Consider the following 72,089-nt stretch of genomic DNA (forward strand, 5'->3'; position numbering starts at 1 on the left):
TTTACTTACATTTTGAGTTCATCGTTCATTTCGTAGGTAAACTATTCATTTTATGTTTTATCAGAAACCCATCTTCTCTGGTACTGAGTGCCTCAATCAGCTCAAACTGATCATTAACGTTCTTGGGAGCCAAAGCGAGTCTGATCTTGAGTTCATTGACAATCCGAAAGCCAGGAAGTACATTAAATCACTTCCATATTCCCCTAGGGCCCCACTTTCCCGTCTATATCCGAGTGCCAGTCCATTAGCAATTTACTTGTTTGCAGAGAATGCTCATCTTTGATCCTTCAAAGCGAATTAGTGTCACTTTGCAAAGACTCCAACACCCTTTCATGCCCTCTTTATTTAACCCAAACTCCGATCCACCTGCACAAGTTCCAATTGATCTTGACATAGATGAGGACTTGGGAGAGGATACGATCGTGGATGTTATATATCCATTAGTCACATGTCCCGATGTCCACACACTTGAATAGTACTTTTATCTCTTTCACAATGTCACCAAAGTTAACACTTCGCTTTCATTCTTGTGTAAATCTTTGACATGCCGGTGGGATTGATTCTTGCCATTGTTGTGTAGGAAGTGTTTTCTTTGTACTTCCGATAAATTCATGTGGATTATTTATGTAATAAGTGATATATTCTTTCTTCTTTTCCTTTTTATTTCATCAAGGTTCAGTCTTCAACTATATATACGCCTTTATTTTCTTGTAGGTATGGGACCTAAGTCTTTGACATGGAGAAGCCTGTTGTGTTCACCTATGACGAAATTATTTTTTCGACCGATAGTTTATTTGATTCAAATCTTCTTGGACATGAGACATATGGTTCTCAGATATTATGCACTTCTTCGGTACTGTGTCCAGAAACTTTTAAAATCTGAATGTTTTAAAATATAACCGGGTTTATCGGTTTGGGGAAAGTCGGAACATATGTCCGATTCATGTATGTTAGCCGCCACGCATACATTACTTGATTTTGTGGACTGTTGGATGTTTAGGCAATACATCCCTTTCGTGGATTGTGAGGGTTCAAATTGCACTTGACACCGCATGTGGTCCGAATGCATTCATGAGCACACCAAAATTCATTATGTCCATCGAGACATCAAAACAAGCAATATCTTAATTGATAAATACTTCCGGGGGAAAGGTTTGACACAACAATAACAGTTTCTTGTTTAACTTTAATGATTATTTCATTAAGTTTTATTGACCCTTCTATTTGTATGTAGGTCACTGATTTTGGGCTTGCGAAATTTGTTGGAAAAACCAGTGAAGGAGAAGCTTCTGCAACAAGAGTTGTAGGAACTTTTGGTTATTTGGCTCTAGGGTAATCTATTCTACACTAATATAGGCAGAGTTGGTTTGAGCTTATTAAAGTTGTATTCACTAATTACTAACTTTCTTCAATCTTCCAGAGACTCAGATCAATTAACCTTGGTCCTGCTTTTTTCATTTAGCTCATCGGTAAAGCCTCTTTTTTTTTTTTTTTTTCCTGCTTCTTTACGTGAAGTTTGAGTTGGTGGTTTGATTGGAAAATTTGAACTTTGATTTAAGAATCAGGTGGTACGATGTAGGAAAACAAAGTTTAGAACTAGAAAGGTCTTTTTGTTTTGTTCTTGTTTGATCAGACAAATTTATTGAACATGAGGTGGTATCTAAAAAAGTGTGTATCTGTTTTTGACTTTCTGTGTATATATCTTTCTTCTAATACATTTCACTAAGGTCATGGGTAACATCCTTTGCTAACGTGATAAGATATGATAGAACCAGACTTACTTACTACTGGACTCTCTTGTTAATGTATACTGTTCTTATAGATTTTTTTTTTTACTTGTGCAATATACCATACTTTTCTTGATTCACTTGCTCTTTAATTTTGTATAGTCATAGTGGAATGAGGAATTCGTGATGCAGATGCATGGTTCGATTAACAGATGAATAGATGGCAACTAGGTTTTTTGGTGTTGGAAGTGCGCACAACAAGTTAAGATATAGCTAGGATAGCGTTCGCGCCATGTAATTTTCTTTTGTTTGTTTTATTGTGATTTTTTGTATTGGAATGACTTATTTTGTTGGGAGTCAAACTAGATGATAAATACTTGGTTTGATCGATGAAATCAATAAAAGTTAATTACTTTGAATGTTGTCTTTTTTTTCCCGAGTGGATGTTTCCATCATAAAGCAGGTTAATGTGATTTTGGTTGTGATGTTTTGATAATGTGGATGTTGTTTATGTCATAAAACAGGTTAATGAGATTTTGGTTATGACGTACAGGATGCAGGTTGATAAATGAATGTATATGATCGAATAAAAAATGAGAATTTTTTTTAAAAAAAAAAAAACAAATGTACATTAGTGTCGCTTTTGGGAAAAGCGACATAATATCTGTTAAAAAGTGACTCAACCCACCACTCTTATGTGTCACTTTCTTTTTCATACGAGTTACATGGAGTTGATTCCCAAAAGTAACACAAAAAGTAAAGGACTTTTGTGTTGCTTTTGACTTACTTGTGTCTCACTCTGGTCCACAAGTGACACAACTAGTACACTTAATGTGTCACTTTTGACGTACTTATGTCTCATCTGGGTCCAAAAGTGACACAACTAGTATACTTAATGTGTCACTTTTGACGTAGTTATGTCTCACTTTGGTCTAAAAGTGACACAACTAGTATACTTAATGTGTCACTTTTGACGTACTTATGTCTCACTCTGGTCCAAAACTGACATAACTAGTATACTTAATGTGTCACTTTTGACAAGCACTGTGACACTCTTTCTTAAAAGTGACACAAGAGGCTATTCTTAAGTGTCACTTTTATTAACAAAAAGTGACACATTTAATAAGGCTTTTGTGTCACTTTTGGTAGAACTATATGTGTCGGGGGCTTATAGGTCACTTTAGAATTAGTTTCAAAAGTGACACAAGTGACTTCTTGTGTCACTTAAAAAGTAAAAAGCCCTTCTTTTAGTAGTGAATGTATAAAGAAGTCAATGAAATGGATGAGAAAAATGTAGGATATTACCATTGATGCCGAATATCAGAATTAGTTCAAGAAACAAATTTTTAGGTCTTTTTATGTCAGATCCCCAAGACGTAATGTGAGTCTTTTAAAGTCAGATTCTCAAGACTTTTGAGTCCTTTATAGTCAGATCCTCAAGACTAGTATTCCCACCCACTAGGTTCCACTTTGTAGGAATTCTTCCCTCGATCTTTCTCAAAGATGTGATTGACAAAAGTATACCTTGTACCAACAATTTTCTCTTAATGGTCAGTAACCCGGGACAAGTTTCAAAATGACAATTCTTACAAAGAACTTAGCTTTACGCTCTCCTCTTATGTGCAAATGGACTTTTACCGAACCCTACACGAGCCATAGAAATAATCTTCCTTTGAAGGTCAACAGGAGTAAATCCCATAAACTAACAGTGGGGAATACTTAGGTTTCCATCTCAAAAACTAATCTTTCGACAACATGCTTACTTCCTATAGACATTTTCGCCGATCTACTAGAATTCCTTCCTTTGAAACTTGGTGACCCAAAGACTATCCCTTCCTTTGCCATGAAGTGACACTTTTCTCGCCTTCGAACTAAGTTGGTATTGCAAACGGCGTTTAAGGACTAAGGAGAGATGGTGCGCACAATCCTCAAAAGGACATGTGAATGTGGTCTTCTCTTGGTCCTCGGGTGAATTTGGATCTGAAAATATCCCGAGTAACCATCAAGAAAGCAGAGTAAGCTTGTCCAAAGAAATCTTTCTAACATCCGATCGATGAAAGGCAATGGAAAATGATCTTTCCTCGATGCGCTATTCAACTTCCTCATGTCGATGCAAACTCTCCATCCAAATTAATCCACGGTTGGAATCAACTCATTGTTCTCATTCTCGACATTTGTGGTTCCAAACTTCTTTGGCACAACTTGAACTGGACTAACCCATTGACTATTAGAAATAGGGTAGATAATGCCGGCGTCAAAGAGTTTGACGCCCTCTTGCTTAGAAGTCTTGGAATCCTCTTCCAAATGAATCCTATGTTGAACTATCATAGGGTTGATCCCCTTGATATCATCAATTGTCCAACTTATAGATGACTTTTGTTCCTTTAAAAGTGCTACTAACCTGGATTCCTGCTCCTCAGTCAAATCTGATGCAATGACTACTGGGTAGGTTCCCAAATCTCCCAAGAAAACATACTTGAGTGTAGATGGCAAAGGTTTCAATTCTAGATTAGGCGGCTCCTTCTTAAGCTCGTTAGATGGTCCATCAGACATAGGTGATTCAAACTTTTCTTTGAACTTGCTGTCATCTGTGATAGGTGATGAATCCAAAATTGCATTGATTTCCTCGACACTAAGTTCCTCATAGTCTAAGTCTGTCTGAGCTTTCAACAACTCGTCAGCAGGATATGAATGAGTCAGATAATCTTGTGCTAACGCTTCAATCATGCATACCTCGTTCAAAACACACACCTCCTGTGGTTGCTGTAACGTATGGAAAATATTGGTTTCGACTCTCATATTACCAAAGGATAACGTCATATTACCATTTTGACAGTTGATGAGTGCATTTGCAGTGGCCAAGAATGGTCTACCTAGAATGATTGGTATCTGCCTACCAGATGTAGGTGTTGTGTCGAGTACTATGAAATCAACCGGATAATAGAGATCTTCGATCTTGACTATAACGTCTTCAATGATTCCTTTAGGTATCTTTACTGATCTATCTGCAAACTGTAAAGTAACATTAGTCGGTTTTAGATCCTTCAAGCCCAACTTCTCGTAGATGAAATATGGTAGAATATTCACACTGGCACCCAAATTTTGAAATACATCACAAATCTCCTTATACTGGTCATCATTCTTGGTATTCACTAGTTTCGAAGGAAATGGTGTTGGCGGATTCTTCAATATCGGTTATCTTCTTTCGGCTTCGATTGGCTTGGTAACAGATAGTGGAGTGACAGGTGGAGTTACTCGTGATGGCTTCTTCTTACTTACTTCCACAATAGTTCCTTCAGCTTCTCTCTCAACAGTTACTTCAGTGGGTGGTACAACACTAGATATATCTAGAATGTTAGAACTGGGTGGGATGATGGGAACATAAGTTACCTCAGGCTCCGCAGAATCTTTTCCTGGTTCATAGACAATCTTGTTATCAACTTTCTTGCCTGACCTCAGAGTGGTGACAACATTAACTTGGGCATGAGTAATCTCCGTGTTATCCACCGCGGGACACCTCTTCCTTTCGGATTTGGCTCCGGCTGGCTTGGTAATGCTCCTTTCGATCTTTCCGTCAAGGTGGCAGCGATTTGCCCTATCTGGCCTTGAATGACACTAAAGTTACTCTCCAACTTTTGGGTTCTTTGATTTGTATGTTTCAGCTCATTGACAATGGTGGTGATAGCTTCTTCCAGATGTGGATAACTGCTTTGCTCGACTGAGGTATAGGGGCAATATATCCACTCATAAGATCTGGTACTAACTCTCTGTTTGTGTTGGCTTGGTATTGCTGGTTATGGTATGACTGTTAATTTCTGTATGGTTGTTGGCGGTTTTGGAATTGATACTGGTTATTCTAGTACTGATTTGACTGATTTTGGAATCTTGGAGGGAAATTCCTCTGATTTGTATTTTGTGGCTTCCAATAATTTTGTCGCTGATTGAATTGGTTATTTCTTCCTAAAGAGTTGATACTACATGCCTCTGCATTAGTATCCAGATAGTACAAACACTCTTCAGTGGTGTGGCCTTCATCAGAACATAGCTCACAAATGGCATAACAAGGCTTGGTTGGCTAAGGTTTAGCTTGAAAATTGTTTGCTTTTGGAGGATTCATAGAGAACTCCATCAAACTTCTTGTTCGAGTTTCAAGTCCCGGCTGATAGGCTTGCCATAATTGATATCATCGCTTGATTTGGATCTTTTGAATTTGGTTGCCAAATTGCTTCGCACCCTCCACTCTAGCTACGCCCCTCGTTACTAGTACTCCATTGTTGAGTGTCTTCACTAAATTCTCGAGAAAGTTGTAGGCTTCCTCTCTATCCAATGATATAAACTTACCTTGATGCATTGACTGTATCATCTGCTTGTTCATAGTAGAAAGTCCTTGAAAGAAAAAATGAGCAGTGTGCTCTTATCATAACCATGATATGGACATGAGACTAGCAGATTATTGAATTTCTCCCAGCTTTGATGATATTCTTCAGTCACCTTCCCTTTGAAATTGTTGATGGCTTGCTGCATGGCATCTGTCTTTTGGGGTGGGTAGAACTTGTTCATAAACTTTGTTCTCAACTTCTCCCAGTTGTTGATTGAATTGATCGGTTGTGCAGTTAACCATTCGGATGCTTTTCATTCGAGTGAGAGTGGAAAAAGAATTAACTTGATACTCTCATCGCTGATATTTTGTTTCTTGAAAGTTCTGAGGACTGATAGAAATTTGTTCATGTGAACATAAAGTTGGACATTGTCTGAACCATTGAACTTTGGAAGCATAGAGATTATTGATGCTATAAGTTCAAACTGGTTAGCTTTTGTCTTTGGAAAAATAATACTGCTTGGTGGGTCTCCAATGATTAGTGAATAGATATCACTCAGCTTCTTCCTCTGTTGTGCTTGCATGGGTAGGATAGCTTCAGGATTATTGGTGTCCAAAACACCTCCATCATTGCGTGCGGCCATTGTATCAATCTCGTTTAATATTCTTGTGAGTCAGTTGTTAAACCTTGTCCACTGTTGTGTTCTTACTGGACGATGATATGGACGACGGGGCATACACCAGAAAATGCTATGAAAATGACGAAAAACTATCCTACAATGCTTGAATAGTATGCAATTATTCTAAGTTATACTAAAATGTAAAACTACTTTCCTTCAACTGGGTTGGGCTTTGCAGCTAGTATCTCGCCCGTTGTCTAAAGCTATCTCTTCTAGGGTTATGGTGAATCACTTGGATTGCTTAAGTACCACTGCCCACAGATGATAGTCCGTTTGTCAAGATTCAGACAAGAAACACTAGAGTTTGATGTTTCGCCGTGTTGGCTTACAACTTCAATTGTTGAAAAGGTCCTAAATGCAATTATACTAGAAACCAATAAAACTAAACTATGATGCAACTATACTAAGAAAGCAATAAAACTAAACTACGATGCAACTATACTAAGAAAAATAAAAAAAATGATGATTCGACTAACCTGGATGGTAGATCTTGTCTTCGAGATGTCCTTCAAGCTTCTTTCTTTCTTAAAAGGATGGATGATGCAGCTAAAATTACCTCAAGATCCAAGATTCTAATATTGAAAGAAAATGTTAAACATAAACAACTTAAAATGGCAGCGGCGCCATTTGACCTTGCCTCTTTTTGTGTATGTAGATGGTGTATGGTTGTTGAACAAAACAGAAGCGTATCAAAACCTAATTATCCCTCAATAAGTAAAGGATGAGTAGGATATCGTTCCACTTTTAAGTGTATGTTATGTAAAGGACAGGACTGGAAAGGGGGTTTAAGGGATTAAAAACTATGACTGTAGAGATTTTAGATTCTAATGCTAAACTAAACTAAATTAACTAAACTATTGAGAATTTATAAGAGAGGAAATTCAAGATATTAGAATCCACCAATACTTTTAATCTATGACCTTCTGCTTCATGGTTGTTCTTACAAGCAGACTACAATTAGGTAATCGAAATGAGTCGCCGATGCCCTTTTGATCTAAAACATCGTTAACAATTAACTCTACTTAAGGTTGTTCCTATGTTTATACAATTAATATCATCTTTCCTTTTATGTTAGCTCAGGTAGCCATTCAATGTATTACCGAGAGCAACATCAAGGAGTACTTCCTAACAAGCAGACTACAATTAGGTAATCGAGCGAGTGCCGATGCCCTCTTGGACGAAACATCGTTAACAATTAACTCTACTTAAGGTTGTTCCTATGTTTATGCTATTAATATCATCTTTCCTTTTATGTAAGCTCGGGCAGCCATTCAATGTATTACTGAGAGCAACATCAAGGAGTACTTCCTAATAGGGCGGCCATTCAATGAATCACCACTTAAGGCAAACACAAAGAATACTTCCCCTAGGCAGCCACTCCCTGAGCTACCCCTTCTAAGGCAACACAAAGAATACTTCCCTAACTCTAAAGAACTATATTACTAGAAGAAAAGTAAAGAACACTAGCATAATATTAATATTGCAAAACATAAACCCTATTCTATACTTCCATCCCCTGGTGTGGGCAATGGAACTAATAACTAAAAACATAAAGAACTAACCTGATTGAAGAGCACCATAAACCAGAAGAATCATTAAACCTTAAGCACTGGCTTCATTTCCTCTCTTGAAGGAGAAGATTAGCCTTCCATAAAGAAAGAAGAACACGAAGAACGAGAAAAAGAAGAGTCGAAGAACATAAGACTAGAAGGACTAATTTATTAAGACTCAACTAGTTAAAACCGATCTTTTATTATTAATCTCTCTCTACCTCAAGTTCTGGAGACAAGAATATAAGTGAATTGGCAAATTACATGAGGCACTTAGGTCCTCTATTTATAGAGGTTACAATGAGCTCTAGAAGCATTCCAAACCGTCATTTGTTTCCTAATACAAATATACTTCTTTCATAGTCCAACTTCGTCTCCAAAACTGAAAAGAAATTGGCTACAGTGTCGATCCATGCGTCTGGACACACTATTCATGCATCTCAGACACGATCAATGCGTCTGGACCCTCGATCCATGCGTCCCAGACGCGTAAGCCTATTTTGTCTCTTCTGCTCTATCCTTCTATCATCTTTTGCGAGTTTTGGTCCAAGCAAAGAATTTTTGGCCTTGGGCTTCCAAATAGGCTTTAAAATAGGTCCAAGTCGCATCTTTAATAGCTCCAATTCCTTGGCCTTATTCATGATTGTCCACGGGCTTCCCATGTGATCCTTAATGCTCCGAATTGCTCCGTTTTACCCCTTTTTTTCTAATATTCCACAAAACTCTCTCTTTCACCTGTAGAATCATAAAACATAACTTACAAACACTTTTAGTCCACTAAGATGGCTAAACAAGAGGTATAATCGAGGGTTAAATAGCACTTTTTGAGCACTTATCAACTACTGTGTTAGAAATCCATAAAGTTTACATATGTGCTATTGTCTCATATATTTGGACTGAGAGGAATTTTCGACGATTTATAAACATCTCAAAGCCTTGGGGAGTTGTTAGAGATAAACTGCAAGAGGACATGAAACTTTACTTACAAGGCCAGATCAAGGAAATACAAGATTATGTAGAAGCCCGAAGCATTATGAACCCAGTAGGTGTGCTAGTCAACTTCAAAACTAAGCATCCAATCTAATGCATATGGACAAAACTGGATAATGATATAGTAAAGTTGAACAATGATGGTTTTGTATCTGTTGATGGTTGAAGAATAGGTGGTCTTTAAAAAAACCCACGACGAGAGGTTCTACTTGCCTATACTGGTGCTAGTGGGACTAAATCAGTCATATTTTAAGAGCTCAAGGCTATTTTGATTGGACTTGAAGGTTGTTACTTGTTACAGCAAAAGAAAGTGCATGTTTCGTCTGATTCCCTGGGAGCTATCCAGATTCTAATGGATAAAGAGAGAGCGCTATAGTACTGCCTTAACATCAAGGCAACAATTGATCAGGACATAGCTAAAAGATTTTTCTTAGTATCTTATTCTCATGCTTAATTTATAGAGAAACGAATAGAGGGGCAGACTACTTGGCTAGTCTTCCAACTAGTCATGAATGTAAATGTTTTGTACCACCTCTATGTTCTACTCTTCAATCAATTGTTAAGGAGGACATGAGTGAAATGATATATTTAAGAACTTAATGCAGGTTAGGGTGAGCCATAACAGAGATTTTTTTTTAAAAAAAAACATATTATATGATCGTATTGAATATAGTGATAGTTGTACCAATACTGATAGGAAATATCATGATAATTCTAAATTTATTGTTTCTAGTGAATTCAAAATATCTAGTGAAGATATATCGAGTCTAATGTAAGAGCCCATACCTCCTCTTCAGCATTGACATCAGAAAGGTGCGTTTAAAATGAACAAACCTGGGAACTTAACCATATTGTGGAGGGCTTGCCTTGCCATCCTTTCGACATCCTGAGCTCTGAGTCTAAGCGTGACATTATTGAAGATACTAGCTAGTGGCATGGTGGTCTTAATCCCTACTTCCCCAAGAGACCAAACCTAGCCTTGGTACGCGCTGCTTATCAGATACCGAACAACGTTGAACTTCGACATTATGCTGGGTGTAGGAGGGGCACAAGATGTCAAAGTGGTGTTGTTGGACCAATCATTATCACTGTTGGCCAACTTGTAGTAGGTTTAAGATTTCCCTTGACGGATCTCAACCGCAAACTTTTGAACCATCTAGACATGGGCAACTTTTGGAGGTTAATGTATATATGCAATTATTATAATGCTCATCTTTCCCCCGATATGCATAGAACCCAAAGGATTAGGATGTTCGATATCCTTAACCACTATACTTTTGTTGAGGGTACCATGAAAAAAGTGAAGGGTCCCAAAAAACAAAACACGGAAGGAATAGTAGGCATTATAAGAGAAAATCAAGATAGTGATAGGCAATGGCCTCTGTATCCCATCATCGATTCTGGCCAATGGGAGTCTGCCGATACCGAAGCAACGCCACCACTGACACACAGAGTCTTCAACCTTCCAAGTATGTTAACTTATCAAATCCTTATTTTTGATATGTCATATCGGGTTCTTCACCTGATTACAATTTTCTGTTGTTTTGTGGTTAGTTCGTAGATCGACCTGCTGTGGCGAAGATTCGTGGGAATTCAGCTAGAGTTCTTGAGCTTCTGAATGGTACTGCAATAGCCGTAACTGAAAGAACTGGAGTTGATGTCTATGGAAATCCAACTCCTGTTGTATTGGAAGATATTAAGAATTATCTTCCACCTTTATATGTTCTTAAAAGTAGTGTTCTTAATATGGTTCAACCCCAAGGTCGAGACCATAGACCACCAACCATTGCCCAAGGTTCCCTACAACCTTGTTCTTCCCGTGCATTTCAAAATTCTTTTTCTTTGGAACTACCTCGTTATGTTCCACAATGTTATTTTGATTATGTAAATAATGATTTAGTAATGACGGAAGACCTTTTCCCTAATATTAAACAATAGGTTTCTGATTTCTATAACTATGCCCTTTTGCAAGATGTATTTGATCACCACTCCTTATTATATACATATATATGTTTTCTAGATTTGGGAAAAACTCTAGTTTACAAGGTTTCTTGGCTACCAAAGGGCCAACTGGAGGTGAATCTTCAAAAGCTCCAGCCCAGGACAAAGAAACTCATGTCGAGGCCGAGTTGGTCCGAAGAAAAAGAAAGATGCCATCTGAAACCGAGGGTGAGACCACTGCCCCAGCTCCACATAACTCAATAATGACAACATCGAAAACTATGGCAGCCTCCTCTTCTCACCCACAAACTGCATCGGAGGAATTATTTGAGCCGAAATTTTTCTTTGACAAAACCCACAGACTCCCCATATCTGCCTCTTTCTTTGCTGAAAAGCCAATACCTTGTCTCGGTTCCACCATTGTTACCAATACCATTCTCCCTAAGGATAGATCTGCCATTAGCAAACTTTCTGCTCATGATCGCTTTAATATTATGTGCGACTATTTTGAAAAGGTGTGTTGTCGTATCTTTTTTCTTTGGTATTAGTCATCATTCCTTGTGAAATTTGTCTACTCATATAATTGGTTTATTGGTGTCAGATGAAAGTTGCTGCGGTTACCCAGTTTGAGACCGATATGGCTCTATCTGGTCACTTCCGCCGGGAGAATGAGGATTTGAAGAAAGAGCTTATTAAATAGAGAAAAATTGCAGCTCTCCTAAACAGCTTTGACTGAAGAATTGGCACACAAGAAAAAAGAGAGAGAAGAGAGAATTAAAGAAAAAGAAACAGCTTTGAGGAACATGGAGGATGATTATGAAATGGAGAAAGCGAAGATGAAAGCCGATGCCGATACGGATCAGGCCCAAGCAAATGCCGACATGGAGTATTGCCTGTCAGTAATGAAAAGCTTTAAACCATATCTTCCTCAAGAGCTTATCGACAAGTATAACCTTAATGATGGTGGTGACGCTGCTGGTTCTTAAGCCAGGGATGACGACAATGATGATGAGGTTACTGAAGTCGCACCTCCTACCAATACCGTTATCCCTTAATCGGCTGCTCCTTCGACCATGGTAGTGGATCAAGATGTAATCCAAGCTGAATTTGATCTTCAAAATGTCGATGAAGTACTTGAACACCAATCTAAAGATTAAGTTTTTGTTGAAAAGATGTAATATTGGTACAGTTGTCATGTTATTCTTAAACAATTTGTTATTCACTTCTGAAGTATGAATTTATGCCGACATCCTTTTGCTGTTTAGCTTTTAGAACTTATTTTGCCGAGTTCGATACTACTCTACTAGACAAATATTCTCAATTAGTACTTAGAATATGTTGGCTTATTGAAGAGAAAGTTTTGATTCTGATACTATCCCAATAGAAAAAAGTAACAATTGGTACTTAGAATATTTGAATCTATGGAAAAAAATAAATTTTAATTTCAATACTACCAACAAATAGTATCAATTGGTACTTAGCATATTGTATCTTATTGAAAAACAATTTTTGATTTCGATACTACCATAACATACAAATAGTATCAATTGGTACTTAGCATATTTTATCTTATTGAAGAGAAATTTTTTATTTTGATACTACCCCGACAGAAAAATAATATAAATTGGTACTTTAAATATTTTATCTTATTGAAGAGAAATTTTTTATTTCGATACTACCATAACAAACAAATAGTATCAATTGGTACTTAAAATATTTTATCTTATTGAAGAGATTTTTTTTTATTTCGATACTACCCCAACAAAAAAAATAGTATCAATTGGTACTTTAAATAATTTATCTTATTGAAGAGAAATTTTTTATTTTGATACTACGCCAACAAAAAATAGTGTCAATTGGTACTTAAAATATTTTATCTTATTGAAGAGAAATTTTTGATTTTATACTACCATAACAAACAAATAGTATCAATTGGTACTTAAAATATTTTATTTTATTGAAGAGAAATTTTTTATTTCGATGCTACCCCAACAAAAAAAAAAAAAAAAAAAAAAATAGTATCAAGTGGTGCTTAATTACACTATGAATCATACCTTAACATTCATACCTTTGATATTTCTTCGTAATGGATGTGGATATGGACCTGGTATCGAGCCTCGACACTTCAGATACCAGGATTTTATCTTTTACCTAGTATGGAGCCTCGTCGCTACATATACCAGGATTTTTGCCTTGTAACTGGTATCGAGCCTCGGTGCTATAGATACTAGGTTTATTTATTTATTTTACCTGGTATCAATCCTCGGCTTTCTGAAATACCAAGACTTTTTCCTTGTACCTGCTATTGAGCCTCGGCGCTACAAATACCAGGATTTGTTTTTACATGGTATCGAGTCTCGATGCTACAGATACCAGGATTTGTGTCTTTGACCTGGCATCGAGCCTCGGCGCTACAGATACCAAGAGTTTTTTGTCTTTGACTTGGTATCGAGTCTCAGTCCTACATATACCAAGATTTTTTGCCTTTGACCTAGTATCGAGCCTCGGCGCTACAGATACCTGGAGTTTTTTTGCCTTTGACCTGGTATCAAGTCTCGATGCTACATATACCAGGATTTTTTGCCTTTGACATGGTATCGAGTCTCAATGTTACAAATACCAGGATTTTTTGTCTTTTATCTGTATCGAGAAAATTCTAAAGATACCGGGATATTTCGATATTGGCACGAATATTGTAATTGGACACTGAAATCTTTTTTTATTGAATGAAGAAATCTGAAAGTACATTATGATATTCAATATATTCTTTATTGATAAAATAATTTCAAATTACTTACAGGCTTTGGTAAAATTTCTCCTTCAGCAGTTTTCAAGTAGTAAGCTCCATTTATTCCTACTTAATGAATGATATAATGACCTTCCCAACTTATTGCTAGCTTTTCTTCCCCCTTTTCTTTTGTTGCTTGAGTTACCATCTTCAAGACCAAATCACCTTCATGAAATCGTATTTCGTGTACTATCCTGTTGAAAGCTTTTCTGAGTTGCTAATGATATGTGTCAAGCTTCAGTCTTGCTTGAGTATTTCAGCTACCATGACTTCCTCATTTTGGCCCCTCACCATGAGAGTAGTTCTGGAGGTAGCTACAACCATTTCTGCTGGTGTCACTGCTTCCATACCATATGCTAAAGTGAAAGGAGATTCTCCAGTAGCAGTTCGTGGCGTCGTTCTATAAGCATATAGAACACTATTCAGCTCATCGACCCATAGACTTATCTTCCATCTTCTTTTTAATATTATCCATGATTGTTTTGTTTGTTGCTTCTACCTGCCCATTTTCTTGAGCATAATATGGTGCAGATGTAAAATGCTTTATTATGTATGATTATTCCAGGAAAGCTTTCACTTTCCCTCCTTCAAATTATGGGCCATTATATGATATTATTGCATGTGGTAAACCATATCGGCAGATAACTCTCTCGAAAAGAAAATTTATCACATCTTGCTCTTTAACATGCTGTAGTGTTATAGCTTCCACCTATTTGGTGAAGTAATCTGTTACTACTAGCATAAACCTTCTTTTGCCTCTTCCAGGGACTAGAGAACTAACAATAATATCCATTCCCCATAGTGCGAATGGCCACGGATTCGATACGCAATACAATTCTTTTGCTGGAACATATATAACTTTCCCATGTATTTGACATTGAACGCATCTTTTAGCATATCGAAGACAATCTCTTCGCATTTGAGGCCAAAAATATCCTTGCCTTGCTATTTAGTTTGCCAATGACCTTCCAACTAAATGATTTCCATATTCTCCTTCATGGAGTGTTCTGCAATGATTAGTTGTGCGTCTTGGGAAGACACACACTTCAGATGTAGACCTCCTAGATTTTTTTGATAGAGGTCATTATCGAGTAGGACATATCTTTGTGCTCCCGACTTAACTCTTATTGCTTCATTTTTATCCTTAGGTAATTGTGTGCTGGATAGAAACGATATGAATGCTTCCATCCATATGACGCCCCCAACGTATCAATCTTCATAACTTCTGCTTCCTCGATTTTGATGTTTGGCTTTTGCTGAACCCTGGTGTGCAATAATCGCCCTTCGATATTTTCTAACATTGCTGCCACATATGCCAGAGCATCAACATATCAGTTTTGTCCTATGTTGAGATGCTGAAGCTTTATCTTATTAAAGTCTTTGAGCTTTAACCTTATGAAACTTAAATAATCCATCATGTTGTCATATTTTGCAGCATACCCTTCATTGATTTGACTGACCACAAGCTTGGAATCACTAAAAACGAATAACTCTTTCACCTTGAGAGATTTAGCTATTTCCAGCCTTGCTATGAGTGCCTCATATTCTGTTTCATTGTTCGAAGCATGGAAAACCAAAGTGAATGTTGTTTAGAGTCTTTGATTATCTGGAGTTACCAATACTACTCCGATACCGCAACCCTTATTTCCTGGTGATCCATCGACAAAAAGTTGTCACCTACTTGGTCCATCCCATAGATCATCTTCATCAATGATATCGTCAGGCTCTTGTAATTTTGAAAATTCTTCTTCTTCCATTGCCCAATTTGCCTCCTCACATGGAAAATCTTCCATAAAATCTGCTAGCACTTGACTTTTCTCCGAGACTCGGTTTTGATATGTGATACCGAATTCATTAATTAACACAGACCATTTCACCATCCTTCGTGACCCCGTAGTTTTTGCTAGTGTCTACTTTAATGGGAGATTTGTCATAACGGCCACTGAATGGGACTGAAAATATGGTTTCAACCTTTAAGTTTAGAATAGAGAAGCTAAAACATATTTTTCAAGTGTCGAATATCGCGTTTCAACATCAAGCATCGTTTTGCTTTGAAAATATACTGGTATTTCAACTCCATTTTCCACCTTTACCAACACCGAGCTTATAGCAAAATCCAATACTGCCACATATAGGAGTAAACTCTCACCTTAATCTAGTTTAGTTAATGTCAGCATCTCTTGTAAATATTTTTTCAGCTCAACAAATGCTTCCTCACATGTTTCAGTCTAACATAATTTGATATTCTTTTTAAGCAACTTAAAAAGTGGCTTACATCAATCTGATGTTCTTGAGATGAACCTGTTGCTGTGATTCATCTAGTTAACCATTGTATCTGCTTCCTTGTTGTTGGTGATAGCATTTGCTGAAGTGTCCATATCTGATTTGGATTAGCATCGATACGACTTTTGGTAACTATATACCACAAGAATTTTCTAGAACTTACTCCAAATGTACGTACATTTCTCTGGATTTAGTTTCATTTTAAACTCTTTCAATATTCTAAAAATGGTATCGAGATCCTTTATATGGTTATATGTTTTTTGGACTTTACAACCATATCATCGATGTAAAATTCGACGATCCTTTTTATCAGCTTTTTAAACATCTTTTCGACCAACATTTGATAAGTTGCTCCCACATTTTTCAACCCAAAAGGCATCCAAAGAAAACAGTATATACCTCCATTCATTACGAACACTATTTTTAGTTGATTTATGATGGCCATTAGGATTTGGAAATACCCCGAATATCCATCACAAAAGCTTAGCAAATCGAAACCAGCTGTTTGATCCACCAACTCATCAGTCCTTGCCATTGGATAATGGTCCTTGGGGCATTTTTTATTGACATCGGTAAAATCCACATAGACTCGTACTTTCTCATTCTTTTTTGGTACCACCACAATGTTAGCAACCCATTCTGAATGCTCCACTTCCTTGATAATCCCATTATCTTGCATCTTCTTAATTTCATCTTGAACTGCTTCCTCATACATCGGTCTTATCCTTCGATGTTTTTGATGAATATGATTCACATTTTCTTCCATATTTAACTTGCGTGAACATATGTCAGAATCAATACCTATGAGATCCGACATCGACCAAGCAAACACATATTTATTCTCTTGTAGGAAAACAATCAGCTCTTCTCTTATGTGCACATCCATCTCGATACCAATGAATGTGTGATATACTTCCTCCCCTTTGTCGATGTTAATTTTTTCCACTTCTTCTATTGTCTAGCTCACAAACATTTCTTCATCTTTCTTTAACTCTTGCGTGAACTTTAACTGCTCTTACATATTCTTCATATCGGTATCAGCAGCTAAAGTTTCTCTTAATTGCTATTTGGAGCTTTCACCGACGCCCCCAGTATCTTGCATTTTTTTTCTTTCATCATCCCCTTCAAGGTGACAAAATTACACTCCTATGCTTTAGATTGATCAAAGTACTTGGAACTGCACGCATATCGTGAATCCACTTTCTGCCTAGTATTACATTATAATTAGAATGATGTTTAATGACCATGAACTTGGTCATCACCATTTGTGGTCCAGCTCTCACTTGTAAGTTTAATTTCTCCCGCTGGTTTTGTGGAGCTTCCATTAAAACCATACAAGTTGAACTAGAGTGCTTTTAGATGAGTTTCATCTAGACCGATACCGGTAAAAGCTTTCCAAAACAAAATGTTTACTGAGCTTCCACAATCCACTAAAATTTTCTGCACATCGTACCCTGATATTCTCAAGATGATCAATAAAGCATTTTCATGGGGTAACATTAACTTGGATAGATTGTCAGGCACGAACATGATTGCCCCAGGTATGCTTGCCAATACCAGCATAGGGTTTAATGGTATTAGTTCAACATCGACCTCGAGGACTTCTTTGATGCTCGATATTCTCCTTATTTTATCCCTTACAATCTTCTTATGAGGTATTATACCTTCGTAAATCATATTTATAACCCCTAGTGGCCTTTCCTTTATTGTTGCAGTGACTTCAGGCTTAGCATCGGCTCTGAATTCTCTAAGCTTTCCTTCTTTCATCAACCTATCAATCTCCCTCAGCAACTGCAAACATTTGTTCGTTTCATGGTTTTTATCTTATGGTACTGGCAGTATGACTTGTCTTCCAACTTTTTTGGAGTGTATATTGGGTATCGGAAGTAAGGCTCCTTCCTCACTATTCTCAGTATGTCTTATGCCATTGTATTGATGGTGACATAGTTCTCGGGATCTAATTCTTCTTTTAATGATATCTCATATCTTCCTTTTTGCTTGAGGTTGGACCTTTGTTCTTGCATATGCCTCACTGGCCTTTTCTTGTCTTATTTTGCATATTCTCGACTATCACCTCGGTCTCGAATCTCTGTGTCTTTTTGAGTCGATTATGATACTTGCAGTACAGTTTGTACTATTGCAACCAAAATTCCTTCCTCCACATGGATGTCTTTTTCTGCCTTATCATATAACTCTTGCAGAGTTTTTACCTCTTTTTGCAACAAGTATTTATGCATATCTGATGTTGGTATTAGACCCCTTTGAAACACCATCATTGCCATCATCTCGGACTCGTCCATATTTTCTACCGATTGTGTTTCAGCTTTAAAACGGGCCAATAAATCCTTTAGTGATTCCTTCCTCCCTTGCCTTAATTGAAACAAGATCGATTCCTGCTTTGGCTTTATCCTTTGATGCCCATAGTTTGTCAGCAATCTTTTCTCTATTTCTCTGAAACATGAAATTGTGCCCACTTGCAAAGAACAAAACCACTTCAAAGCTTTCCCCTTTAGACTAGAAGAGAAAGACTTACACAACAAAGAATCAAGATACTTAGTGCCTTGATAAACTGAATATTGATGTCGATATCCGAACAAGTGATCCATTGGATCCGATGTACCATCATATTGATTGCATTTTAGATTCTTAATATAAACTTTGGAGGAAGAGGCATCCTCTCTATCTTTTTACTTAGAGGATTCCTACCGACATCATCAGCCAGCTTTCTTAACGATGCCAAGGCTTTCTCATGTAGTTGTTCACCAAACTGCTTTAGCATGCATCATCTCTTCGATCATTACCTTTGTTATTTGTTGCGGTATTGCCACTCCCTGTGTTTCCTTTATAGACGTAGCTTTTTGTACACTCTTCTGTACATTTGGAGACATGGAGCTAGATTCTTCCTATATTTTGTTGTTTCTTTCTTGCAGCATCTTTCTCATCTCTTCATTTTCTCTTGCGAGTAGTTTGTTTTGTTTCTCTACTTCTTGTAATCATCTTATCAATCCTTGCAAAGAAATCTCTTATTCTTCTTGAATATCTTCTACTCGTTCGTCATGTTCTTCCTCTTTTCTGCTTCCAGATCGCCTTGTTACTCTTGTTTGTGAGTTGTGCTCTTCATTTACCACATTCTTATTACTTGTAATCTTCTTTGGAGGCATGTTGACGCTTTGAACTATATGCAAATCCTCAAAATGAATCACTCAAACCTGATTGGTAAGTCGTACAACAAAAGGAGAAAGATCGCACTCTTGAACTCTCAAGCTTCTGAAGCATAGAGGGCGCCAATATAGTGATCAAGGAGATCTGTTATAGATTTGCAATGGATTGAAGTTTGAGATGAAAGCTTAAAGGAAATAGTTTTATTTCATTAATGGTGGCTACAACTCTCTCTCTCTCATTTACAAGTTTTTGATGGGAAGAAGATAATGATGTTCTCTCTCCTGTTCTGGTCTTTATATAGTCCTTCAATTTAGCTATCCTCCAATCAGGTGCTGACATGTGTCCATCCTCTTATTCTCCACTTTCTTCCCGCTCATACTTGCAACATTCAACTTAATTATAGAGAGATATCGACCCTTATGTCGATCCCTCAATATTAATCAAAACATATGGGTTGAAATATCATCTAACGATTTTTGCCCACGCACGACAATTATCATGTACACATTTATTAGTTAATACTAGCCTTTTGGGCACGCTCGTTGAGCGTGAACTGGTAAGGTGGTTTTGAGTTATTGCTTCTATTTGAGTATTTGACGGAGGACGTTTGCTCTAGTATTTTGCAATATCGATATGTTGACATGATGACATGTGTTGGAGAACATAGAGATAACCAAAAATTTGAATATTTAAACAAAATCTTCCTTGTGTATCTCAAATACATGGCAGCAAATTAAAGAAAATAGCGATATACATGGTAAGAGAAAAAATGACAAAGATATGTTGGTCAGAAGAGAAGGGAAGAAGCCTAAAGAACTGCATACCACTTCAAGATGGCAAATGCTCCCACCAAGTAATATGGCACATGGAGTAGCGTTCTACAGTAGAAGCACAAATTTGTATATCTTATCACCACGATCCATTATGTTAACTATTTTACTTGCCAAAGCAATGGCACCAATCCCAAATATAAGAAGCACTAAAAGCCTTGTAACTGATATACGGATTGTTGTTTTTATTCCAAGTTTACAATCATTTGGCCATTAAGCAAGCATGCTTGCAAGAATTAGGATCACTGAAGGTACGATGCACCACTCAAAATTTCTAGACTACATGTGAAGAAGGATAGAGGAGCATCATATCCCAAAAATAGATCATTTAGTGGTAACAGAGATGTTGTATAGTCCAAACACGTTTTACGCTTTATTCAAACCTTCTGAAAGAGCCCACCAATGTTTAACACTATATCTTCTGTACATGTAAAAAGATAGAGAGTGTCTATTGGTGTACAGACCACAACTTAATGTTACTGAGGCAGGAGGGATTCCAGTAATAGACCTATCACCACTGAATAGCTCAAAGTTGTCCAATGATCAACAACTCATCGGCTCATTGGTTAGTGAGATAGGGAATGCATGCAAGGACTGGGGATTTTTTCAAGTGATCAACCACGGTGTACATTCTGATTTACAGAAACGCATTGAATTAGTAGCAAGGAAGTTTTTTGGTTTGTCAACAGAGGAGAAAAGGAAGGTGGCTCTAACGGCTCATTTTAAGGTGTACCAATGCGTGTGTGGTATCCATGTTTTGTGGAATAAGGGCTTTTTAAGGACCCTATTCTTCTCTATTTCTTTCATTTTGTTATTTCACACCAATAGGCACTCACCGTCTTTTTAACATGTACAAAAGGTATAGTGTAAAACATTGGTGGGCTCTTCCAGAAGGTTTGAATCAAGCATAAAATGTGTTTGGACTATAAAACATATCCTTCAACCCCCAACTATAGCATCTCTGTTACCACTAAAGGATCTATTTTTCAGATATGATGCTCCTCTATCCTTCTTCACATGTAGTCTAGAAATTTTGAGTGGTGCATCATACCTTCAATGATCCTAATTCTTACAGGCATGCTTGCTGAATGGCTAAATGATTGTAAACTTAGAATAAAAACTACAATTTGTATATCAGTTGCAAGGCTCTTAGTGCTTTTTCTATTTGGGATTGGTGCCATTGCTTTGACAGTAAAATAGTTAACATATTGGATCGTGGTGATCAAATATATAAATTTGTGCTTCTACTGCAGAACACAACTCCAAGTGCCATATTACTTCATGGGAGCATTTGCCAGCTTGAAGCGGTATAGTTCATGCGGCTTCTTCCCTTCTCTTCTGGCCAGCATATCTTTGTCATTTTTTCTCTTACCATGTATATCGCCATTTTCTTTAATTTGTTGCCATGTATTTGAGATACACAAGGAAGATTTTTTTTAAATATTCAAATTTTTGGTTATGTCTACGTTCTCCAGCACATGTCATCATGTCAACAAATGTTGCGAAATACCAGAGACAATGTCCTCAGTCAAATAGAAGCAATTACTCAAAACCACCTCACCAGTTCACGCTCAACGAGCGTGCGTGCTCAAAAGGCTTTCAATTTATTGTCGAGTATGCAGTCGAGCAAAAAAGAGACTGTGAGTAACTCCATATTAAATATTATGCCATTGTAACTCCATTTTGGATGATTGATTAACAAACCAAATGACTCAACTTTTGGAGGGTATGTCCCATTCTTCCAATTCAATACCTACGGTTGCATATTACCTATTTACCTAAGGTTTAGATATTGGTTTCAATGCATAACGTTACATAGATGCTTTTGATGCACTAACCTTTTATCTTTGTCGTTTGCAACGTGCCCTTGCTAGGATGAGAGGCTCAAAGTACATGTGATTTGGAGCTATACTTAGAAGTTTATTGCTTACGTATGTCTGGAAATCAAATAGGCATGGAGTTCCATTCAATTCAAATTTTAAACGACTGCCAGTTTAAATGGCTGCCAATGTGTCTGCTCAGGCATAATGTCAATTGTAAGTGTGCTTACGCAAATTATGTTTACACTCTTTCTTAAGTTTTGTTTGACATCGCGTGCATAGCACGTGCATCTTGCTAGTATTATTTAATAGTGGGAGGGCAGATTGGTGGTGGGGTGGTGGAGGGGCTTGATTAGGAAGAAGAGGGAGCTATAATTAAAGTATGGCCATTAGATCATAATATGATTTTTCGTTCTACGGTTCAGATTATATCTTAAGTTTGTTCTGAGATAAGATCAAAATTGACACGTGTAGGCCACCTTAGCTTTTGTTAAACGGAATTTGAGTCATGGGTCGTCAGCTGAAACAAAACTGATAGTACATTTTAGGAAACTGGCATAGAAAATAGTATAGTACCTAAAGTGCAAAAATAGACATAGTACATTGTATACCATGCCTATTAAGTGTTAAGCCAACTTACCCCAATCTGCATAAGCGGGAAGCCACATGAATTCTCGGTTTCCACTTTTTCTTTTACACGCTGAAGTGAAACCCTCCGATTTGGTTTTGAATTTTATGAGCCGAACTGAAAGGATTAATTGTAGTCTAAAGTTGAACTTCTCTAAAGAATGCACTTGCCAACTCAATAAAAACACAATGTATTATTTGTAATGTTTAAACGCCTCAATATTTGAGGGTTTCCATAGGTAGGAATGATAAGTGAGGACTGATGATGGTGAACTACAAAAAAATAATTGACGGAAAGAGAGAAAAAAGTTCATATTGGTGTTCAATTACAAAGCCGCCCACTTCATTATAAGAATTATAGCCCTAATGCAGTTCAACTATCTAAAAGCCATCAAAAGAAAAAAGAAGAGGTGAATGTAATATCTCCTCACGTCGGTTGATATAAAACCCTCCGACTCTCTCTCCAAGCGTTTGAAGTTAAAGAGCACAATGGTCACTCCCGGAACTTTCAAATTTTCGTGGGTTCGAATTCTGTTGCACGCAGATTCAATGGTTTAATCATACATTCCATCCTCGCTTCCAAACATCCACAAGAAAATCTACCACTTCCTGCAAATAATGGAGTTTCAATCAAGAAACGGCAGGTTTGGACTTCCACTTACATTCTTGTTTTAAGGTACAATTTCAACCAGGCAACCACCACCCAAATCAGGCCATGTTAATACACATTGAACCTACTGACCATGTAGACACACTCTTCTGTAGTTTTGTTGAACCAATGTACAAAATTAGGTGTTTGACAAATCTATAACCATTAGGCCATGGGGCTGAAAACAAAGTTGCCACCTTGGAATTTGGCATTTCAGGTTCATAACCCAATTGTTACAGAACACCAAGCGTTCAATCGTGTACACGCTCAACAATTGGAAGATTGTATGTGTGGCCGATCAGTGATACCAGTATCATTTCAGGTATTATATGTCGCAGGTTGAGGGCACACTGAAACAAAAGCAAAGAATCATTTTCAGGTTACTTACTTACAATTGAAAACATCTTTTCAATTAGACTAAGCATTAGCATACCTTCTTGACAAATCTAAATCCTTGGATGCTTCACCAACTGCTCGTTCTATCTCTTTTATCCACAATCTTAACTCTTTTACTAAGTGAGAATTGCTTTGCTGAGGCGAAAATTCAAATCACGCCTTTGGCCCCTGATCACCGATCTTTCATCTCTCTTACTTTTTCATCACTTACTGTCCGGGGATGAGAGCGCCCATTACTTACTTTTCCTATTGTTTGATTATGTACCTGCATCCAAAATCAAAATAGTTGGTAAGCAGACAGCTAAACTAAACAACTCCATCTCCTCCGCTCAAAATTGTAGCAATCAAATATCAATTTAAAAAATCCCAGCACTTAATTTCTTTTCAGACTTTGTAACTTTAATTATTTAAGCCCAAGTCAAATACATTCAGGATATATGCTGGGCCACCACTTCAGTTGATGAATGTGAAACTTGAATGTAACTTCTTTTCAATTAATAGAATCCATTTGTTACATGTAAACGTGTTAGAACGTCTTACTTATCCTGTATATGCTTATTCATCGCTCTCTTGTTGTTACTTCATGCATACATTCATCATCATCATATTTAAATCTTAACGTGCTAATCGGTAATATCAGGCATTGTTGAAGTAAATTCATGTGCAACTATAATTATTTATATCAAGTACAAAATTACAAATTATGAGTTATGACTTGACTATTCAAATGTTATCTGTTAAGCCATTTTGCAAGCTATTCTTTACAAATATTAAACCAAACATCATGGTTAACAAACAAAACAAAGAGACCAACTCTCAAAGCCTCTCTTCTACAGCTAAAGGACCAAAAAATAAAAGAAAAAAAGAACAAAACATCAATTCTACGGATGCAAACAACACATATTGCATTTCAAAAGGAAATACAAAAGAACAAAGACACAACTTCTAGAAATTCCTTTTTTCCTTTATTATCTTATTTGGGGAGAGTAAGAGTGAGAGTGTTTGGTGTTCTCTGTGGGTTCTAGAAGGTGAAAAGGAAGTGAGGTGAAATAAGAGAAAGAGTCTTATATGGAAGTTCGGGGTTTTATTAATGAAATGAAATCGAAAAATTTAAAATAAGACCAGTATGTTTATATTTTTTTAGGGGATTTAATTACTGGTTTTAAAGCCCAAACGTTATTAACCCCATCGTTATTTGACTTCTCTCTCACTAATAGCCTAATAACTAACCCCCAAATGCAAGTGCATAATTTAAAGTAAACCAGCCAGAAACAATTTGGTGGAAAAATAGCTATAAAATGCTTTGAACTTTAAGTATCCAAAGCACTCTAAAATTCTTGGAAGCCACTAAAAAGATTGGAAGTTGCTGCCAATCACATACTTAAACAACTAATTAAACACCATAGCTTCCACATCCATTTAGACCGTGGGTTCATTTTTTATACGAATTTCCCAGCTAGTTGGCAAAATAATATTTTCTCCCGTCTTGGCCTAGTGCGTGATTTCACACCAAAAATATATAACTTCTTTCCAATTATGAACAACTCGACAACCCCCCGTTTCAAAACTAATATTATTAGAAGCCCTATTAAGGGATAAGCTATGGAAGAAGGTGGGAATTTTTACCTCTGAAACATGACGGCCTGACCTGATTCACAACACTTGAACTAAACTGGCTTTAAAGCTTACTTCCAGCTCAATGGAGTTATAGGCAAGGCACCAGCTCTTCTTCCATCCCTTGTACATCAGTGCTAAAAATCAAATACTTTGGATGTGTTAGTGTTCTAAAGGACATCTTCAAAAGGGATATAAGTGTTGGGACACCTCCCCCTCTCAAGCATCTCATCAACAATACCGGTTGGTCCTTCTTCAGTTAAAAGTGAAGCATCTGATTGAAACATACCCTTGTGTTGCTTCAAGTTTGAATAATAATTATTATCAAAAGACAAAGAGTCTGAGGTTCCATTGGTACTGTGGTTGTGTTGTCTGAGAGACTTCGGCATTTTGTTTTCAAGAAAGCTGCGTAAGTTGAGTTTAAGGAAGGATCTGAATCTCCTTTTCCAATGAAATTGTAGAGTCTGTGCTGAAAAATTTGCAATGCCCAACACCGATGGTATGTGAACTGTACATGCAAATGCAATTGGTGAAACCGCATTAGTGCACTGACCACCACCCTTGCCAACAGTAAAATTTGATATTGTCAGTATGAACTTCACATAATATAAAGCACATACCTGATAAAACCACAAGATCATGAACCGTAAGGCCTTTCCTGCTGTAATTTTGTTTAAGAATGCTGAAGCTCGAGAAATGTGATGGTATGTTGGCAAGGGCCTCAGATTGGTTCGAGAATTGCATTTGTTTCTGCCTATAGAGCGTGCACTATATTTCAGGTACAACTGCAAATAATTTTTCTAAATATTTCTAAAGTGCTTTGTACTCTGGTCACAGCATATATGATGTTTTTTTCCTTCAGAACAAACAAAATCTAAAAAATGTGTTCTTTAAACTAACCTTTGGGTTGGTGACCAAGAGATCATCACCCACAATCTGTACTTTTTCTCCAACCTCACTGGTCAATTTGGAATAATGTTCCCAGTCGTCTTGGTCGAATGGGTCTCCTATGGATACAATTGGGTACTCGCTGGCAAAAGATTTGTATAGATCTTTTAGGGCATCTCCTGAGATCTTTTGTGATCCATCATTGCTCTACACCAATTTAAATTATTAAACCATATGGACATAGTCATGTGCTAAAACTTGAAAGACCCAAAAACATAATAGATGAGTACCTCTTCTTTAAAGTTAAGATCATAGGTTTTATCTGTAGAGTAAAATTCAGAAGCAGCAACATCCATTCCAATAACCACCTATAGTAAAACGAATTAGATATCAGTGTCCCCTCATTCAACCTAAAGGATATTGATGGAGATCAACACGATAGAGAAGAGGAACAGAAAGACCCACCTCCTTGGTGTAGCCAGCTTTGGCAATAGCTGTTTTTAACAGCTCAAGACCTTCCTTGTTCTCCTGTGATCATGTAAAGCATGAAAGAAAGAAGAGTTAACAACACAAATAAAAGAAAAGATTGTTGCATTTCCAGAAAAATGAAGACCACAACGTCAAGTATAGCTGCATTTAACCTAGATATTGGGAGCAAATCCACCTTCATCACCAACATTGGTTGCATCCTGACCACACTTCTTTTTTATGACACTCTGTGGATAAATTGTAATATAATCATTAAAACCAAGAAAACATCTTTACATACACTTAGGCATAAATCTGAAAGAAAAAATATTATAAGACAAACTTAGGTAAAAGAAAGATAAGAGCAAAGATTCATACATTGATTATTTTTACTTTTGTGACATATTGGTCATATGGGCATTTTATGGATATCCAAAAAGTGTGATATTCATATGATACTACCCCTCATGAGTTCACTGAATTATGCGAATAATTTACTTTAGTACCAATTTTTGAGTTATGAAAAAAATGGCGACACAAAAAAGAATTAAATGTAGAATGAGTACAAAGAAATTAAATGTAGAATGAGTACCTTCAAATTGTGATATACTTCCAACCCCATCTTCATTGCCTCTTTGAAAGAGGAGGCTCCCACTGGAAGGATCATGAACTCCTGAAATTGAAGACCAAGTCAAAGTCAGAACTTAGAAACTCACAAGAATAATGAAATTTCTTCAATATGAAAAAGATTTGGATTGACAAAGTCATTACCTGCATCGCAAGCTTGTTCCCTGCATGCGATCCTCCATTAGTAACGTTAAAAGCAGAAACAGGTAGCACCAAAGTCTTGTTACCAGCAAGGTTCGTGCGCAATTTCCACATCCAGGCATCCCATTCTTACATCACATTACAGAGATACTTTGAATGAGTTCATGAAGAAAGGAGGGGAAGTTGAAATAACTCAGTTTTTTGGACTGTTTTTAAGTGGGCATTAATGGTATTTAAGTGGGTATTAATGGTAAGGCAACCCCGCGTACATTTCAATATAGGCGTGGATTTGGTTTTCGCCCTGAATTGACATAAAACTCCTTTGTTTGTGTGTTGTAATTGAAGGGTATAAATAGAAATAAAAATTTAAATGACAAAATAGTCCTTTTTGAAGACATTGAATAATTTTTTTAAATATTTAATTAGGGGTATTTGGTGGTAGAAGAAAGGCAGGTCTAATTTAAAAGGTTAGGTTAATTATGATGTATTTTACTAATATATATATATATATATATATATAGTGTATTAATTAATTCATAATATACATTCGTATAGTCATTGACATTATTATTAATATTTATAATACACATATTCGATGTACTGCATGTTACAAAACATGCATTTAATAGCATACATTCACTATTATCCTACCCCTTTATATTTAGTAACCTTTTACACCTAAAAAAAAACTATATATTATAATGTTTGGGTTTGCATTTATTTAGTGTAATATAATAATATACTTTATATATCAAAATTATAATAATCGGTTCCAGTTTTGGTTCGGGTATACCCACCAGTTTTTTACTATTTTGTTCTAATGGGTTTGGTTCTTTATCGGTTCAGTTCTTGAAGACCCGGCCACTTTTAATGGGTCTAATATTTTAGGACCTAGAACCGCTATAAACGGTTCCATTTGGTTTCGGGTAATCGAATACCCATACACACCCCTACATGCAACTTCTTATTCACCCCCAAATAAGTCTTTATTCTCTCTATATACAAAAAATGCTTGAACTTTATAAAATGTTGAAGAACAAAAAATTATAATTATTTAATCTTTTAAATTAAATTGTTTGCGGCCATCATAATATTTTGCAGGTTCTCCCCAAATGCCCGCACATACATAGAAAAGAGACAATATATACATAATAAATGTGGCCTCCGAAAATCTTATATATCATTCCTACTTTTCTTCAACTAGCCAGTTTCTCTCTTAATTAAGTGAACACCTGAGAATTATAATATATTAAAATCAGTCCCAAATATTTCAATTTAAATAAAAAAATAGTAAGACCCGGAAGAAGTGCATGTGAAATACCTATATAGTAGAATTGTTTGGGCTGCTTTCTTCTTGCTCATTGATCTAGCAATGAAGAAAGAAAGCACAATGATGAGAACTACAATGGAGGAGGCTCATGTTGCAATCCATATGTACAATTTAGTCATGCATGCTTGTTCTTTTGAGAGGAGTGACATAAATTGTATAATTATTCTCCTTGTGTGCTCTTGGGTTGTGGGGTATTAGTCCTTCATACATGAAGGTTAGCTCTCATGCAGGTGGTGTTGAGTTTGAAAACAGCGAGGACGCAGACATTGTGTGGAGTATGAGTAACAACATTAAGGTGAATAAATAAATTTAAAATCTTAAATAATTACTTAACAAAAGTAAATAAGACATTGAAAAAAAAAATGTTATTATTATTCAATCTTTATAATTAAATCGTTTGCATCATGTATGGGTAGTTAATATTTTCTCATAATATTTTGTAGGTTCTCCCCAAAGGCATATACACGAGTGTGCTCAGTAAGGGAAAAGTAAGCTGATAAAGTCTACATTACATGTGGAAAAAAAATGATCAACAAAAACATTTAAATTATGTACGTTAGTAATCGTTGGTTGCTTGCGATGGTGCAATCAAGGGGCATTGAAGGAATATTTATTGTAACATCCTGATGGATGAAGATCGGAAAGAGTTAAATTGTATTTTGAGTAGCAAGATATATATAAAGAATCAAACAATACATATTATATTTAGAATTATGTGCACTATCACCCCATTATATTAATGCATTTACCTCAAAAGGAACAACAAATAAAAACATATAAATGTTTGTACCTTAGTAGCTGGTGTAGTTTGCATGTTGCAATCAACAAACATTGGAGGAATATTTATTATTGCATCATTTATGAAGAAGAAAAATGTCATTAAATTGTAGTTTGAGTATTAAGATATAAAGAATCATGGGACACATTATAATTAGAAATTAATATGTGATCTTAACATGAAAAAAAAAACATGTATGTGTGCTTGTTAAGGTGGTGCAATGGTGGCGAAGCAGAAGCAAAGAGGTAAAGCAGGGTTAGAATATAAATCAAATGAGTAGAATTAACTCAACTAAATTAATTGGAATCTCAACGATTCATCTATGTCTCATGTTCGTCATAACTTGCACAACCTCCCCCTCTTTCGCCCCAATTCACGGTTTATACCCCATTAATAGTTAAGCAGGGTTTACCACCACAATTCCATTATGCACATTTGTACACACACACACACACACACACACACACACACACACACACACACACAAACACACACACACACACAATTTTTCATGCTTATATCTCACTTTTAAGTTTTCACTGGTATGATTTGTATCTTGACTCTTAACTAGTTTCATGTTGGAACTATGGTTTGATGAAATATCTCTTCTTCATATAGGAAGTATACATAAATCCTAGTAGAGAGAACATTAATCACAACATGCAATCACCAGTCACCGAGGTACAAAGATTGAATTTGAATCTTTGCTACTAGTAAATTGTGAAAGATCGAATATTGTGGATATAATATGATGTAAATTAATTTTTTATTATGTTGAATATGTTCATCCATCAGGATGTAGCAAAAAATATTCATCCAATGCCCGTTGATTGCAGCAGACAAGCATTGGGTACAGAGGTACATAGTTGAAATATTTTTGTTATTCAAACTATGATATAATAAAATAGAAAATATACTAGTTGAATCAGCAATTCTCCTTGCCTACTCTATAGTTCTAGTCCGCCTGGAAGAAATGAAACATCTGTCATAAATATAAACTAGTTTTGAGCACGTGGGCTACGCCACGTGTCTGTGATACAATTCGTTTGTTTTACTCATTTTTTTCCAAAAATTTTAAGACGTTTTTGCCCCTAAAATATAACAATTATTAGTTTGATATCTAAATATTTATTTTGTAATTTAAGATGGCAAATAGGGACATAATGGTCTAAAGGGATTATCTTGATTGAGACAACTCAATTAATACATTTGCCCACGCCAATCATCTCATCAGCCTTTATATTTACTTTTTAGCCATTGCAATTTATTTAATATTACAATAATATTTAACTGTCTCTATTGTAATTTTAGATGGAAACTGGAACAAAACTGTCCGAAATAATGTAAATGAAGTTGTCTTTTTGTGCGAACGGATTTGCCACAGCCCTCTAGCTCACTCACCTACGCCTCATTACAACGTAGAATAGATAATGAAATTCATATAACTTTACTCCGGGTTGTGAGAACATCGTGCGTGTTGCGATTTTACCCCCTATGAATAAATAGTATAGTGGTGTAAGAGAACCTCCACTCCCTAATGCAGGATATAACTTTTAGAGTGTGTTAATCTTTTTTATATTTTTTGCAGTTGTAATGTACGTAGGCATTTGCAGCTTAATTTTCCCTTATTATAGTAAAATTTCACTCTTACTGAGTATAAACATATAAATAAGAAAACTATCCTTGTGTATATCTGCATTAGTTGTTAATTGTTGCATTATCCATGCCATGGTGTGGTCAAAGTGAATTTACGGCCTACCTCATCACGTAGTCCTCATAGTTTCTATGTAGTCATCTTAGTCTTCAACTCTCCTTATGCATACAGGAACCAAATGTCTATTATATACTTTTATGCAATCAAAATTGTTATAAATTCGTTAAATAAACTCTGATTCATAAAGTATGTATATCAAAAGGTTTTGATAATTATATTTATCTTATACCTCATCTTTACCTTATAATAAAATTGTTTCATAATTACAATCACTAGGTAACCGTTTATATTATCTAAGAGCATTATAAAACTTTTATGCATAATGTGATTTGTTAACTACGTACTCTTACACTTATGATATGTTTGAATCCAGGAGACGAAACCTTTGGTTGTTGTTCAATATGTACTTTCAGGTACAACTTAATGTATGAATACAACCTTATGGTTCTAAGTAATGATTTTGGAGTTGGATTAAAATGATAATTATGTTTTAAATATTCAATTGAACTATCATTTACAAGTGATACTATTTCAGGTGGGGTCACATCCATCAGTAGATTTTTGCATGATTCTTTCCCCCACTTATACATAAAGAAGGTATATGCATGGTCCGATATGTATTGCGAATACATCAATTTTGGACTTTAGGTATTATCATGTCATCTTCATCATCGTATAGTGCCTTTCTCCAAATTTCTACTCAATCCAGTCTCTTCATTACTGGTTTAAAAGTTAAAACCTTGTTGGTTATTACACCACGTGTAAATGGAGCCTTCAATGCCAAGTCCTTGACTTGAATGATAAAAGTCTATAAGTAACTCAGTTATGTACCAACACTTGAGTTGCTTTCATTACATTAACAGAGATATAGTGTTAATAAAATTCACATACTTGAAATTGATTATCTCTACGACTTATAAGGGGCGTTGGCGATTGAGCCTTTTGAGCTGTAACTCGATTCTAACAAGTGTTGCTTTATTGACATGTGTCTAATGTTAGCCATCTAAGCCGAAATTTTGATTTTTTGTGGGACAAAAATTTGTTCTGTTTTGTTTTTCAGTTCTGAGTGTCTAACTTTCTAACATTTTACTTTTTGTTTGGGTCCAACCACTAAACTATCATAAAAGTAAAGCAAAATTAGACAAAGTCAAACAAATGTAAGTCACGTGCAAAACACCTGAATAATTTCTAGTTAGAGATAATAACTTAATTACAAGGTATCAATTTTAAATCTAGTTGTTGCTAATTAGGTATAACAATTAAAGTAGTGAAATTTATTCCATTATACTAATTCTTGGTGGTAGATTTTACTTTTTCCAAATCTCTCTCATCATCTACACAACTTTACTAAATTTATTTTACAAAAGATTACCTCAGCCCTTTAAAGTAGTCCATCTCAGTTCCATACCTAGCATCCAAAATTGTTTCCACTTTCATTGTCATATTAGAAAAAGATTTGAACTTTTTCTTGTAATAGGAAGTTGAAAATGAAGGAAATTCAGTATGTTTTCGAAGGAAGTTCATTTAATTCACTATTATTCAAAATATTTTATACAGGTTTGGTTGGAAAAAAAAGCGTAATGCGTTATTATTTTATTTATTTATTGTACTTTTAAAAATTCAATGTAGCCTATTTCACAATCACTTCCATGTTATGTACATGTGTTCAAAGTGAAGTATGCATGCCATATCAAATACAATATCATAAAACTATCTATATCCTGTTTGTTCAATTTCAACAATAAAAATATATATTGACATAGTCGAAGAGAAATTAAAATCGTCCAAAAGATACAATCACTTCCTCTAGATTGGTTGAGTGATGGTGGACTTACCTTGTTATTGTCTAACATGAACAAAATCCAAATTTAAGTTTCTTTGCCATTTTTCTTGATTCCTAAAGAGGTGACAAAACATATTAAGGAGATACCCATAGGATTTGTTCGGGGTGGAAAATGAACCACCTTGACTTATTGAATGAAATTGCGAGAGATTGTATCTTCCCAAAAACTCGGGTGGTTTAAGGTGTAAGTTCACTATACCATAACAACATTTTTGTGGCATGGAGTTTTTCTCATTAGTGAAGCCAAATTGGTGTCAGGAATTTTGAGATGGCACTTTGGCGTCACAAAACTGCTAAAACCGCCACTAATAATCTGATAATTATTTTAATTAAATTTTGACGAGTTTTAAGAAATAATGTGACGGCAAGAGAGCGTCAAGATGTCTAGAATACCATAAATTACAAAAAAGGGACCGGTCTGCCTGTACTAAACCAACTCTCGTATAAATTACAACTCGAACACTTTTCTTCGATCTAGTTCCCATCTCTCTCGACTTCCCACCACTAAACCAGGTCTGCCTCCAAACTTAGAATTGAAGGTTGAACCATAGTACAAAATATCTTAATATATCGCGATATTTGGGGATATCTATCCAGATTTTAGAGAAAGATATATAAATATTATGATATGTTTATAGATATATACGACTGCAAATATCGATGATATTTTGACGATATTTATAATATTTGTGATATTTGGAGATATTTAGAGATATTTAGCGATATTTTGTGTATATAATAATTTTATTTAATATTTACTATTATATTTCAAATAAATATAAATAATATATCATGATATATAAAAAAATATCCACAATATCTACGATATTTATTGATATTTTAGATATATCCACGATATTTGCATGGAAAACAATGTCAAATATCCGAATCAGAGGGATATATCCACAATACATATCCAGAAATTGAGTATGATATTTTGTACTATGGGTTGAACAAACTATATCTTTATATATATATTATAGCTCTACCCTCTTCAATTGAGGAAGTGTTTCTAGAGTGCCCACGTGTCATGACTAATTAAGAAAAAGTATGAAATAAAATAGGATTTATCTTTATATATATATTATAGCTCTATTCTCTTCAATTGAGGAAGCATTTCTAGGGTGTCCACGTGTCATGGCTAATTAAGAAAAAGTATGAGATAAAATAGGAAACAAATATTTATCTCTATCCTTAGATATATATTATAGTTATACCTTCATAGAAACTCCAGTTTTCCTAAACTCCTCGAAGTTTCATAGACTAAACTCTCCAACTTTTCCTAAACACTATAGCTAATTACTTAAAAAACAATTCCATCTAGAGTTTCACGAGAATCTTCAACTTTTCATAAACAATATAGCTAATTACTTAAAAAAAATAGGAGACAAAAAATTGAATTGCTAAAAACAATAATTTTCACCGAAAACGATTTTCCTAAAACCCTTTCGATTTGATGCGTCATCCACTGTGTGATTTAGACATTTATTCAGTTAAGAATTAAAAAAATCACAATTTACGACCACAATAATTACGGGTCTTTATATATATATATATTATAGCTCTACCCTCTTCAATTGAGGAAGCGTTTCTAGAGTGCCCACGTGTCATGACTAATTAAGAAAAAATAGGAAATAAAATAGGATTTATCTTTATATATATATATATTATAGCTCTATTCTCTTCAATTGAGGAAGCATTTCTAGGGTGTCCACGTGTCATGGCTAATTAAGAAAAAGTATGAGATAAAATAGGAAACAAATATTTATCTATATCCTTAGATATATATTATAGTTATACCTTCATAGAAACTCCAGTTTTTCCTAAACTCTGAGTTTCATAGACTCGCTCTCCAACTTTTCCTAAACACTATAGCTAATTACGAAAAAACAATTCCATCTAGAGTTTCACAGAATCTCCAACTTTTCATAAACAATATAGCTAATTACGAAAAAAAAAATAGGAGACAAAAAATTGAATTGCTAAAAACAATAATTTTCACCGAAAACGATTTTCCTAAAACCCTTTCGATTTGATGCGTCATCCACTGTGTGATTTAGACATTTATTCAGTTAAGAATTAAAAAAATCACAATTTACGACCACAATAATTACGACATATTCCAATTCCTTAGATATATATTATAGTTATACCCTCACCAATCTATTTTTTGGAACACTCGCAGGGACTTCAGTTTTTTCTAAACTCTATTACTACTTATAAAAAACAATCTCATCTAAAGTTTCAGAGAGTCTCTAATTTTTCCTAAACACTATAACTAATTACGAAAAAATAATCTCATCTAGAGTTTCACAGAGTCTCCAATTTTTCCTAAACAATATAGCTAATTACGAAAAAAAAAATATGAGACAAAAAACTAAATTGCTAAAAACAATAGTTTCCACCGAAAATGATTTTCCTAAAACCCTTTCGATTTGAAATTTAAACATTTATTCATAGTTAAGGATTCCAAAAATCACAATAATTATGACATATTCCAATTAAATTTATAAATTTATAAATTTTCAACAAAAAATTATCATGGTATCAGCCTAATTTCAATCCAAACCCTAACCCTAACCGCTCTAAGTTTCCGCTTCCTCTTAATTATCAATGGCTGACGCCTCAAACACCAATAATAACTCTCCTCCAGGTTCTGATGATCCTTTAATTTCTTTGTACACCACTCAGATAGCCCCACGACTATTCTCGTATCTCATCTATTATCCGGTGATAATTATTCGACTTGGTTACAGTCTATCTCTAGAGCCCTTCGAGCAAAGAATAAATTTGGTTTTATTAATGGCTCTGTCACACTTCCCAATACTCCCAAAGAAAAATCCAAGTGGTTGCGATGTATATATCAGTAATTCTCTAAAAAGTAACTACTTAAGTTAACTTAAAATAAGTACGTACGTAAAATTTCACCTACAAAATGAATTCAAACCTAATTTTTTGTGGTTATGAACCATTCACTATAATGATTATCTTCCCAAAATTTCAGTTCATTTGGGAAGATAATTCTGCGGAATAATGAGATTCAGTTAAAGTGAACGTTGGGCTTAAATAAATTATATACCAAACCAAAACAAATTACATGTGGAAAATTAAATTATACAAAAAATAACATCACAAAATATATAATAAAAAATAATAATAAAAAATAACGGCAAAGCAATAATGACAAATATTTTAAAACATATATAATACTAAATGAAACTAACGTCAAAGAACAATTAATGAAGAACCGAAAACTGGATGCAAATGCATCGAACTAATCTCAGATAATATTTAACGAGAAATCGGAAACTGGATGTAAATGCAAGCATTAAACTAATCTTAAAAAATAATTAATAGAAAATCGGAATATCATCCATCGAACTAACCTCAGATAATATTTAACGAGAAATTGGAAACTGGATGTAAATGCAAGCATTAAACTAATCTTAAAAAATAATTAATAGAAAATCGGAATATGGATACAACTGCATTAAACTAACCTCAAAGAATAATTAACGGAAAATCAAAACTTGGAAGCAAATACATCAAACTAATATCAAAAAATAATTGTCGGGAAATCAGAAACTGGATGCAAATGCATTGAACTAACCCTCAAAGATTAAATTAACGGAAACTCGAAAATTGGATGCAACTGCATTGAACTAACCCCAAATAAAAATTAATTATAAATTGGAAACATGATACAAATGCGTGGAACTAATCTTAAAGAATAATTAACGGGAAATCAGAAACCGGATGCAATTGCACTGAACTAATCTTAAAAAATAAACTGGATGCAAATGCATTGAACTAACCTCAAGAAATACTTAATGGGAAATTGGAAACTAGATGCAAATTCATTGAATTAACCTCAAACAATAATTAACATGAAATCGGAAGCTAGATGCAAATGCAACCTTATCAAATAATAAACGAGAAATCGAAAACTGTATGCAAATGCATTAAACTAATCTCACAGAATAATTAATCGGAAATCAGAAACTGGATGCAAATGCATTGAACTTATCTCAAAGAACAATTAACATGAAATTGAAAATTGGATGCAAATGTATTGAACTAACCACAAATAATTAACGAGAAATCTGAAATTAGATGCAACCGTATTGAACGTACTAACCTAAAAAAAATAACGGGAATCGAAAATTGGATTCAACTGCATTGAACTAACCTCAAAATTTAAATAACGGAAAATCGAAAACTGGATGCAAATGCATTGAACTAACCTCAAAACATAGTTGGATTATATGTTGTGTTTTGCATTTAAAATTGTGTTTATCTTATTTCTTTATGTATGATTAGTAAGTCTTTGCTATTCAAGTAGCTTCAATATATACGAACTTCGCCTTATTAGGCAATCTCACAAAACTCCAGTCAAACTTCTATTATTAAACAACCAAATGAAGTTGAAGGATTTTATCAAATGTGAGTTTTCCTTTAATAGAGAGTGAGATTTTCACATTATAAAAAATTTGGATGAGTAACCAATACAATATTAATATATAATAGTTATGCATATTTGCAAATATTTTTTAGAATAATTAATATAACAACACCCGTTCGTAGATAATCTTTGTAGATTTCACATAATAAGTCATGCATAATTTAAAGAATAATTAACGATAAATCGGGAACTGGATAATCTTTGATGATCTAATATAGTAAATCAAACATAATTTATTTTTTATGTCATGTTTGCAAGGACACTACAGATGGATCAATAGAAGTTTGTATTACACACCACATTGGATAATTAAAAGGAAATCGAAAACTAGATTCAAATACATAACTAAGCTAAAAAAGTAATTAACGGGAAATAGAAAATTTTATGCAAATGCAATAAACTAAACTCAAAAAGTAATTAACTAGAAATCGAAAACTGGATGCAATTGCATTAAACTAACGTCAGAGAATAACTAACGGAAAATTAGAAATTGGATGCAAATTCTTGAAAAATATTTAATGAGAAATCTTAAACGGTATGCAAATATATTAAACAAACCTCAAATAATAATTAATGGAAAACCAAAACCGGATGCAAATACATTGAATTAAACTCAAAAAATAATTAACAGAAAATCAAAAACCGAATGTAACTGCATTGAACTAACCTAATAGAATAATTGGTGGGAATCAGAAATTAAATGCAAATATGCATGAAAATAACCTCAAAGAATAGTTAACGGGAAATCAGAAACCGGATGTAATTGCATCGAACTAACCTCAAAGCATAAATAATAAATTGGATGCAAATACATTGAACTAACCTCAAGAAATAATTAACGAAAAATCAGAAACTGGATGCAAATTCATTGAACTAACATCAAATAATAATTAACTGGAAATCGGGAACTAGATACAAATGCAATCTTATCAAATAATAAACGAGAAATCGAAAACTGGACGCAAATGCATTAAACTAATCTCACAGAATAATTAATCGGAAATCAGAAACTGGATGCAAATGTATTAAACTTATCTCAAAGAACAATTAACATGGAATTGAAAATTGGATGCAAATGTATTGAACTAACCACAAATAATAATTAACGAGAAATCGGAAGCTGGATACAACTGCATTGAACTAACCTCAAAAATTAAATAACGGGAATTGGAAATTAGATACAACTGCATTCAACTAACCTCAAAATATAAATAACAGAAAATCAGAAACTGGATGCAGATGTATTGAATTAATCTCAAAGAATAATTAACGGGAGATTGAAACCTGGATGCAAATGCATTGAACTAATCTCAAAGACTAATTAACAAAACATAAAAAATTAGATGCAATTGTACTGAATTAACCTTAATGAATAACTAACGAGAAATTATAAAGTTGATGCAATTACACTGAACTAACCTCAAATAATAATTAACGGGAAATCGGAAACTTGATGCAACTGCATTGAACTAACCTCAAAGAATAATTAATGAGAAATTGGAAATTGAATCCAATGTACTACATTGAACTAACCTCAAAGGAATAATTAATGGAAAATCATAAACTTGATGCAAATGCATTGAACTAATAACCCTAAAACATGTTTGTATTATATATAGGGGGAATAAATGTCTCGACAAATATAGTTTTGCATTTTAAGTAGTGTTTATCATAATTTTGTTATTATGATTAAGAATGTCTTGCTATTCAAGTAGCTTCAATATTATCTTCGTCACATTGCAAATTCTCACAAAACTTCAATCAAACTTCTATTATTAAATCTAACAACAAAAAGAAGTCGATGAGTTTTATCAAGGTTTGATGCTTCCTTTTTATAGAGAGTGGTGCAAGAAATTTGAATGACTGATTAATATAAATTTCATATCTCATAGCTATGCATAGTTTCTAATATTTTTTATAATAATTTAATATAACGGCACCCGTTCATAGGACGGGTTCGGAAGCTAGTAAACGATTGAAGTCTCGAAGATTCTTTCTACTGGTACCGAAACCAAAGACGCTGAAGGAGATAGATCTGGAAAAACACTCATAAATGTTGTAGATTTAATGGAGTGGTACGCAAGCCATGAAATTTGTGATTCAATATGAGACTCTCGATTGTTTCGGCCATGAAATTTGAAATTTGTGATTAATCAGGTTAGGGTTTTGAAATTTCCCCCTTTTCTTAACTTGCTAGGATTTGAAGATGACTTAAACTGAAAAATCGACTCGTTTCATTCAAAATTTTATTTTTTTAGCTTTAAATTTCTTTGCTCTGAAAATTACTTCTCTACATTAATTTTTTGCCATGGCGATTGTTAAATTCTTTAGATTTCGTTCTATACTATGCTGAATATAGAGAGTGCTTCACCATCCTTGATGAACAAGTTCTTTAGGTATGGTGACTTCAAGAGGAGTTGTTTTTTAGGTAACCGTTACTGCTGCAAGGCCTAAGATTTATTTTGAAATATGTATTTTCTTCCTTATTTCAAGCACCTTAACCCGTCTTCAACCAGACAAACTCTTATTGCCTTACATGATTTGTAATGTATTGCAATTTGATAGCATGTCTAGCTTGGAAGTACCAGTGACGGGTTGAGGGTCTGTTTATGCGAGCAATTGTTTGTAAAATAATGCTTCTGTTTTGTCATGGACGTCTTCTTGTCATATTAATAACTTGTTTAAGGTTTTAGTAGGACTTGTTGTTGATATTTTGTTTTGCTATATTTCCATGTTTTGTATTTAGAATGCCATGTGTAGCTGTGTTCCTGATTTAGAAAACAAGAAATGTAGGAGTTCGACTTTAGTGTCCTGGCAATTGGATGGCAAAAGCAGGGTGATTTCTCAATAAAGATAACAAGGAAAAGTGGAACGTAGTGCACAGATAACCACCCATAGGACATTATATTCAAACTCCCCTTGATCTCTATTCTGTGTTGTTGTGAACTTGCAATTCTTAAACAGTGTTGTCCCTCGGAGATCTTCTTTTCGTGTCTGTTTTGGCACATCTTTACTCTTGCTGGTGTTAAAAAAACTCAATTAGTTGATGATCGAGTTGGTTGTATAACAAATTCTCACCCCTTGTTTATTGGCGGCAGGTACCAGAAAATTATGATGTCGTTGATTTTAAAACTCAAGCACGTACTACAACATAGCAATATACGCCTTACTTGGGATGAGGATGAGCCTAATCGAAAGTCCCTGAGGCGGAACATCACTGATAAGCATGTTGGTGAGCTAACTAGTACCTTTTGCTTGAAGGTATATCATCTACTAATTCTACAATCATAGGCTGAACTAAAATTCATCCTCTTATTAAGAGGTAAAAAAAATACTAAAGTTATTTTTTATACTAAAAGATCAGACAAAACATACTGCGTCTTTGAGAAAACGTATGAAAAAGGTAGTAGTTTATGATTTATGTATATCTAAAATACTTACCTTAGTGTGAACATTTACCGTAAGATTTTTCGCATTTTTTAAGGCGGACAGGGAATGAGGTTTTCCCTTTAGTCTCCTTGTTTCCCACCTGAATCCATTTTTAGTTCATTAAAAAAGTTGCAATGCAACCATTTTTTGTTGCATGTTCAATCACAATTATTCAGTGAAGTGTTTGGGTCCAGCTATCTTATATGTTTGTTTTGTCGTCTCAATAATAATGGCCAGTCAAGACTTACTCATATGTTAGAAAACAGAATAATTGGTTGTTCTATCAAGTTTTAAATGTCTAATACTTTGAAATTGGGGATATTCTGATTTGTCTGAGAAGGAATTAGGTGGATGTCTTGTTTCTTGTATGCAAATGCGATGTTGTTTAGTGTAAGAAGAGGGTTGAAAACTCAACATCTTTGTGAAGACCAAACACTTCCTTACACACATTTCATAGAACATTATTTTTTTAGTGATACAATAAGTCACTGATTCATATGTTGAGTGGTAATTTTTGCTATCAACCCACGTGAAACCACTGGTTTTCATATGTGAGTTTATTGTGATGTTTTAAATGCTTCACACAATAAATCCTAATATGTACTTGTCCTTTTGCTTTGGATTCTTATGAAGTTCAAGTGCAAATTCTGCTTGATGGAATGCTATTTGCTGACGAGCAAGAAGGCTTGGGATTATTTAATGTTTCTTCTGCTTATTAAGAACTATGGGACAATGGAGAATTTGGATGAGGCATTACCACTCTACATTTCTACTTCATGTTTGGATCTGATTTGTGGATTGAATCCATTTGTGTTATCAGTTTTTTTATATGCATCTATTCTACCTCAAGCAGTACCATGTCACTTCCATTCTACCTCAAACAGTTTTCATTCTTTAAAACTGATAAATTGATCTTGTACCAAATGGTTTATGAGTTATCCCCACATGAGTAAATAGGATTTATTAGGCGCTTTAATATTTTGTTAGGGTTTTTTAGCTTGAGCAATTTATCAAAGACTACATAATCAAGGCTATACAGGATGGTCAAATATACCTGGGATACTAAAGAGTAGATAAGAACTGAAGGAGTACTTGAAAATTCTTGCTTGACTCGGTAAAAATTCGTCTTGAGTTTGATAAAGGCTAGCATGATTTTGTATACAATTGACACTGTTTTACATAACAGGTTTTCTCTTTGTTATAAGTTTTCTGTTTCGCAGTTAGTTTTATCCACTATCTTTCGACCTTTTTGGCGGGATTAGTGGCTGGTTTTGTATCGGCATAGAGGTTGGAATTATTGAGTATAGCTGTGATTCCAGGAATTGCTTTTTCTGGGGGATTATATGCATATACTCTTACTGGTCTTACTTCAAAGAGCCGAGAGTCGTACGCCAATGCAGGCATAATCGCCGGGCAGGTAATAAGTTTATCCGATTTCGGTATGATGGTCCTTTTGTCTGATGAGAATGAATGGTCATTATAATGTCTATCTCGATCTGATTCCCAAATTTAATGGTTCTTATGTTGTATTATTTATGAACTCCAGAAGCTTGGATGGGACAGTTATTTTGCTATTCTTGGGGCATTTATCAAAGACAAAGCAGTAGGATTGATGGAGATTATCAAGCAGAAACCATCTAAAGTTCATGGCATTTTAATTGTAAAAAACCAATCTATTTTGGAACAATCAATGTTGAAAATGTATATTTTTTTTAAATCATCAAAGTAACGAAATTTAACTTTGAGTCATTACTGGACGTTCATGCAGATGATAATATGCTACACACAAAAGCAGCACTGGATGGTATGATTTGGAAGTCATGCGTACAGGAAGAGCTTCGATCATATGATACCTTCTTTATACTTGATATGTATCACAGGCTACCAAACATGGCTTAAGCACCCACTTTTCTTTTGAGTGGAAATGTATTTTTATCCTACTAGTTTTATTTCCTTTACATTTAAGGTAAGGGGGATGGATTCCATACTGCACTGGGTCTTACAATCATATTCTATAATTGGTCGCACTAGTGGTTATAATTTTCCTTAACATTTAACACGTCACTGTGAAAACAAAAAGTTGTCTGTACATAAATGCACATACTCATATGCAGATATATAGGTTTATATGGGTGTGTGCGTGTGTCTGTCTGTTCGGTGAGCTCTGTGGTGTGATTTTATTTGTTTGTATGTTTCAGGTTAGGATTCATAGTTTTTTGGAGAGGTCTAAAAGGTTTCGAAGTAGGAAGACGATTGAAGTTGACGAAGATGATTTTGTAAGTAAAAAAAGCAGGAGATTCTGAGGAAAAATGTAAAAAACTTGATCAAGAGGCAAAGATTAAAGGAGGTGCAAAGGTTGGTGAAAAGTGAAGATGGCACAAAGTCTTGGGGTCGTGATGCCTAAGCTAAGGTTTTTGAATTTCAAGGTTATATAGTATGTATGGGCAGTTTGATATTCCAAATTTTCCTATAACACAAGTGAATTCCTGTTTCTACATGTGTGCAGTTAGGAAGCCGTCTGATTGAGTTATTGATAGAGACGACCTTTGTGCAACCTCCAGTTAAGCAGTTGCCAGATGATCCGCCTGAAATCCGACCTGCATTTAAACACACATTTAAGACTTTGAGGAAAGAGGCAGGGTATGACTTAGTTACTCTCTGTATCCTACGTACAGTTGTGGCTTACCAACCTCATTTCAGTGCTCACTTTTCAGCTAAACTTGACCAACAAAATCAACCGACATGACACTATGCATATGGTGCATATGCACTTTTATTTCTTTTTTATCAGTATTTATGTTTTTTCCTCTATTTTATCCATTTTTCATTGCTTTTCAAAATTAAGTTTTCTTCATGTTTGGAAGGTTGAGATCTTCTCATCTTTTGCCTGTAAAGCTTATAGTGTGAATTGTAAACCAAGTTCCACAGTATGCATTTCCTACCACATCTAATCATTTGGTATTTTTTCTTTCCTCGCAGCTGGAGAGGTGGCAATAGGTATGGGGTTATAGAATGTGATTCTCTAGTACGTGAAGGGCTTGATAGAACTGTAAGTTAACAAGTTGTTGTTCAGCCCTTTTTTGGAGGCCAGTTGTGATGTTTTTTCTTTCTTTCTTTCTTTCTTTATTTTTTCTTTTTGAGCAGTAAAAGTTATATTTCATTTGATTCTACAAAGTAGTAAAAGTACATTATAGATACCTCCACATAGTAAGGCACTACAAGGACCATGACACCAATACATTACAAAACAATGGAAACCCTTTTTAACTGCAAAGTCTTGGAACCTCAATTCTTTCAAGGTTGCTGTACCCCTAGAAAAATACAAAGTTTTTTCCTTACCTTCCAACAAAACTCTGTATTTCTTTTTCGGGAGAGATGGGTTGCTCATGTTAACATGAGGAATAATGGAGGCTGGGTTGCTGTGTTATGTGTATCTGTTCTAACCATATAATTAACTTTCACAGTTCAGGCAGAAATATAGTCAGGTCAGTGGTGGGTTTTGGGCCCTATTTTAAACATATTGGGCTTAGTGGTGAACAGCAGGCCTAATCCAAGAGACCTAGTATGTCTCATGCAGCACATTAAGTAAGCCATGTGGCTTAGCTCTTATGTTGGAAATGGACTGGGATTAAGTAGATATGAGGGTGCTGGGCTTGCTAGTGAATGCAGGGGCATGTGCCAACTTAAGAAGGTCACTTGAGTCAGCAGGACTTTGTTCTCCAGTTTGTGCAGCTAGATTGTTTGTTGGGTGGTGAGGGAGGAGAGAAGGGTATGAGAAACAGGGGTGTTTAGTATGCTTGTAAATTGTAATCTAGTTTAGGTGGCATTTGGGGTGTATGGGGGGCTAAGGGGCTTAAGATTTGTCTCCTGGTAATGTCTTAGCTCTTAAGGTTGATGTAATCTACATTTTATTTACTAAAAAGAAAAGGTTACTGCTACATGTGCATTTTTTTGGGTAGATAAAACCTGTTGGCACTTCGATCTTTTCTGATACCAATACACGTATAGCTGGGTATTTGTGTATATTATTTAATGAAGTTGCTTGGATACTTGGATGTCTTAGTTTCTTGATTCCTATCTAAGCTGTTGCTGTTGCAATTTTATCCAGTCCCTATATATTTTTATAATTGTCTATTTGCAGGCTAGGAACATGGTAATTCCTTATGTTCCAATGTTGATACCACCAAGAAAGTGGAAAGGGTACGAAGAAAATGTTTCCATTCTTAAGATTATCTCTTTAAGTCAATTTTCCTTTCTTTAGTTTTTGCTTGGTTTTTTGTCCCTTCACTTGACCCCCATGCGCGCACGTCCCCTTTTATGAGTTTGAGTGTTGCCAGTAGAATACTGGCTACCCTTATTTTATTCATTGTTGGGCATAACTAAATGATTCAGAATAACAGGAAAAGACATGCATACACCTGGGCTAAGTTACATTGACACGGATAGGCGTGTCCGTATCCGTGTCGGATACGAAGTTTCTGACAACTCATGACATTAGTATGATAGAGTAGTATGTTGATTTTCTAAAAGTTGGACCTCTTGAACATCATTATATCAGCCGCAAGAAAGTGTCTATTAAGTTTTCAGCATATTTTATGTCTTATCCTTGGTTAGCAATTGTCATATTCAATATACTCAAGTGAGGTTTATATTTTCTCGTCTTTTATTAGTTGATTAATAAAGTTTTATTCTTTTTTTGTGAAGGGCAAGTTTAGAGTTGACAAGTTCTTTTCACTTGGTGGGAGCTTTAAAGATGCTTCATTTCTGCTAGAGCTTGGATACTTGCGAAGAAGATATACCTTGTAGTTATCTATTATTGCACTTTAAAATTGACAAGTGTGAAAGTTATTTGATAATAATTTTGAGAGATATAGAGTAAATCGTGAATGTTCATCCTTGTGTACTTTGTAGAGTATTTTTGAAATGTGAAATGGATTATTTGGCAATTTTGGAGTTATAGTGAAATTTTCAGTGTTGAAGGTATACTTGTGTATTTTGTGGATTAATTGTATTGTTTTTTAAATAAATTGTCTCTTGGATAATTCTGCAGGGTACAAGACTGCAAAATGATTGCTTATATAGCAAAATAATAATTATTTTTTAAATGTGTCGTCTTGGTTTGTAGATGACTGTAGATGGCCAGTCTATAGGGTGTATGTATGAGAGTAAATAATAATAATTATTATTTTTTAAATCTCAAATTAGATTAGTGACGCCAAAATGGCGTTACAAATATTTGGCCAAAACGATATCACAAATTAGTGACGCCATTTTAGTGTCACTATTTTTTGTAACGTCATTTTGGCTTTAAAATGGCGATGCAAAAAAAAAAAAAATGACGCCAAATTGTTACATTTGTGACGCCAAAATGGCTGTTATGGTGTAGTGGTTATATGTCACTTACCATTTGCAGTCGTGTAAAATTTGTGAATGACACATTTTAAGATTTGACTTTTAATTCGCAAAATTGGTTATAAACCCTCTTTACATATCACTTATACAAACAAAACATCTATTTTGACTCCCTTCATAACTCCCTGGGACTCCGTATCTTAAGTGGAATCCAAATTATATTTCTTTTTCCAAAAATAAAAAATATAAAAATAGAAACAAATAAATAACTAATAACTTACCCAATTAAATAGTTAAAACCCAATATAGTAACAAATAAATAACAAAAAAACTTACTTATATTTTCCCAAACAAAAAAAGAAAGAAAATAAAAAAAAGAAAGAAAGGAAAGACCAGTGCTTAAAAAATTCAACTTCTTCATTATCCCCTATCTCTCTTTATCCACTTTTTATCACTTTAGTTATATTAATTTTGAATAGAGAAAAAAAATATGTATGTTCTCTATCTATTGACTTGAACAAATGTTTAGAGAAAGATGAACTAGACATTGAAAATGAATGGTCTAAATATGAAAACGGTGTGACTGAAGATGAAGATGTAGTAGAAAAGAAGATTAATGAAACTTTATTCAACTTTTTTTGGCGTTAAGGATTTTTTATTTTTTATTTTTTATTTTTTGTGTGTGTGGAAATATTGGCAAGTTTGTTGATTTCCTTGTTATTATTTATGGTTTTAGTATTGGGTTGGTAATTTATTTGTTATGATTTTGTTTCTATGTTTGTTTTTGTATTTGTGGAAAAAGAAAGTGAGATTCGGATGCCACGTAGGAAATGAAGTCCCAAAAGAGTTATAGAGGGAGTCTGAGTAGAAATGCTCCTTATACAATTTTACACAAGGGAAATATTTCATAAATAATATCGATATCTATGATACATATATTTATTAAAGGTGCAGACTCTGCCCCACTTCAAACACACTCTCTTTTTTTGCTCTCTCTCTCAATCGATTCCTTCATTCATCGTTTTCATCGTATCTCTCCGTTCCTTCATTTTATAAGAGAAAAAAATTGGATTCGTTTCTTGCTTCTCTCAAGAGAGAACACAGAGACTTGCTTTTCTCCATGCATGACGACGTAAATCACATGCTCCTTATACAATTTTTTTCTTGTATTATACTATCTTTAGATTTTGTCAACGACAGTGTTCATTTTATACCATGCAGGAAATGCTAGATGATGGTTTTGAACGTCTCCAAGCACTTCAAGATAACGACAACCCAATTTTTTTGGCAAAAACTATAAACATATTCTTTACCGAAATGGACATGGTATTGCTTTAGATTGACTCACACTTGTACATTATAAATGTAAGTCACTGTACATGTATTTTTTTCATTGGTTAAATTACTTAATATTATATGCATGTCTGTTTTCTTTGTGCAGTGAAAGAGATGTGATGGATTTTTCCTATATGGAGATTGTGGTTCATAACTTAAAAGGAAGCATTTCCAGGTGACTTGATTTTCTGCAAACTTTGTATTGCGATACATAAGGTTAATTGATTGATGCTTTCATCTATAATTGTTGTTCAAAGTTCAAACCTTAATTGTAGCAATTGATGTAAGGCCATGTTGTAAAGATGGTTTATCCCGTGGCATGAGAACGGCACTGCACAAAATTGAGTCCGACATGTCCTAAAAGTCCTATTGTAATTGTTTGTATATGTGCTTTTCTATTATATTTTTTAAGTAGAACATATCCTTTCTCTATGTCATCCTTGCAAAAGTAGTATTAGAGAGCTCTCTGTACCTATCAAACTTACTAGTAAGATATTTGTGCATAATTTTTTTCTTATCTCAGTGTGGAAATCCTTTTATATTGGTAGTTAGTAAGACATAGCATATATATCTCCAGTGACACCAATGATGAATTGCTTGCATGGCTCAGCACTAGGGAAGTTTGAGGGGGCGAGAGTATATGAGGGGGCAGTAGTGCATCTTTTCTAAAACTTTTCGAGGGGCTAAGCCTAGTAGTTTCACAGAAGTTTACATAAGAGGCTTTGCAAATCATAAGGATAGAGTTGACGCCCATCCCCTCCCTGTCTCCATCCTTGCACACTGTTAACTTGTTTGTTGCTTCTTTCTTTCCTCTTACGATAGAATTGATTTTGCACGTAAGTTCACTTAGCTGTGGTTGGTGTTGCAGTGTTGGCACCTGCAAGGTGCTAAATAAATTCATGTGTCTATCTCCGTGACGCTATCCAAAATAACAACCAAGATAGGTGAGAATGCAGATATGCTACCTTATTCAGTTTCATCTCTGTAACACTAAGTCAATTATTTTTATTATTTTGTTAATGCAAATATTTATAGAGGCACATAAGACAAATACTTTTGTTATTTTGTTAATTTTGTCTTTAAATAGGCACATCTGTGTTTAATCTCTATCTGGATTATTTTGAAATATGCTTTTGGGGAGATCATAGTTATCATCTTCCTCTCACCACCATCATTAAAACTATTTTCCAAAACTATGAAATCTAAACGACAGTTTCCATTTATGTCTTCCTAGGAGCATGAAATCATTTAATCGGATGAAGATTGAATACTACACTATAAGAAGCAAGTTTCAGACCCTTCTTGAGGTAATATCTGATCATAGGCTTAATTTTTCTATATTCTTTGAAAACAAGGTCTGTAAAGATGAAATGCCAAGTTTCCCATATAAATTCCTATATTCATTACCACATTTGCAAAGTAATATCACAGTAGTCTCACTAAGCCTATAGCTGGCCAAATCAGATACCTAATTAATTGTCTGTTGAGTTCTCTAGCTGTTTTTAACAACACATCTGGTCACTTTATAATTTGCAATGGTGGATTTTTTAGTAGACAGGTGAGTTCTTTTGTTAACTTGAGTGATAAACTGCTGATGCATCAATAAGGATATTCCAGTACGTTCATAGAAGCTAATTTTGTGTTGGTTGGTTAGAGAAGCATGAAAAGATAGAAGCATGCATGTGTGCAATAAAGTCTCTTGTCATGATGGTCATATGCATATGCTTCCCTGGAATAAATAAGACCATTTTGCTTTTGAAGAAGAACAAAGCATAAAACAGAATTACGAACTAAAATGTTCAAGAATACTCTTTTCTTTTGGCCTACATTGTACTAGTCATTGTCCATGCCAAAGATAGCAGTTGATCTCTCACTCATTTGCAAAGTTTGTGCTTTTAATACCATGTGCTGCCTCAGATTTGATATCTCATTGCTAAGCACTTAATTTTCCTCTAGCACCATGTCAGTTTTTTAATTGTTATTGCTTATTAGCATTCCAACGGAAATTGCATGATAAGTAGCAGCCTAAGCAAACTCACATGATCAATTTGCTTAACTTCACTACTAGACTATTTCATGTGTATTACATTTTTATACCTCTCCTATTCACATATCTTTGGATTTATTTCCACACCACCCTTAGGGCTTCGACACCCCATTCCACGGTGTCCTATTCTATGTATCTTTGGATCTTTGCATGGTTCACCCCTGACACAACATTTAAACAAGTTAACAATCATCCAATGTTCCATCAACAACACAGCCTTATCATGCTATAGACACTCGACTCTTCCCATTGTTACCTTGTTCGTGGAGGAGGACTGATAACAGGATTTTAATTAAATGTAAAAATAGTGTTTCTGCAATACTAAGATCATGCTATCAATCAATATATTATACTCTTGATATCATGTGATAAAGATGAGAGTAATCGTGTTCGATCCACTCTTGTTTGCATGTACTTGTAAAGGAATATAGAATAAACTAATATTAACTAATGATGAGAGTAATATGAGATGAGAACAGTAGATATGATTGAAAAAATAGTAGATTTAAATATTAGAAGAAAGATATAGAGAGGGGTAATCCACCACGCGATTCGATTGACTATTAGTTTAGTTATCGAATCGCTTTTCTTGATCCCTAGTGAATACCAAGTCATCTCTGATCATGACTTCACTAACATGAAAGTTTAGCTCCCCTACAAATCTCTTTGATGGTGGCTATAAACTCTAGTTCACCGTTATGAGTTCTATCTCTAGAAACTCACAACAAAGAACTTGAAACACTTAAACTAACGACTACTACATTAACTACCAATCATCCTCACATGGTTTCATAAACCCCCTTTAATGGAGGTTTGAGCCTTGAGTCATTGGATGTTCTATACTAAAACAATAAGAAGAAGACATTAAAGTAAAAGAACTAAGCTTTATTGAATGGTTTTTATGGGGGCTACAAACCCTAAACTAAACTATACTAAAATAAAAAAAGGGAGAAAGAGAGAGACCTAACTAAAACTAAACTAATGAGGAAGTAGCCTAGTTAGGTTTAGTCTTAATTCTCTTTATATAGGAGATGATTAGGGTTTCATTTTCTTGCGTAGGCTTGGAAGCTAGACTTTGGGCCTCTAATGTGAGCCCAAAGTCCATTAGGTTAAGTATAAAAGGACCAATTCTAATGGAAATTACTTTAGTGAACTTTCCATCCATTTTTTAAGCTCTGATTGGGGCAAGATTAGGTCCATTGGAAATCTTATTCCGAGCCGTTCGTTTTGACATAAAGTAGGCCCAATTCCGAGGTCTGAGTCCAAAGATACACCCTTTTGAAGTTCTGATGGCTTTTTGTCCTTTTTTTACCCGAATTGACTTTGACTTCCCAACTTTGACTGGGCTTAAAAAAACTTTTTCTTCTTGATTCTTGGGATTTAAATATAGAACTCTTCAAGAAATCATCTTGACTCGTTTTCCATGCAAAATGACATATTTAAGAACATAAACAGCTTCAAGACCTGAAATACACAAAAACACGAAAACAATACTAACTCTTATTTATTATAAACAGAATTGACCTAAATGTAATATTATTAAGGGGTTTAAACTACACTTTTGGGTGCTTATCACACCACCCCCAAACAATATTTTGCTTGTCCAAAGATGAGAAATAAAAACAGATAAGTGGCAAAAAATGTGGTCATAACTAATCTCGTTTTGCAGAGTGCGATTGTATTGACTATATGCAATAAGGCTTTAAACCACTAGAAATTCCCTAGTGGACGAGTTATAGTCTCATGAGAGTTTTCCAGAGAAGGTACTCACACTAGTAGAAAAAATGCTTTTTATGACTGTTTTAAAATGTTATTTGTGACTGTTTTGTTCGAAACGGTCACAAATGGTAGAAAAAGGTTTTTGTGACTGTTTTAATTTTTTTTTTGACGTGCATTTTTGAAACGGTCACACAAATGATTTTTTTTTTCTAAAGAAGGTGTATATGTGTGGAGAACTATTTGTGACTGTCATATCCAGAAGTGTGACAAATGGTTTTTTTGTAGGTTGTGGAGTATAATTTGTGACTGGTCTTAAAAAATAGTTACATATTCACGGACTTTATGTGACAGTCCTGAAAACCCAGGTATTTTTTGCTCCCCCAACTGCAGGAGCCCAAGTTACCTAAAAAAAACTGCAAGAGCCCACTAAGTAAAAGTAGTTAGAAACCCAGGGCTCGATTTCCCCATTCTTCCAACACCTCCAGAAACACTTCCAAGAACGTGCCTTTACCAAAAAAAAAAACACTCAATATCCTATGACTCTCTCTCTCTCTCTCTCTCTCTTAATTTTGTCAGTTAGGTTTTCAATAACTGTGTCAAATTCCTTAATTAGTGTTCATTGGCTCTTCCTTCTCATCTCTCTCTTTGATTTTGAACTAAAAAGTTTTCGTATTTTGAGTTCTATACGAATTTTCTTTCGCTATAATAATTTCGTTTTCCTGGCTGAGATTATTAGAAGTTTCTTGTTAATTAGCTAGGGCGGCAACAGTTATGAAAAATAGATCTCATCAAGCCAATACAGGTACTTATCAAAAAATTCATCTCTCATACAAAACTAATTTTCTCTCTTTTTCGGTCGATTTTACCAGGTATGTCTCTCTCATTAATGCACAATTATTCTTGCTTCACATTTAATTTTGTCAATATTATTCACTTATTAGTACTATTAAATTCAGTGAGAAAATATACGGTCATGATTCATCATCATCTTTATCTAATGATGAGAAAGATAATGTGAAAAAACAACCATCTTCACCTTCACCTGTTATGTCCAGTATTAATTGGTTGTTTGGTAGACAGAAACCTGTTCATAAGGTTTTCAGCGGCTGATGTTTTCTTGTGGAGAAACAAAAAGGTTTCTGCTGGAGCGCTTGGTGTTGCCACTGCTATATAGGTTCTCTTTGAGTTGCTTGAGTACAATTTTCTGACTCTGGTGTGCCACTGTTTGATACTATCTCTAGCACTCTTATTCCTGTATTCGAATGCCACCAGTTTCATAAAAAATTCTCCACCTCAAATCCTGTTCATCTTCCTGAAAAACCTGTTTTGGAGGTTGCCTCTGCTTTGAGGATTGAAGTCAATTATGCACTTTCTGTGTTACACAATATTGCTTCTGGACGAGATCTCAAAAAGTTTCTTTCTATATAGTATTTGTGCTGCTTCTCATTGTGCCCATACTCTATGAAAAATATGAAGACAAGATTGACCCCTTTGCTAAGAAGGTAATGCATGAGATCAAGCAGCAGTATGCAGTGTTTGATGCCAAAGTGCTAAGTAAGATCCCAAGAGGGCTCTTGAAGGACAAGAAGCTGTAGGTTCCAAGTGCTCTACATAAACATTAATAGGTAGATATGATATTGGGTAAGTTTGGTGTTTTTGAACTGTTGTAAATTTTACCCATACTCTCTTTAATATGCTTGGTTGTTATCATTTAAGAATATGGTGCTTCTCTATAGAACAATCCTAGGTTTCAGATATTTTGGATGTTTGTAGAATCTGTGTTTTAATGATTTAGTGAAATAGTGATGATAGTAAAAAAAGTTCTAAGGATTTTAAATTTATGCTGTAATTAGTTTCAGTTTATATATTATTGTTTATTGGGTATTTGTTTGAGATGTATATTAATTAGTTTCAATTTATATATTAATTATTTGTTTCAGATGTATGGTTTTGTCTAGAATTCTCGGTATGTTTTCGACTTGAAGGGTATTAGAAGCTAGTGAGGAGTGGTGTTTGTTGTAGTTATTTAAGTGTGTGTTTATATTGGCAATGTGAGTCCGGGGCTGACTATTTTGAAGACAAGCATTATAGTTGTTAGGAAATTCACAATTATCTTATAATAGTTAGTTAAATTATCAAAGAAGGTTAAATCCTATAGACCAGTCATGATTAGCTATCTCGTTAGTAACTGGATCCAGTCATGGTTCAGTTCTTAATTCTTTTAATTGACCGTTTGTTGTTGATTCTACTCTCCCAAGTTTCTTTCCATAGATTGTTAATTCGTTTATGATTTGATATCCCTGGCAGAATAAAAATCAATTGCTTTGAGTGAGGTGTTAAAGCTACCGTCTATCTTGGTCAAGTCTGTTCAAATTTCTGCTCATCTTTTTAGTCTTTTGCTTCTTTTCATTTGTGTGTCTGCACGCATGTTAGTTTGTGAATCATTTGACTGTGTAATGGATTAAGGGATTGTGGGTGCTTTCAGATTAACTTTAGGCATGGGCGGTGATAATTTCTTCTTAAATAATCAAGCAACATTGAGATGTAGTATGGTGTAAATGGAAGGAACACAACATTGTTAGATCTACTGTTGGGTGTGGAAATCGATAGTGGCGTCTGTTAGTGCGCCCAATCAATAACTAAAAGAACATAGTTTTTGGTACTGATTTATATTTTTGGTGTAAACTATTATTATTTTGGTGGTAGATATACTTAATTATTTTAGTTGTATGGCTACTGGGATAGGGTTCACTAATGCTCCCTTAAGTTAGGTTGGCCTCAAAACTAGTATGTGAAGATAAAACTAGCAAGTCAGTAGGTTACTTTGAATGCCCTTATTCAGAGAAATAGACAACGAATTTGATCTTTAGGTGGAAATGGTTTGTTAGCCCATGTAAAATCAAAGGAAAATCTATTTTAGAAGTGGAAGTTCCCACGACACATCAAAGCAATGTGGGAATTATCAAAGGAAAATGGACACTTCCTTTTGTAGTGCCTACCTTGTCTCTTGGTTTCTGAGAATGACCTCATAACCTTCTGTTATCTTGGTGACTCTTCCACTAGTGTTAACCTTCATAGTGCACAATACAATTAATAGTCTGCAATTTCATGGCTCTTTCTTGTAGTATATTCTCATTGTAGTGAATATGCATTGTCTCTATGGGAATGATGTGCCTACTTGACTTTGCAAAAATACTTGAACTATAATTCTTCTCTATATTTTTCTTAACTTGTCTTCATTTCAAAACTGGTTTTTTTAAGCAAACAATATCAAGAGTCGTATGTTCTTATGCGTGTTTATTTTTAGGGAGGAATATATTGCTAGATATCGCTTCTAGTACGAGATTTATGTAAAAGTTTTGAAAGGGTTCACTAGCAAAGGATAAACACACTTAAGTGGTTGGTCGCTCAACAGGTATACAATGTTTTGATATATTTTGTACTTCAACCTCAACTAGGTCAAGTTTGTTTGAAATTTATTGTGGTTAGTATGTAGTTAGATATTTTCATCAGTCCATATGATTCTAGTAGTGTGGATCGAGTTATCTATTTTTGTGAGTGTGGAATTTGACCACTAACCAGCAGGAAGGTTGAATGTATGGGTTGTTATATTTTGTTTGGTACTTTAGATTGATGGAAGAGTGCTCATGATTGGAAAAGTTATTCTTTTACTAGTTCCTTTGTAAAATTTGAGATGTAACTAGTATGTTGTTCATGTATAAGATCATATTGACTAGAGCACTTACGACATGTATAAGTTTTCATGTGTACTAGTTTCTTAAATATAATTTGTATATTATAAGTTTATCTCATTGGAATTATCTTTAGTAAACATTAGTAAACAGGTGACACAATGAACTGTTTTCCAATACTTATTTTTCATTGATGTGATGAATGACAGTTTTTGTCAGTGAATCCTTAAGCTCACATAGGTTGTTACACAAGCAATTATTGTTGAGCAAATTCTAGGATATAAACTTAATGCAGTTGGATTTGAAGTTCTTATTTGAGGCTCCTTTGGGCCAAATTTTCAAGGTTTGTTTTGCTCATCTTGATTTTATGTATTTTCTAATTTTTTTTTATCATACTTGTGATATTGTATATAGTATTGAATGTTGGTCTGCAAGCTTATTCTACACATTTCTATCTATATTATTCTTGTTGCTTTGTACTAATAGGCCATTTTCACAGAACTTGGGTCTTGTGTAGGAGGCTAGATCAAAGTTATTCATTGTGGTCGTTAGCTTCACCATTCTTAGGTTAGTATTATAGTTGTCAGGAAGGAAGTAGTTTTTACAGAAGAGAGTTACTTCTGATGGGTTTACTTTGACATGCTGTAAAATTAGTAAATACGAGGGTGCAGTTTAAATGTGTATGTTGTTCAAGTCCAATTTGTTTGCATGTTACCTAATTTATAGCCCAAGTAATTTGCTCAGTCATATACAAGCGTTTTCTATTCTCATTTCTCATAGATTTGTTTAATGATAAAAATCATAGTTGTCAATACGTGTTTTCTAATGGATTCATAAGCTCTAAATGGTAAGATCGCTCTTAATTGAGAGGTTGGTGGTTCGAATCCATATGAATTTGATTTTAACCTTAAAAGAAAAAATAAAAATAAAAAAATGCTATAAATATTTAATAGCGTTGAAAAACTACTATCAGGCTCCAAAGTGTTTTTCTCAGAAACGCTATAAAAAGTACAATAGCGTTCGCGGAAATCACTATTGAATTTCATAGTATCTATCTGAAAACGCTATCATTTTTATAGCGTTTTATTCACAAACGCTATCTTAAAAAGGATAGCATGGCGATTGATAGTGTTTGTCGAAATGCTATGGACTTGATTTCATAGCATTTTTTAAGTGCTATCTATTGACTTTTTTCCAGAGTAGTGAAAGAATGTCAGAAGTAAAGTAAAATGGTACAAGATTGTCTGGGGAAAGCTGTCGGTGCCTAAGCATTCCTTCACCTTATGGCAATTATTCTCTGGATCGCTACCTACCCAAAACAAATTAATGGCGAAAAAAGTGATTGGGTACTCGTGATGTTGTCTCTCTGATTTACATGAGGAAAATTTTGCGCATCTTTTCTCTAAGTGTTCTTTTTCGAAACTGGTGTGGAGTAGTTTCAAAGAAGCGATGGGGTTACCAGGAAGAGTTCGGAATTCACATGAAGAATGGTATTACATCATACGAATTTGTAGGCCAAATTCTATGGCCTCTGAAGTGTTGAGAGCGCTAACCTGTGCTGCAATGCAAGCCATTTGGAATGAGAGGAATTGGAGGTTAAAGAGGAAGCAGTTCTTCAGTGCAGATTCAGTAAGCATGAAGGCATTAAACAACATGAAAGTGTACATGGGGAAATCATTGGAAGCTGTAAAGGACGATGTCGTTGTTCGAACTGTCTTGACAAAGCTAGGTATCGGTGTTACTTTCAAGCAGATAGAGGATAGTGGGTTAAGTGGAAGAAACCTGAAACTGCCATTCCTGTCCTAAAAGATGGATCATTTCAATAGGGTAAAGCAGGATACGGAGGGGAATTAAGAGATCATAATGGAGAGGTTTTCATGGCGTTTTGTGGAAATTCTACAAGACACTTAATCTTACATCAAGAGTTACTGGGGGTTCTAAAAGGCCTCGAAGGAGTTACCAATATGAACATGAAGGAGGTGTTAGTGCAGTCTGACTCACTTAGAGTGATACAAATCTTGAACAAGCGGGAAGCTCCACCTTGGTATTGAAAGAATCTAGTGGCTCAGATTGAGTGCGAACAAACAAAATTTGAAGAGGTTCAGTTTCAACATGTGTTTAGAGAAGGCAATCAAGTTGTGGATTACTTGTCAAGGATTAGTAGTACTTGTAGTACTCATAGTACAGACTGCTGTAAGCAATGCATGTACTTTATCTCCCCCATGGATCAAAAACTTAGTGAATTGATTAAAGGGGATAAAGAAGGAAAGATGTACTAGAGACTTTGTCATTAATAAAAGGTTTGGGTCCCCTTAACCCCTAGTTGTTGAAAAAAAAAAAAAAATACAGTTCTTCAGATAGAGTCCGAGTGAGATATTTTCCCAAGCATATGATAGATTCTCTGACCTACTCCATTCATGTCTTCACCATAAACTAGAAAAATCCACTATTGTCCAATGTTTCTTCAAAGGCCTTCTCCCAAAACATAAAGCAACCCTCGACATCATGAGTAATGGTAATTTTTTGGATAGAGGTGCAACTGAAGCCTTAACCTTTCTTGAAAATCAAGCTGAAAAGAGTACTCATTGGGGCGACATAAACAATTCCAGAACAACCCAACCCAGTACATCTAAGGCTAGTGGTATTTTTGAGGTAAAATCATATCTTGAAATCAAAACTTTAATCGAAACCCTCACAAGAAAGATAGATACGCTCACAACCAAACAAAAAGACCAACCTACTCATCCTGTCATGAACATAAATACCTCACCATGCAATTTTTGTCTAAGCTTAAATCATATAGATGCCACCTGTCCCTTGATCACAAAACTATTATCACTTCAGCCAGAAGAAGTATGTGCTTTCAATGTACCAAATGTACCATGGAGACAATATCCAAACTTCGCATGGACCAACATTCCACAAAACCAACCACCTCCAGGTTTCAACAAAACAACAAATACATTTAGACAAGGACAATGGCAAGGTATCTATAACCATCAGAACAGAGCATTGGTTATATCTCAGTTTAACCAGAACTATCAAAACCCACCTGTCAACAACCAAAGAGACCTAGTTCCCATTACACCATCAACTAGTGTCCAAACAGATAAGCCCACCAAAATAATGCTATCTGTCATGCAATAGCAAACCCAAATCCTAGCATCCATGCAACAATCTCTAAACTTGTTAGCCTAAGAGCAAACCCAGAAAAGTTTATTGCCAGGCTAAAATGTTCAAAACCTTACAACCCAAGAGATTAAAGCAGTCATAACCTTGTGATCTGACAAGACTATTGACAACAAATTAGTCTTACCAGAAGACCTTACACCTATAGAAGTAACTATTGTAGTACCAAAACTAGAAATTGAAATATCTCCACATATCCCTATCAATGTTCCAGTCCCTAAATCATCAATTTCTCCAGCTAACCCAGTTAGACAATTCAAACCAAAGACACCTTTTCTAGCTCGCCTAATGACACCTAAGGAGGATGAAAATTTTGATGAAATCAGAGAAACATTCAAAAGTCTAACCATAAATCTGCCATTTCTCGATGCCATCAAATATTTACCCAAGCATGCCAAGTTTCTTATGGATATGTGCACCAACAAAAGGAAAACTAATATTCCAAAAGGTGCCTTCCTTACAGAACAATTTCCATCCCTCATAGAGACTAACAGAATAGTCAAATATAAAGATCCTGGTTGTCCTACAATCCCTTGCACTATAAGAGACAAGTACACTGCCACTGCCTTGATCGATCTTGGAGAAAGTGTTAACCTCCTTCCATACTACCTATTTAAACAACTCGGTTTACACAAGCTTACACCTACCACCATGACATTACAATTAGCCGACCGATCCATCAAATATCCAAAAGGAGTGGTAAAAAATGTGCTCATCAAGGTTAATGATTTTTACTACCCTGTTGATTTCCGCATCCTCGACATTGAAGTAGCTCATGATGCCATACCTATCATTCTAGGGCGCCCATTCTTGGTAACTGCCAACGCCCTCATAAATTTTCGTAATATATTTATGACCATGTCTTTCTGTAACCACATTGTAGAAGTCAATGTTTCTAAGATGATGCAACAGCAGATGGAAGAAGAGTTGGATGATGAAGTTAATATGATAGACAATGTAGTGCAAGAGTACTGTGACCAGACTTTCCCAGAAAATAAAGTGCACCAGTTCTTATCTTTAAAAGATTTAGAGTTCGATATGTATTAGTATAAAGAAGATACCTTGGTAACTTTGGAATCAATTCCCTTATGCACTTCAGATGATGAGTTACTTGAACATGAAAAGACATCACCAGCCCAGGTGTTTTCAATGGAAAAACAGAATCCTGTAGAGACATTGTTACCCACAACACCTACTCTTGCCCTTAAGCCTATCCCTCCTGACTTAAAATATATCTATCTCAATACCAATGGTACACATCCCATCATCATTTCAACCCAGTTGTCAAAAGAGGAAGAAGAACGCTTAATTAGAGTGATTCAAGAACATTGTTCTGCCATTGGTTTGTCTCTTGATGATATAAAAGGAATTGATCCAAAGATTTGCACTTACCGGATTCACCTGGAAGAGAATGCAAAGACCTGTAGAGAGCCACAATGCCGGTTAAACCCAGCTATGAAAGAGGTAGTAAGGGTAGAGATCCTAAGATTACTGGATGCTGGAATTATTTACCCCATATCAGACAGCGAATGGATCAGGCCTATTCATGTGGTGCCAAAGAAATCTGGGATTACATTGGTCTGTAATGAGGAAGGAACGTTAATTCTAGCACGTGTTCCCATCATGTAGAGGATTTGTATTAATTATCGGAAGCTGAATGCCGTCACAAGGAAAGATCATTTTCCCCTGCCATTTGTAGATCAAATGCTGGAACGTTTAGCAGGACATGCTTATTACTGTTTCTTGGATGGGTATTCATGGTACTTTTAGATTTTAATTGATGAAGCAGATCAAGAAAAGACTACCTTCACTTGCCCTTTTAGAACATATGCTTATGCACATATGCCCTTCGGTCTCTGCAATGCACATGCCACATTTCAACACTACATGTTACACATTTTCAGTGATATGGTGGAGAGATTCATGAAAGTTTTTATGGATAAATTTTCCCTCTATGGAGATTCTTTCGACGATTGCTTATCCACCCTGTCCAAAGTATTGGCGCGTTGTCAGGAAAAGAATCTGGTCTTTAATTGGGAAAAATGTCACTTCATGGTAAAAAAGGGAATAGTGTTAGGTCAGATTGTGTCTAAAAATGGTATAGAAGTAGATAAAGCTATAATAGATAAAACTTCTACTCTACCTATTCCACAGAACATCTGTGACATACGAGCTTTCCTAGGCCATGCTGGATTTTATTGAAGATTCATTTAAGATTTCTCAAAAATTGCTAAGCCATTAACTAATCATCTTATAAAAGATGCACCCTTTGAGTTTAACTCGGAATGGATGCAGGCTTTTGAAAAGTTGAAAGCTGCCTTAATAACTGCACCTATAATTTAACCTCCTGATTGGTCAAAACCATTTGAGCTCATGTGTGATGCCAGTGACTACGCTGTTGGCACTATTCTAGGTCAAAAACATGATAAAGGACCTACAATTGTTTACTATGTGATAAGCACCCAAAAGTGTATTATGAAACCCCATTGAGACATATAAATTTGGTTAATTATGTGTTTAATAATCATGAAATAAATATGTTTTCATACTTTTGCAGGTATTTGCAGTAAAAATGGAAATATTGGTTAAACCTGCGATAAAGCACGAGGAACGGCATATATATTAATTCTTCCAAATCCGCACAGAAGCATCAAACTTCCAAAGCTCCTACCTCTCGAACCAGGACTTTGAATGCGACAAGAGAGCTGCTCAGACAATTAGGGCGATGAACCCTACGTATAGGCGGGAAGTTGTAAAACTGCCCAAAATACCGGACCGCCATCGATCGCACATGGACCCACTATCTTGGGGCCACAAGATTGGATGAGTCATCAATCATGGAGCATGTCAAGATAAAAATAACAAATTATTGGTGCAAAGTTGACACCTTGCATGTAATAAATTAGATTAGGTGTTAATAGTGAAAAAAAAGGCAAGGTGTCACTTTGTTTTAATGTGGTGGATAAAAATGAATTAATGTGGTTTGATGATTCACGTGGGAGGAAATGAGATTTCTCTCAAATGGAGAAGAAATTAGACAAGGGTGGGGGACACTCCATTTACTCCCTTGACTTATTTTCCTTACATGGCATTATTTTAGTTCCTTAGTAAAGAAAATCATAAGTTAGTTTTTAGTTTTTATTAGAAAGCTTGTAATAGTTTTAATGGAGGAAACACTTGTTTTCTTCTAGAAAATAAAAAGCAAGTGAGTTTGATTGTTTATCTTCTTCCTCTTTCTCTCTCTTTTTGTTTTTCTAGTTATAATTTCCTTGTCTCAAGGATCATGAGCTAACTTCCTTTTGGGGAGTTAATCCAACTCATGTGAGGGAAAAACAATTGTTGTTGGTTTGGTAGGTTTTTAGGAAGAACAACTAACTATACATCCTATCCTAAAATGATAGTTGGTGTAGAGTCTAGTTAGGAATCAAAGCAATGAGCTTAGAGATAAGTCATTGCTTAGTTCCACTTGCTAGCATGTATGAGCTCTTAAGTGAGCCATACATGTTAGGGATCAAGTTTTCTTCCATTATGGGCTTGTCTATGAGTCTAGGAAGAATAAATAAACTTTTAAAATCAACAACTAAATGTTAGTATCACATGAGGAGGATTAGCTCTCCACTTTTCTTTCTTTAGTAAATTGTCTTTTGTATTAAGTGCATGATTCGGAATTTAATGTTTTCTTAATGTTGTGTAGGAAAGAAAACCTAGCATTAGTATTATAACCTTACTCCTTAGTTCCCTTTATTGTAACAACCAATTTGTAGTTGTCCTAGACTTTAGGTTGGTTCGAATCCTTATTCCAACTCTACGAAATCGAAGATCGTGAGTAAGGACCTTGAGTTGCTTTTGCATCAATTTAGAGAGTTCAAACCTCTAAGTAGTAGTAAAGAAGCATATATCAAATGGCGCCGCTGCTGTTCTAAAGCTATAGAACTTGTGCTATGGATCGGAAGTTGCATCAAGGGGGAACCCCCATTCTCTTCTTTCCTTTCCTTTTCGTTTGTTTACATTTTTTTTGTTCAAATTCGTATTTTTACCTCGCAATAGACCTGTTCGCTCACAAATTTTTTGTTCCACTTCCAGGTACCAAAAGTTAGGGCTGGAAACATCACTGCAGGCGATTATAAGAGTGCTGTAAAAAGTTGAAATCATTCTGAATTAACTGACACGCTTGCGTGTGTAGTCGCTCGTCTTGTGAGTGTGACCAGCGTCCATGAAGTCATTTTTCTTGTTTGCTGCTCCTATTCAACCACCAGCATCTCCTGATCTACCTTGATCCATTTCCAGGCCTAAATATCTGGCCCTGTACCTGAAAAATTCGATAATCCTTTGGGATTAATCGCGTCGACAATTGAAACGTTTGTTTTGAGTTCAAGGGCTTAAAAAACGGAAGCTACAGGTTCCAAAATTTCAGTATTATTGTAATTTTTTTTTTTTTTGTTTTTTTTCTGCATGTATGCCATGTATATAGTATTAGGAAAAATTTATGGATTATTATTTAAGTTTTAGCCTAGAATTATGCATGAATCAAGTTAAATTACACGGTAAATATTTATATACGATTACACGGACATGAATTGCATATTAATGTATATTTACATATTAATGGTACTGTTTTGCATGGGTATATGTCTTTCTACGTATAAATGTTTCTTGTTACATGTTTAATATTTCTCTACATATACGTTCACGGTATTATCTAATAAGTCGATTTTGTCAAGAAAGAGGAGAACATTCCAACGAGGGTTAAAATCTGAGTTGGGTAAGTTGTTTCTAAACCCTCTACGGGTAAAGTCTCTCTATATGACATTAGCAATCTCAATGAGTATTGTCGAAATCGAATTATTATGCAATACAAGAGTTGTATTTTAGTTTATGTATAATACCTTGCATGTTTAGTTTTGTCGTTATTTATCTGCGTTATGTATACTATATCCGCATGCTTATGTATTTAGATAACGTTATGAGTGATTCAAATTTGCACATTCTTGTTGATATCGTTTCACGTAATATCGATTTACAAATTAGTGTACATATCATTATTATCGATGTATATTTGCCTATCATTATGGAAATATTTATCGATGACACAAGCTTGCCTATTCGTATAGCTATACGTATGAGTAGAGTATCTTCACATGCTACTGCACCTAGTATTGTATGAGTAGATTGTATTTGCATGTTTGTATTTTCACCCTTGCATAAATCTTAAAAAAAAAAAAAAAAAAAAAAAAATTAAATTAAAATTAATACCGCCTTTGCATAAATTTTAATTCCATAAATCTTAATCATATTCCAATGGTGTCTAGGAAACTTGAAAGATTGAGGTTACTTAATTAGAACCGTGCTTGCACGGAAAGCCTCCCTCATATCTCTCTTGTGACCTGGCTGTTGGTTTATGCACACGTATTCCTAGCTTCACTGCTACGTTAGCAGCAGCTTAGGCATATGTTGTTAAACTCTAATGCTTAAGATAATAATAAAATTCGAGTCCTACTAAATTCCTTCTATAAGTTAAATCTAATTTTATGCTTGCATGAGATTAAGGTCCAGTTCCACTAAAGAAATTGAACATACCTATCGTCGAAAAAATCACGATAAGCAATTAAAATAAGCTCTCACCTAAAAATTGTTCTTCTTACGCTAATTACCTTCATCACAATCCTTTGTCGCCATCAACTTCTGTCATTATGGCCGACGATCCTCCACCAGCCAGAGAAGCCCTCTCGGACTTCTATCTTTGCATTACGGGGAAGGACCTTCTTCCTGCATCAAACTTGAGGACATTGTCGGTGATTTTCAGATCCCACCAAACGTTTTTCAGTTTGTTACCTATATATCATGGTTTGGAGCACGAAAAACCTTAAAATCATCTTCGTGAAGCTTCAACAAGTGGCAACAACATTTCACCATCCAGTGATCTCTAAGGAACAACTCTTGCTGCGACCGTTTCCATTCACTTTAAGCGGAAAAAGCGTCAATCGGCTAGCGGGACAACAACCATCCATAGACACATGGAATAAACTAGTTCAAGCTTTCATGCTTCAATTTTACACTCGAGAAAAAAACAACTGAAATGCTTCAAAAATTCAATTCTTTTCGTCAAAATCCTCATGAATCCTTTCTGAAGCATGGAGTCATTTTCTTGATCTTACGTTAGAATGTCCTCATCACCAACCCGGACAAAGTTTGTCCTTGTTCGTTCATTCTTTAATGGTCTTTCTGATCATCAAAAAGAAACTCTTGATATAATGAATGGCGGTTGCTTCATGGACAAAGGAGCTACAGAAGCTTATACTTTTCTTGAAAAACAAGCGAAAAAAGGTACACAATGGGGCAACACTGAGTCTTCTAGGTCATCAAAGGACAATGTTACAAAGGCCACATCTATTTTTGAGGTAAAACCCGATCCCGAAATAAAAAATTTGATAGAATCCCTAACTAAAAAAGTAGATGCCCTTGCAGTTCAAGTAAACGATCAACTACCAAAACCAGTCATGAACATTGACACCGCCCCTTGTGTCCTTTGTCTTAGTCGACCCATCGATGCATATTGTCCCTTGTTGTATGCTTCCCTTTACTTAACAATCGGGAGGAGGCATGTGCATTCAACATTCCCAATGCACCGTGGAGACAACATCCGAATTTAAGCTTGGCCAAAATAACCAACAAATGGGGGCTCCTCCGGGTTTAGCTAATCCACTGTTCGACCTACCAACAATTTTATTCCATACCGCCAAGGAAATAATCAACAATACCAACAAGGTCAATTTCAAAATAATTCCAATGCAAACTATCAAACCAACGCAGCCTTGTTCCGGCTAATCCGGATCCCAACTATAATCAACAACTTCTCCGGCAATAATCGTGAACTACTACTACGTTTGCACAACCTGCGCCAACCCGTTTGAGATAGGACAAAGCGAGACTTTCTTAGCTTACATGAACCAACAGGTCTCAAATTTTAACGTCTATCCAACAATCACTTCAAAGATTGGCAAGAAAAGAGTCGAAAAGGCGTTTTCTGCACAAGCGGTTCCAAACCCTAAAAACCGGCAAACCGCGACCTTTGAACTCACGAATGCCCCCGGTACAAGCAACCCCAAACAAGGTGAGGTGCATGCAATCACTACTCTACGATTTGGAAAAACTGTGGACAATCGGATCATTATGCGGATGATCAACCAAAGGAAAAGAGGGTTCCAAGGAATCTATTTCTAATAATGAACCTACGGAAGATTCCCCGATTCAACAAAGTCAACACCTCGAATGTAGGAAACAAGCAAGTAAACCCTTTGCCAAATTCATACCTAAGGCACCATTTCCTGCGGCAGCGAAAGAATAAACTGATGAGAATTTTGCTTTGAAATTCGAGACTTTTCAAAATTTAACAATCAACTTACCTTTTCTCGATGCCTTAAAACTATTACCAAAACATGAAAAATTTCTGAAAATATGTGCACCACAAAAAGGAGAACTAATGTTCCTCAACAAAGCGTTCCTCAACTGAGCGGTTTCCCTCCATCACCGAACATAATGGTATAGTAAAATACAAGGACCACTGGTAGACCAGCGGTTCCATGCACCTTAGGTGACAAATACCGCGGCTCTTGCACTACTAGACCTAGGAGCTAGTGTGAACTTACTTCCATATTATTTATTTAAACAACTAGGTCTTCATGAGCTCAAACCTACCACCATGACTCTACAGTTAGCCGATCGTTCCATAAAAGTATCCAAAAGGAATTGTGGAAAATGTCCTTGTAAAAGTCCAAGATTTCTTCTATCCTGTAGACTTTGTTATTTTGGATCTGAAGTTGCATGTGATTCCATTCCTATCATCTTAGGGCGTCCGTTCCTGCCATGCTTTGCTAATGCTCTTATTAATTGTAGAGATGGTTCCATGACCATGTCCTTCCGGAAATCTTTTGGTCGAGGTGAATGTGTTCAAGTTGATGAAACAACTTCGAGCGACATTGATGGTGAGGTCAACAGGGTTGACAACATTCCGCAAGAGTATTTCACAAACTCTTTTCCTGAAGATGAAGTGTCCAATTTCTTTTCTTTAGCGAATCTGAGTTTGAGGACGATGATTATACACAAGAAGTAAATGAGTTATTAGAGTCAGTACCATTATTTGACCCTACAACAGTGATGTCAAGTAACTTGGATGTTCATCAATATGTTTACTGCATGGATGATGACCTTCCTCAAGAATCTTTAATACCCACTCCGCCCACCCCTGAATTAAAACCTCTTCCTTCGGAATTAAAATACGTACAGCTTGATGCAGATGGTCATCATCCAGTTATTATTTCTTCACAATTGGTGGACGATCGTCGAAGCTCGTTTAATTAATGTCATTCAACAACATCGTTCTGTTATTGGATGGTCCCTCGATGACATTAAAGGCATTGAACCTAATGTGTGCACCCATCGCATACACCTGGAAGAAAATGCTAAGACGTCGCGTGAACCACATCATCGCCTAAACCCTACCATGAAAGATGTGGTTCGTCGAGAGGAAGTGTTAAAATTACTAGATCGCGGGTATTATTTACCCTATCTCGATAGTGTTTGGGTGAGTCCCGCATACCGCGTGGTTCCAAAGAAATCGGCATTACGGTTGTGCGAAATGATAAAGATGAATGCATTTCGCTCGTATCCCAAAAATGGCGAATATGCATTGATTATCGCAAAACTTAATGCCGTCACTCGTAAGGATCACTTTCCACTTCCATTCATCGATCGGATGCTTTCGAGCGTTTAGCCGGTCATGCCTATTACTTGTTTTTTCTTGATGGTTATTCAGGTTATTTTCAGATAGTTATAGACCACGCGATCAAGAAAAGACAACGTTCACTGTCCATTTGGTACATTTGCATATAGGCGAATGCCATTCGGCCTTTGCAATGCACACAGTACTTTCCAATTTGCATGCTTCATATTTTCGATTGATATGGTTGAGCGGTTTATGGAAGTATTCATGGATGACTTCTCAATATATGGGGATTCTTTTCGATAGTTGTCTATCAAATCTTGAAAAGGTCTTTACGTTGTGAAGAGAAAACCTTGTTCTTAATTGGGAAAAATGCCATTTCATGGTTACTAAAGGAATAGTCTTAGGACACATCGTTTCAAAGGGACGAATCGAAGTCGACAAAGCTAAGATAGAAAAAATTGCTTCACTTCCTATACCAAAATAGTTCGAGACATTCCGCATTCTTAGGACCGCGGAGGTTTCTATAGGAGATTTATTCAAGATTTCTCAAAGGTTGCTAGACCTTTAACCAATCTCTTGCTTAAAGATGCCATTTTTGATTTCGGTTTCGGTTGCAAACAAGCCTTTGAGATATTAAAAACCGTGTTAACTACCGCTCCCATAATTCAACCACCTGATTGGTCTAAACCTTTTGAATTAATGTGTGGCGTTGGCGACTATGCTATAGGAGCTGTTAGGGAACAACCGAAGATAAGCCGTTGTCATTTACTATGCGAGTAAAACCCTTAATGAAGCTCAATGTAACTATACCAACACCGAAAGAGTTTCTTCGCCGTTGTATATCGTTGGATAAGTTTAGTCCTTACCTAGTAGGTTCTCCAACTATTGTCTACACCGACCATGCGACGCCGTTATCTATTAGCGAAAAAAGATGCAAAACAAAGGTTGATCCGATGGATTCTCCTTTTGCAAGAGTTTACTCTCGAAATTAGAGATAAAAAAAGGTAGCGAAAATGTGGTTGCAGACCATTTATCAAGACTTGTCAGTGATGTTGATACTGATACCGAACCTATCTGTGATTCCTTTCCGGATGAACACTTGTACTCTATTTTTTCGTCCCCTTAGTACGCCGACATAGTAAATTACTTAGTTACCGAGGAAGTCCCTTTATCTTGGTCTCGTAATGACCGGAAAAAGTTTTTATCCACTGTGAAATTCTATTTCTGGGATGATCCCTACCTCTTCAAGTATTGTTCAGACCAACTAATCCGCCATTGCATTCCCGACTGGGAACACAACGATGTGTTATCCTTCTGCCATGAACAATCTTGTGGTGGTCATTTTAGTGGTAAGAAAACTGCGGCCAAGGTTCTACAATGTGGTTTTTATTGGCCAACACTGTTTAGAGATGCACATGAGCATTGCAAAGCATGCAATCGCTGCCAGCAGTTAGGTCGCATTACTCAACGCAATATGATGCCCTTAAATCCCATTCTAATTGTGGAAATCTTTGATGTATGGGGCATCGACTTCATGGGTCCATTTCCAAATTCTCATGGCTTCCTATACATACTTGTAGCAGTTGACTATGTGTCAAAATGGATTGAGGCATTGGCATGTCGTGCTAACGATCATAAAACGGTCGTTTTGTTCGTAAAAGAAAATATTTTCTCTCGATTTGGTGTTCCAAAAGCTATAATTAGTAACGGGGGAAAACATTTCTGCAATAAATTTTTTGAATCATTAGTAAAGAAATATGGAGTCACGCACAAAGTGGCAACTCCGTTATCATCCTCAAACCCGATTGGTCAAGTAGAAGTCTCTAATCGAGAAATAAAATCCATTTTGGAAAAAAAACTGTCAATCCATCTAGGAAAGACTAGTCTCTACGATTATCGATGCCTTGTGGGCATCTGAGAGCGACTTTTAAGACACCTATAGGGATGTCTCCGTATCGCCTCGTTTTTGGAAAACCTTGTCATCTGCGGTTGAACTTGAGCACCGTGCTCTATGGGCCATCAAAAGCCTCAATTATAACACTAACGTGGCGGTGAAAAAGAAAAATTGCGGTTAAATGAGCTTGAGGAAATTCGAGTTGATGCCTATGATCTCTCCGAAATCCTATAAAGCCAACATGAAAAGAGTGCATGACAAGCACATATTGAGAAAAGAGTTCAAAGTCGGTCAAAAAGTTTTGATGTACAACTCAAGATTACACATTTTTCCAGGAAAATTAAAAACTCGATGGTCTGGTCCTTTCATTTGTCTCTGCTTTGTCACCCCTTATGGGGCTATCTCTGTGAAAAAAAACGTAAATGATGGTAGCGAATTTCAAGTAAATGGCGGTACGCTTAAACATTATCATGAGTTAAGCTCTCCGGATGTCGAAGAGACTCTTCTCAATGATCCAGTCTACCTGGGACTAATAGATTATTTGGTGTACTTCTTTCCATGTATTTAAACAGAAAAGTATGCCATTAGGGTAGCCGGGCCCTCTTCTATTTTTTTTTCTAAAAATCCCTAGAGTGTGTGGTTGCAAGCGCTGGAACCTTAGTCCACAAAACTCTACTTCAGAAATGAGTATAAATGTCTTCGATAATCGAGGCAAAGCGTGCCTCACGGAAAACAATGGGTACCAAAAATTTCAAATCCTTCTTTTTCTTCCCTTTTCTATTCTCTTCCTCACGAACTCCAACTCATCATTTGGTGTAAATCTCACCCATCTCGAATTGGTAATGGTCGTAGTACTTTTGCTCAAAAGCGACGTGCGAAAAGGATGGGGTGGTGTATGAACTGTCAAACTCCTTTCTGTCCGGGTCTTGATCTTCTATCCGAGATGAGCCGGTATAAGGTATATTATTGTCTGACACAAGCTCAGCAGGATAAACTTCGTCGTCGTCCCGTTATTCCCACAGGTTGGGAATCGTCTTGAGGATCGGCGTTAAAAGACTCACAATAAAAGTCTTCGTCTTGATCGGCGTTAAAAGGATCGGCGTTAAAAGACTCACAATCGTCTTGAGGATCGGCGTTAAAAGACTCGCATTAAAGACTCTTGTCTTGGATCGGAATTAAAAGACTCAACATGTATATACTCATTTTTTTATTAGCACCCGGCATGGTGCCCAAAGAGAGTCGTGATATGCACCATCGGACATTTCCTAGTTAAATGCGGGCAATGGATTCCACCGGCCAACCCGATCAGTTTTCTATGTGATTGTTTTTTAGGTTTGAGGATATACCATATGTACTAAGGGTAATATTATTATTAGACCATTGCACATTGGTCAAGGATGGTACCGTCCTGAACCCTAGGCCCCCAAAACATAAAGGATAAGCCACAGTCTGGCTGGATTGGGTTCGCCAAGAGCCGACATGAAAGTTGCCTAAGTTAAGCTGTCTTGATGTGTTGTTTTATTTGGACTTCCGGTGTTTTTGACACGTTCTTCTCGACTTGTACATTTGTATATAAAAGTGTAAATAAATAAAAACCAAAAAAAAAAAAAAAAAAATTGTTTGAATGTGATTTTTTCATATTCTAGTGGATGGCAATTTTAATGCCGATCATTTTGATATCTCATCCGTTCAATTTGGAGTTAAAAGCGAATCAATTTCCACGCTTTGAAATTTGAACATTTCGGGACATAAGGGGAATTTCTGTTATTCATTTGGGCTTGGGCCAAAATTTTGACCCGACCAAAATAAAATCCGGGTACAAAGCCCACGCCTACGAGGCACCCAGCGTCCACCCCTCTCATTTCTTCTTCCACAAAAATCGGATCTTGGTCCCCCCCACACATCACTCGCGCGCGCGACTAGGCAGAGGTGAATTCGACGCGCGCGTGGGCCAAAGTCCACCAAACTCAATCCCCTTCCTCCAGCACCATCTCCTCCACCTCCTCTTGCTATTTGCACCCTCAAAATATCCTCTACACTGCGCTATGGCAGCACGAAGGCGAATTACAGTTGAGAGGAATTTCACAAATCTCTACAATTCCGGGATGTTTCACCCATTTTTCGATGAAGAAATTGCTAGTAGAGAGTGGGAATATCTATTGCATCGAATTCCAGCTCAGTACTCTGAGGATTTAGTGTTGAAATTTTACAACAATGGAGGTTTCCGGGGTGACGAATTTTGGATTACGGCGGATGGGTTGGAACGTGAACTCACTCTGGAGTTGATTTCGAATACCGCACAGATTCCGATAAACTCTGATAGTCCGACCCTGTTATTGTCAGAGTATCCGACCACGAGGGATTTGATGTTTGACACGCTTCTCGAGGGAGAGTACAACACTGGCTCAAACTGCGTGTACCAGCATTCGCTCAGACGAAACCAATTAGCCGTCACTCAATGGCTGGCGTACAACATCATTGGAACTTCAAAGACGTCTGACGTGAACAAGACTTTCTTGCACCTGCTGTGGATCCTACAGGAGAGGAAGAACACTTTCTGTATGGTCCATTTCCTGGGCCATATTCTTACGACCGCCTCAAACAGGTCAGCTCCTCTTGCTGTACTTGTTACTCAGCTTATGCTTAACTTAGGGTTCCAGTCTGCTACTCCTTTCATTGAAACAAGGTCTTTCGAGAATTTTGGAATTTTTGAGACTTGTGTTTTAGACCACTGGGACCCAGTAGCTAGAGATGACATTGAGCATGATAACGTACCTCCTCCTCCTCCTTCACCACCCGACTGTTTTAATGAAGATACCATGGGCCGAATCAATACTCCTATGGATGCCTTGAGGCACATGAATACTAGTATCGTGGGGATGTTTCTTCGCCAGGAAAGAGATGCTAACTTCCCGAATGACTTCCAGCAAGAAATGAGAAATCGCCAAGGCCGTTTCCAGAGAATGATGATGGCAACTCAGCAGCAATTCAAGATCGGTTACTTCTGATCTATAGGCCACATTCCGGACCGGTCATTTCGGCTGAAGTTAAATCATGGCGAAGGCGTAGAAACCGGGTTCATCT

General features: G+C 35.7%; 1 protein-coding gene, 1 long non-coding RNA gene and 2 pseudogenes across 10 annotated transcripts; 3 read left to right on the top strand and 1 right to left on the bottom strand.

Moving 5' to 3' along the window:
- The first annotated feature begins 11,299 nt into the window (after positions 1 to 11,299).
- LOC147525463 (uncharacterized) lies at positions 11,300 to 12,470 on the top strand. Its single transcript, XR_015198177.1, has 2 exons — positions 11,300 to 11,721; positions 11,808 to 12,470. It is a non-coding gene; the product is annotated as an uncharacterized LOC147525463 (long non-coding RNA).
- A 10,856-nt stretch (positions 12,471 to 23,326) lies between these two features.
- LOC147525464 (enolase-like) lies at positions 23,327 to 27,714 on the bottom strand (annotated as a pseudogene). Its single transcript, XR_015198183.1, has 10 exons — positions 27,503 to 27,714; positions 27,324 to 27,404; positions 26,905 to 26,979; positions 26,729 to 26,791; positions 26,554 to 26,631; positions 26,276 to 26,470; positions 25,994 to 26,160; positions 25,388 to 25,882; positions 23,799 to 24,026; positions 23,327 to 23,715 (listed from the first exon to the last, which is right to left on the bottom strand). The product of XR_015198183.1 is annotated as an enolase-like (transcript).
- An 11,861-nt stretch (positions 27,715 to 39,575) lies between these two features.
- LOC147525465 (DNA-directed RNA polymerase 3, chloroplastic-like) lies at positions 39,576 to 46,038 on the top strand. 8 transcript variants are annotated; one of them, XR_015221749.1, is made up of 10 exons: positions 39,586 to 39,783; positions 40,725 to 40,858; positions 42,375 to 42,472; positions 42,602 to 42,715; positions 42,824 to 43,021; positions 43,254 to 43,465; positions 43,562 to 43,695; positions 44,035 to 44,104; positions 45,197 to 45,255; positions 45,760 to 46,038. XR_015221749.1 is itself a non-coding variant. In XM_086607389.1 (5 exons), exons 1-5 carry the CDS (start codon positions 43,428 to 43,430, stop codon positions 45,824 to 45,826), a joined length of 384 nt encoding a protein of 127 aa, XP_086463515.1. In that variant the 5' UTR covers positions 43,283 to 43,427; the 3' UTR covers positions 45,827 to 46,038. The 8 variants fall into 8 exon arrangements, 2 of the variants coding, with proteins under 2 accessions (XP_086463515.1, XP_086463541.1); XR_015221754.1 differs by having other exon boundaries at positions 39,625 to 39,783; positions 40,725 to 40,887; XR_015221755.1 differs by lacking the exon at positions 39,586 to 39,783 and adding an exon at positions 41,689 to 41,805 and having other exon boundaries at positions 40,747 to 40,887.
- A 5,971-nt stretch (positions 46,039 to 52,009) lies between these two features.
- LOC147525466 (reticulon-like protein B2 pseudogene) lies at positions 52,010 to 53,345 on the top strand (annotated as a pseudogene).
- Positions 53,346 to 72,089: the final 18,744 nt, after the last annotated feature.

This window comes from Coptis chinensis, chromosome 1, assembly GCF_015680905.1.
Source record: "Coptis chinensis isolate HL-2020 chromosome 1, ASM1568090v1, whole genome shotgun sequence".
Classification (NCBI taxonomy): Eukaryota; Viridiplantae; Streptophyta; class Magnoliopsida; order Ranunculales; family Ranunculaceae; genus Coptis; species Coptis chinensis.

Bases quoted from the DNA above. Each gene is read 5' to 3' on its own strand.
- LOC147525465 (XM_086607389.1), top strand. From the start codon at position 43,428: ATGGCACAAAGTCTTGGGGTCGTGATGCCTAAGCTAAGGTTTTTGAAT. The intron at 43,696-44,034 runs GTATGACTTAGT...CTTTCCTCGCAG, and splicing joins ACTTTGAGGAAAGAGGCAGG to CTGGAGAGGTGGCAATAGGT. The intron at 45,256-45,759 runs GTACGAAGAAAA...TTTTTTGTGAAG, and splicing joins CCACCAAGAAAGTGGAAAGG to GGCAAGTTTAGAGTTGACAA.